Raw genomic sequence first — 72,089 nt, forward strand, 5'->3', positions numbered from 1 at the left:
GCCTAAGGGCTTTATTTTTGTCACAGTAGAATTGCCTCCTATTGTTTTCAGATCATCTCCATTTTGTTAAGATAATTAGTTCATTACTAAATTGGTCTGGAATATTCACCTATCTGCCAGTAGAGTTGTGAGGCCTGGGAGAGATTTTAGGTGTTTATTTTTGGGGTAAATGTAGGTGTCCACATGTGAGTTAGGTGTCTAAATGCTCTTTGTAATCAAACTACTCAATACAATCAATGGAGCTTAGAGACAATTAATCTCACTCTTATGTAGATATCTACATTTGGTCAACTGAACAGATCATTCATTGTACCCTTCATAATAAATTAATTAATGTTAATTGAGTGTAAACATATCAAAGGAGGTCTGTAGACCAACTCCAGCTTGGAAGACAATATGAAATAACATTATAAAGCTCTCTGAAAAAGACATTACAGCAATTTTATAGCTTGTGCAGTAGGAACTGGAAGTAGGAGCCCCAATTACGCCTTCCTTTCTCATCTCTTTGTTCACATGGAACAGCTCTGCCTCTCACCTGCCTACTCCTAGTTTTTAATTATGAAAATATTATGGAGGAATCTTGTTACAAAGCAATATAAAAAGCTTATTTTTCTCTGAGTGTGTTAAATCACAGAACATATACTTTCTCTGCACAGGACTCTGCCCAAAGGTGAAAAGCAGCCCCAAACTCTGCAAACCTCTGCCTTTTGTTTCCTTGGCAAAGAAGTAGATCAGCCCTACTGTTTGCTTGGATATATTGGTTAGGGATAGTTTGTTACTACTGTACTTCATAGTTGCTATATTTTTTGTTATGGTAGGTGTTTCTCTGTGTTTAATGGCAAATAAATAAAATAGTACTTAATATGTGTGCAATTTATTTTAATGGTCAGGTTTATGAAATTCCCAGGCTTTAAGCCATATGTGAACAAAGTATGACATGGCAGCCATAATCTGTGTTCTGTGCTTGAGAAACAGGCCACATTCCTTCCAAATGTGCAGTGTGTCATTTGTGGTGAATGCCCAGAGAAGACGTGGGTGTCAAAATTCTTAGTCTTCGTAATGTGGAAGACTGTGATGATAATATGATCTCCTAGGTGCATCTGTGCCATAAGGCACCAATGTTTTCCTCTTCTGAAGTGCAGATGTACAAGGTGGGATTCTTCTAATCTAAATGTAGATGTCTGCAAATGGATGTTTGTATCTAAGCATGTCACCTTAGGTAACATATATGGTTAACGGAGATGAGTAGGTTATTCTGTGAAATTACTCATCTGACCAGTTTTTGACATTTCCTTTATGATGAGAAGAACCACATGTTAGAAGTGTCTGTTTCTCTCCTCTAGTGTCCTGGTAATGAGGGGGCTGAGGCCACCCACTGTCATCAGCTGCACCCAAGACCAGTGTTTCCAGTGCTGTATCAGCAGTCAGCTGTCACTGAGGCCCACAGGGAAAGGGAGGACAGCTCTTTGCTAGCCTTTCAGTCACTCTTACTGATACCATATAATCATAGAATGGTTAGAGTTGGAAGGGACCTTAAAGTTCATCTAGGGTTTCATCCACTAGAGCAGGTTGCTCAAAGCCCCATCCAGCCTGGCCTTGAACACTTCCAGGGATGGGGCATCCAGAGCTTCTCTGGGCAACCCATTCCAGTGTCTCACCACCCTCACAGTAAAGAATCTCTTCTTAATATCTAATCTAAATCTCCCCTCTTCCAATTTAAAACCATTACCAAACAAGTAAGGGACACAAAACGCTGAGGCTGACTGAGCCAGCGCATTGCAGCTGGCACTGCAACAGGCAGTAGAGGTTCAACTCTCAGAAGCCAGAGCATAACTAATTTTAGTTTTTAGATCTTTAGTATCTTCCCAGTCACTGATAAAACTGCCATCGTGAAGGAACCTATTGTCCCAATATTTTTGCCTGATACTATAACTACATCCCCATCCTTCTGACCCTGATGGTTTTGATGTTCTCAGATGGTATCTATGGACTAGAATCACTCTAAAAGTGCAACCCCCCCCCCCATATTTCCAGGGAGAAAGCCCTCTCCTTTGCTTTCCATTTGGCAACAGGAAGTATCTTTCATCATAGATTGCAGTGAGGAGCTATAATCCAGCCAATCCTTCTGGTGTCTTTGTTGTCAGTAAAAAGTGATCTATCAAAGCCCATTTAGTGGGAACTTCAGCCAGACACTTACGAGTGCTGATTCTCTGTTATTCTCTCATTATGTGGTTCCTAGGTTTCTAAAGGTCTTGACATACATTCTCTACCAATAAGAAAAAAATCCCTCCTCGTGAGATTTAAGTGTGTTGCTTTTATCTTTAATGGAGCCATGTTTGAGCATCTGTCATCACGTTCACTAAATCATCTGTCAATGAAATCCACATTTTTAGTAGCCATTACCTCAGCTCAGGGATAAATAAAGTTCTAGCTTTTATGTCTAATCCTCCATATTATTTTCAGGTGGATAGGGTAACACTGAGGCCACATCTTAAATTTATTCTAAAGGTGGTTTCAGATTTCTTATTAATCAGTATGTCCACCTACCAATACTTTTTCCCATGACCTAGTTCACCGGTAGAGGATCAAAATGTTGATCCTTCCTGAACGCACTGCCTTAGTGAGACAAAGCTCTTCTGCAAATCTCTGATGCTGTTTGGTCTCAACCGGCCTTTGTTGTTCAGGATCAAATCTAAAGAGATGTAGCATCAACTTCAAACTCATTTGAAATGAGTTAGCAGACTGTATGAGAGCCACATTTGATGTTATCAAGTTAGATCCACCAACCCATCTCAAAGCATATACAACCAGAGCACAAGGTATTGCCACAGTGTGTGCTGGCAGAGTTCCAGTAGCTGAGGGCTGTCGAGACACCAAGAGATCACCGATACTCACATTTACTCATGCTGGTAGCACATAGGCTTGAAGGACGCCGGTTCTTCAGTCTTTGTTCCAATGAGTAGCTCACATTTAGGACTGCACTCCTGAAAGTGACTGCATACCCAGAAAGAGTTTCACAGGTGCCAGAACTTGAAGAAAGAAGAGTGGTTGCCTTCGTCACTTTGATTCTTTGATATGTTAATTGTATGCAGCTCCTACAACCGTCCCTTCTGTTCCCTGGGTGGAAGGCTTGTCATGAGGACTGAGGGCCGCTGAAGAACTGGGTGGTGATCTGTTTGCATGCTTGTGGGAAGAAAAGCAGAGGTGAGCAGGTTATGCACACAGCTTGTTGTGGACACATAGCAACATTAGAAACATTTGAATTCTTACGCAGAGGAGACCTATCCATTTAGAGCGGATTTTACCTGCATAGAGCATCTCGAGGTATCATAGCTATTACAAGGTTAGTAACCCTCTGTATTGTTCCTTGCAAAGCACTTGATGTTAAACACAGCGCTATATCTTTGCCGTGTATTCTCATTGTTATTCTTATTAGCAGCAAAGAACCTATGGTTGCTAACGCTATTACTAAGAGTCATGAGTTTTTTCATGGGAATTAGACCTCATTAGAAATCAAAAGCAGGATTTGTTTTGTGTGCTGCTAAATTTTCTTTATTAAACCCAGTCATATATAGCAAGATTACATGCCAACCCACAGAAGTCCTTCAGAGTTGTTATTTTAAACCTGTATCAATGAACAGTTTATTCTGAAGCCTTTCAAATGTGTATGCTTATGCATTATATACATATATGCTCTCTCTATATATGTAGTGACAAAGCAAGTAGTTTAATACATTTTATGGGTCCAGCCTGGAGTTCTGCATACATGAACTTGTGTGTGGTCAAGGAGGCTTGCATATTTTTGAACTCTAAGTTGGCCTAATAAAAGATATCAGACTACAGTGCTTGCTTTGTCAACCCTGTTTTGCTGGTTCAAAATGACTTGCAAGATTAATTTTCAATTTTTAACATAAAAACGGAGAAAAAGAAGTGTTTACTTACTGCAAGAAGTTGATTCCGTGTTAATGACCCTGAAGGAGGCTTGTACACAAGGTACAGATTGTTGCCAATTTGATGTCTATTCATGTTACAGAATATGAAAATGTGGAGTTATACCGTCTTGAGGATTTTGTTTTTATAAGTAGGATTGGTTAAAAAAACCTTTAAGTAATCATACTGTGTGTTTGATGGTGGAAATTAGTATGAATGTTTCTGGCAGTGGAATGATGTGATGTGGTTATGCGTTTCTGTTTTCACTGCCTGCTCAATATTGGCCTTTTACAAATACAGATTACCATGTCGATGGAAGGAATTTACAGCTTTGGCCCCCTTGTCTCACTCTGTGTTACAGCACCTTTTTGTACTTTATGTTACATATCCTCCCAACTGTATTTTCCTGACAGAAAAAGGAAATGTCTGTCGACTGAGATCCTGAAAACGTGTGAGATTTACTATTTAATTGGATGAAATGAGTATTATTTCCCACTTACCTTGATTTCCTGTGGGGTGAAAATCTTGCTCCCCTGAAATCAGTAGCAAACTTTCTGCTGAGTCCAACAGGATGGAGAGTTTGTCGGTGATCTCTTACCGGATAGCGATGTTGCGTACTGGAAGCTCAGAAAAAAAAGCAACCCCTTCATAATAACAAAGGTAGAGAGAATACTTTAAAAAGAATCAGGATCTAGAACTGTCAAATGAAGTCCACAAATAAAATCCAAGCTGAATACAGAAATCCATACGAATGATAGGCTTAATATTGTTAGTTTTGGGGCCTCACGGCCCAGATAGTCAGAGCTGCAAGATCTGTTGGTGTTATGTGGGCTGTTACACTACATCCCCTACTTACCTCATCTTGTGGGCAAGGAGCTGCTTGCTCTGACTTCATGGAATTGCAGCTGTATTTGTGGAGTGCTCTTGTCCTTTGGCACTCCCTCCCCTGTACATTAACAGGGTTCGAATGCACCAGCATTTTCTCTGGAAGCAAACTTCAAAATTTGCCTTTAATCCTGATGCAATGCATATTCAGAATTTTTTCTTTTCCTGGAGTTAAGTTCCAGAGGAAAACATACTTGACTGGTGCTCTCCCACCAGCCAGCTGCGGTTTATAACAATAATTAACAGTAAGATACTGCAGCAGAAATGGGGAGCAGAGAAATGCGGTCCAGCAGCTTCAGTTATGTGGTTCTGTTCACTTCTAAGGATTCCAAAGTGCTTAACAAACAATATTACAGGCAGGATGGGCAGCTCTGCCCATGATGAACGTTTCCTAACGCTTCCTGTTATAAGATTATGTTTTAGTTTTTTTTTCCTTTTTCAGAGCTTTGCCGAACTTAATGTATTTAGGCTAAATTAATTTTTATCCAATGTCAGTTTTTGTTTTGTTTTCTAAATTTTTAACTGAAAAATTATTGAACTATTTATAAGAGGAAGGCTGGTAAAACCCCACGTTTTTCTACTTATGTAAAAAAAAAAAAATCTGACCCCTGTATTTTAAAAGGTTTTGGAGCAAAGACAAACCTTTCTCTGCCTTTGCATCAGGTATGTGCCTTTTGCCATCCTCACAAAGCCTTTCCAATTTGGTTGACTGTTTCAAGACATGGAAAAATACACAGTTACCAAATATTCCATAGAGATTTACTAAAGCCTGACAGCAAATATTTCCAGAGATTTCATCTTCTCCGCCTCGCACAGCTCCTTCCCATGATCAGACTTTCCATACACCGTCCTCACAGGATGACTGAGCAGTCACTCGCTGGGTGCACCAGAGGCCAAACCAGAGGCAACCTCTGTAGTATTGTCCTTGGGCATTACTTTGAGCTGCAGCGACGTTATGCACTGGAACCGGGAGTAGGGAGCCTGTCCCTCCTGAGCTGGAATGCAACTCGGGGGGCCCAAATTTTACCATTTGTGTTCTGTTGGCAAGCCTCCAGCACAGTTTCTCTTTGCCACTAGCCTGAATGCACATAGGGAGTTGGTCAACCTCAACAAGGTCTCAAGGAACCATATCTAATGTTTAAATTAGTCCTGCTTTGAGCAGAGGATGGGACCACATGACCTTATAAGGTCCTTCCCAACCTAAGTTAGTCCATGGTTCTGTGATTCATTGCTGTCCGTTTCTCTATTAGTCTGTGTAGGCCTGAAGGCACCATCCTAGTAGACCGTAGTTGATAGGTCTCTGTGGGTATGGTGCATAGAGTGGAAATAGTCTCTATCAGTTTGTTTTAAAAAAGAAGTATATGCAAAACACCTCGTTAAGATAATATTCAAGCTACATAGACAAGTATCCTAAAATTAAGAGTAACAGAATGATCTCTGCAGCCTCAGTACGCTTGTTTGCATTGAAACACTCACCCTAGTTTTGTCATTGCACTGTGTTTTTTTTCCATATGGCTTCATCCCTTTATCTAGCACAGATCTGCTCTGGAGATGAAGCAGGAATGAGGAGAATTGGTAGATGGTGACTGCGGAACTCTAGCTCACTTGTTGAGAAGGTGCAAGGTATTTTCTGAATGAAGCAGAGCATGGTAGAAAAGAAAACAAGGTCTCCATGTTAAGGTAGTTGAATTCTGCGCTGGAGGGCTGGACAGTATCCTTGCCTCTACTACTGTGCTCTTGTGTGGTAATGGGCAAACACTTGCCAAGTGGTTATTAGTTGCCAAAAAAGCCTTTCTGCTTGTGCCAGTAGTATCTGGAACAAGATGATTGTGCAAATGTCATCCATCAATCACAACTCTTTTCTTCAGTAATGTCATGTATGACGTTCCATTTAATAAAGCCTTCATCTAGTCAGGTTAGGTAATTGCTAGTTCCTTATACCTGTTTATCGTCTAATGTTCACCTTCTATTTATATTTATACATTATACTTATAATTATTTATAAATTTTTTTTTTTGGCAATGAATTAGGCAAACTATCTCAAAAATCTCTGAAATTCATGGAAATGTTCAGGCAGCATATGAGATTGTTTTTCAAACCTCAGCAGGCTTAATTAGATCCTGCAGTTCATTCATTTGCACTGAAGTCAATTGGAGTTTTACATGTGGAAAGTCTGCGAGGTCAAAAATTATGCCCAATGGGCACATAGCTCTATAGAAGAAAACGTCAGCTCTGGACGGTAGTATTTCTGACTTCTCATCGGTTAGACTCTTTCTCCCCCCTCACTTTTTCTCTCTTTCTCAATTAGCTTTTCTTGCAGTTTTATGTGAGTGCTTTTGAAAGGGTTCCTGGAAAAAAAACTTGCTGCGTATACTGTACATGTTTTCATTTACAGATCACTGAAATGGATAGGCAGATAAATAAATAGGGTTTTCTCAGCTTGTGAAATATGTCGCATAATATAAACCCCTCTTCCAAGTCTGTTTTGTCAAATATGTCAAATGATATTTTTGGAATGATATATCCGGAATACATTTTCAGTATTTCTCATTGCTGCTCTTGATCTATGCACCCTTGTTTGACAGTCCCTTAATCTGTCTGATATAAACTGAATGAATAGCAGCATTTAAAAATATGGCTTCAGGGACTCCTTAGGAGGTTTCTTTGTAAGTGTACATTTACTGGTTCATCTGTAAATTTATTTTATGAGGTGTTTAAACCTCAAGAAAACTGAAAAGCATAATATTAATGCCTGGTTTACATCTACTGTAGTCAATGGGAACTTTGCAATTGACTTTAGTGGTAGCCTATGTCCTCTAATTATGAAAGTGGCAAGCATGATATACACAAAACCACAAGGAGAGTTTTCTGTTTCATCACATCCTATTCTGTTTGCAGATGCATCAACAAAGTACAATGTGGTTTGCTCTTGAATTAAACAATTCAGTGTTTGGACCTTATCCTGAACCACATCCCTACTTGAGGTGGTGTTTTGCGTCTCGAAAGATCACGGACTGCTCATTCTCTGTGTGGCTCACGAAGGTGACAAGGTAGGAAATCCAGACAAATTTTCAGAAGGCTTTTGAAAATTACAATTTTGGTATTGATCTTACATCTGACCTATGGTATCAGTAATGGAAGAAATTGATGAAGCAGTTTTCTTCCTAATTGTCTTGGTTTTTTTCACATTATCAATTTTGACAATGTTCGTTCCTGGAACTGCACATGATATCCATAACGTATATTTATGCGTTTTCCCTTAAGGTTCACTAAAGTGTAGGAAGTCTCCATCACGCTATTGTAATCCGAGGCATCATTTTCATATCATGTTAGTGAAAGTGAGTGAGAGTACACCTCAACAAAAAAAGACAAAAAGACTCCCAGAATTCAGCTTTTTTTTTTTCTGTCAGTGTAACAAGCGCAGCAGTCTGAACAGGCTAGATCTGGTAAGTAATTTGTAGTAGTAAATAATGCTAGGCAAAAATTCCCACAAGCTTCTTGTTGAGTCTGCTTCAGAAGTATTACTCATTTGGTGGCTGAAATGCTGGTCTTGCTTCACATTTTTAATGCTTGTGAAAGATTTAAATATTTTCTTGGTAACTGGAGCTCATAGCGTGCTGCAGACCGGAGCTCGTCAAAAGTTTTTGTATGGGGCCATGCTTAGTTGGAAAATGCCACTTGTGTGGGGTGAGAATGCTGCCCCTGGGATGCGTCAGCTCCACTGAAGCCCCAGAGGGAGCTGAGCTGGGGAGCTACAGCCCTGTCCCCACTGCCCTCACCAACCACCCCTCAGGTCACTGCTGGGCTGATCAGACCACTGGTGTGGTGGTAAATGATGGTCTACATCACCAAAATAAGAAGGGAGTAATTCTGGTGTGTGTCCCCCCCTGCTCAAGTCTTCCTCTGCCCTAGAATAGGCAGCCCCCACCTTGTCCATACGGTGGGCTAGGAGCTCTGTGGCTTTCTCCTGCCAGGCTGGTGGAGGATCAGACCTTTCTGGTCCTCCTCCCCAACCCTCCTCAGGTTGCTGTCCCTTCAGGCTACGCAGCCCCAGGGCTTCCTGATTCACAGGGAGTTGGTTTTTTGAGGTGTTAGGGCAGCCAGGAGTACAGCAGCCCTGGGGTTTGTGCTGTCCAGTGATGCAATTGCTTTGGGAGTGAGCTGGAAATATTGTGTGCTGGCTTTCTCAAAAAACCCAGTGTGTCATAAATTCTTCTTCAGAAAAAAAAGGTGATTATTAGTGTTTATTGCTGGCCCAATGCAAAATTTGTCTGTGTCGAAATTACTTTGGGAAAAGTTAGTTAAAAGTGAACCTGTAGAGATCGTTCCAGATGGCTGTTGTAGCCCTTAGTTCATCTTTATCGTCTAGACATGAACAGAGATTTCTGTAGTACAATTAGAGAAATAAGTAATGACTGGAAATTATGTCTTTTTGGGAGACTTAGACTTCTTAGATGTAGGTTGGAGGAAGGTGTGCAGAACTAGGGACCTGTTTCTCAAGGTACCTGTAATCATGGTAGATGAAATACTTATTCACCAAATGATTTCTCAACCAATCCTATTTTAGACTTCATTTTGATGAGAACCAGGGCTTCTGTGGAAGAATAAAAGGAAAAGAAACTTTAAAACAAGTTCTCACAGGACTTCTGTGTTTACACTAAATAGAAGAATAAATAGAAACAGGACTGTACCTAAGGTTCCTGATTTTGAAGAGGAAAATTTTGATAGACTATGTGAATTAATTACTGAAGTCATCTGGATTGAGGAGCCAAGGGGTTGAAATGTGGAGGAGGTGTAGAGTTCTTAAGTTTCAGATGTGGAAACCACCTAAAACTTATATCCCCCAAAAAAGAAAAAAAAAATAGTTGGGAAAGGCCCTGTATCTAATTTGATGGGTAATCATCACGGAAGAGATGTTGTTAGGTAATGCAAGGACAGAGGAAAAAGAGATATCAGCAAGGCAAGTTGTGTCTCAGAAGGCAGGATATGTAGGAATGAAGTAAAAACAAATGAAAGGAGCTTGAGAGAAGCACCAAAAAGTTCTTCATCTAGAAGAAGTGTGGGAAAGAGAAAGGTTCCTGTGCTGTGAAGATGAACTAAAATCTTGTTGAATAAACTGATGATGATCTAGCAACAGGGCAGAGTCTGGGGGCTTACTGAGGGCCTGGAGATGGCAGTTGACCAACCAACGGGGGAACAAAACTCAGGGCAATTAATGGGCTCTAGTCAGGGGAGTAGGATAACTGTTGTTCCAGAATTCAGACAGAACAGGTATATGAAACTGTATGTGGGAATTTCTCGTTAGGAGAAAAGGGACCATGTGAAAAGAATACAGTTTCTCTGGGTAAGAAGTGAGGAGACAGTCACATGGACAAGAGCAGGCCTATTGATCTGATCTCAGGGGTGCAAAGCTTTAAACCAGATCTTGAAGGAAAGACATTTCTTTATAGTACATAGAAATTTTTAAAAAATAATTAATTTTGAACACTTCCTTCTCCCCCCTTTATTGCGGTATGCAAATCTGGTACTTTGATTTGCTGGGAAAATAACATCTTGTACAAAATAACCTTTCTGGATCTCAGTGAAGAATTTGCTATGGTACAACAACGTGTTTGATATGTCCCTAAGAAATCTTTTACTCTGAGGAGACAAATAGGGAAGTAGTGGGGACATGAGGAAGAGAAGAGGAGTGAAGTAGCAGTTCCCTAATCAAGTTTGGGTCAGGTAGTTGTGCTCCCCCCTGCCCCCCATGAACTGACATTACAGTGGGTGCAGTCTGCAGTGCTTAGCAGTTCTGTGCAGATGCAGAAGGCACACACTGTGTGGATTCTCTCTTGTTTCGCTCTTGCCAAAGTTTAAAATATACAACATTTTGGCCAAAAGTATATGTTTTTAGATGGAAAACTCTAACTTGTTCTGGTGTTCAGGGTAGGATTGTAAAATGACAAACAGCTTGGAGAAAGGGAAACTGTAGAAAGGAAGAAAAGACAATGCAAAAAGTAAAAATAGAAAAATATACACCACTCAGGAACATCCTTACTTCCTCTGTGCAGGGGAACTGTTGTGGTTCTGGATCCATACTGCGTTTGGGGGTGAAACTGCTGTATACCACTAACCATTCCTGAAGGGAAGGAAGGAGTAATGTGCACCTCCTCTGCTGCCCCATGGTCCGGGCAGGAAGACTGCCCAGGAAAGAGCACAGTGAACTTTCCTCAAGTGCAGTGAAGGTAGAACGTACTCGTGGCTGCGCTCAGACCCTGTCCTGCAAGCAGAAGTGCAGATGGATGGGTTAGTTCAGGTTTCCGGGAGCCTTGGTTCCCTACATTGCATTTCACTTCCCAGTGTTGCCCCTGCATGTGCTCCCCTTGCACACCAAGGACTTCCAGCACTCACTGGCCTTTAGCTCTCTGAAGACATGAGCACACTTCCCCAGCTGCAAACCTGGACTTTTCACACCTCTTTGGGCCAATACAGGGTAAGTGACGTTCAAAAAACATAAGCTCCCTTGTATCCATCCTTGTGGGACAGGTGCTTGGTCATCAATGAGAAGTGGCTGCACAGTGTCTGTGCAGCTCAAAGAAGTTAGTGAGCCCTAGAGATAAGCAATTCCCTCTGACGTGGCTGCAAAAGACTGTGGTTGGAAGGAGAGGAATTTTTCTGAGAGGCAATAAAAAGGTACGTGCTGATAAAGTCCCTTACAAATACAGAAATTATGTGGGTAAGGCAAAGAAAGCTTGAAACAAAAGAGAGAAGGGTAAGGGCATATTTTCTGGGGGGAAGAAAGTACTCTTCGAAGTACAGAATCAACCAAAGCTGGAGGAAACTGGTTACAGGAGGAAGAAAAGCACATACATCAGGCAGAGGAAAAGCTACGCATGCAAAACTAGTGAGAAAATTAAACCACGGCATGATATATGGTTATTTCTTGTTCTGTGTAGATCAGTTTAAAGCAATGCTTGACTTTGATGTTAGAGATCACTTCTGCAGAGCCCGTGGCTGTCCCTGAGGAGGTGAGCTGAAGCCAGAATGCCTTTGAGAAGGAGCTTTTTTGGACATACAGTGGTTTAGCCACTAAGAGAGTTTGGATGAGCTGGACTCATCATAGGGCAGGTGCTGTTTGGTGGGGGAAGGGATGGGAGGAATTGTACGGGAAATGATGCTGGTAACACATTACCAGAAGTGATGAGAGCACTTAAAAACATTGTAACTGCAGTGCTGGGATCCAAACCAGCTTCCTAGTGAGAAGTGGGCCAGGCCTATGGCAATCATACATACCTCACAATTCAGTGAGTAAGGCTTGAAAGGTTGATGTTAAAAATGCCCTAGGTGAAACAAAAAGAATGGGAAAAAATGGGAAAAAAAAGAATGGTAAAAGTAATCCCAACGCCAAGGTTATTCCATGCCATGTAAGTTCAGTAAGTAGAGTTGAGAGAGCAGAAAAATTTGGCCAGATTCCGAGCTCTTATCCTTGTGCAGAGGCTTATCAGAATCCTTCTGTTTCTATCAGGCTGTTTCTATCCCATGCGTGCATTTCATTCATTGTGTGTTAAAAACTGGAAACTGGAAACACTGCATAAGGGTCAGCAGTAACCTGAGCTCAAAACTCAAAGCTCATCTCTAATCTGACAAGAAAAACAGTGCTATCGTTTTGGGATAAGTGTCTTTTTGCTGGATTCTAGCACAGAACTGAGATGGTCATGGTCAATTGTTGATAATGATGTGCTCAAGGAGACACTCCTTGAGCTAAGTGGAAGCAGCTAGAAAACCTGTTTCAGTAAAGCTCCTCTGGCTCCGTCAGTAAAAAGTAGGAACGTATTTGCACAAGCATATTTTCTGCAATTTCCTCTCTGCTTTTCAGCTAGCTCAAGCCTTGTGGGGTGGCCAGGCTGTCATGGGTTTGGGGATTATGTTGGTCTTTCTGCTTCCAGCCTCCTGCTGTTCTCAGCAAAGTGTTTACCCTGGGGTGAGGTCCCACTCTGAAGGCAGTGGGACGTAGCTGAGCTCTTTGTGAAGTCATTGCTTTTTTAAGGAGGGTAAAGCTAAGTCACGATAAGGTTCCAGCTTTTGATGTTCACAATTATATGTGTGACAAACAAGGACTCTGTAAACAGAAGTATGTACAACCATATGTGGACTGAAGCTTTGATCAACTTTGCAAGAAATATGCTTAAAGAAGCTCTCCAGATGTAAATTGTCCATTGAAACAGTTAGTTTAATGTGTCTTACATTTACCAGTGAGTTTACAGCAATGCGCCCCCTTTTCATGTGTTTGCATTTCCCAAAACAAAAGCAATCTTTGGAAATAAGTCATTTAACTATCATAATAAAGCAATGTTATCTTCTTTTCACAGATGGGAGAACTGAAGGAGCAGAGTTGTGAAGTTATCTGCTCAAAGGAGGCCAGTGACAAATCCAGGAATAGAAGCCAAGTCTCCTAAGTTGCAGCTTAATGCCATCTAATACTGTAATCAACAAGAAAGTTTGCCTTCTGATGTTACAATGAGGTATGCCATAGCAAAATCTATATATTAATAATTTAACCAAGGGAACACACTTGAATGTGTATGTTTGCCTATGCTCTTGTAAATAATTCAAAAGAATTCTTTGAATTCCAATTCTGAATTGAATTTCTAATACTGTTTTCTTTATAGCTGGGCATTTTTTTCACAAATATTTCTTTGCAAGTCATGTTTAAAACATACAGTTCTCAAAACCTGACTTATTAAAATTACCAATGTTAATGTCCAAAAATATCCCAGAGTAGCTTCAATAATTCATATTTCTAGATATTCTAGAGTCCAACTGTAGGGTTTTCTTCAGGATCCTGAGCACCTAAGCTTCAGCTTGCCCTTATAGAAGACAGTGGATAGTTGTCATCTCAGAAAAAATAAATAAAGTTGTGTATTCCCAATGAGGATGTTCTTAGCATTGAAAATCACTCTTGGAAATATTGCTATAAATGTGCTGGAAGCATCAAAAGCTCAAGTCTGGCTTCAGTTTAGCTGGAGGGGAGACTACTCCAATAGACCCAGGCAACAGAGGTACTATGAATATGGAAGCCCATTACAGAGCCTCACTGCCTGGCGTATTGAGGAGCATTTGTCACAGTTTTGGCAAAGGTACAGCTTGCTTTCTGTCTCTCCAAGCTATGTCCTCCTATATCGGTTCAGGGACTTGTGGACAATACTGCTCTTTGAGATGCTAATCTTTTGGGGTGTTAAACACAATAGCTGCATTAGTAGCTGTTTTTTCTTGCACTGGAGGGTTTGAAGCAGTGCAGCAGCTTTTTGTGTAGGATAGGGAGGTTTTCCTTCTGGCTTTCACCTCAATCTGATATAATAATGCTGTGGGCTTCCCAAAATAGTGCTAGTGTCCAACACTGAAACATCATTGAAGCATCGTCTTAGTAGTAGGTAGCTTGTTGATTTATTAAGAGCAAATATTAAATCAGATTGGAAAACTATATTACTTCTACAACATACTCCTTATAGCATCTTTACAGTTTCCAAATCTTTATTTTCAATAGTTTGCCTGGACACTGGTAGTGAGCATGCTCAGAGAATATGTCAGCTTAGCTGCAATCAAACCTATAAAGCATCTGCAGTTCATCCCTGTTTCTCCCACCAGCAGGTGTCATTCTGGAAAAAGGAAAATATTGTAAATTCCTGCACTGGAGAATTTGGCTGTGACAAAGAAAAAAATTGTGTTTGCTTGAAATATAGCTTTTGAAGGATACTTTACTCCAAATAAAAACCAAAAGAAAGTTGAATGGACTGCATTTTTAAATTATCTTTGTGCACCCTATAATCCTGACATACAACCAACAAAGGGCAGGCAATTGGTAAGGCAAACTGATGTCTAGATAAAGCTGTCTTCTGCTTTTTACTGTTCTCTGTGACATCTTCATCACTGCTCACTTACCCCCCATGACTAAAAAAATCAGTAGTGTTCATCCATCTTTAGGGTAGGCTTTTGTCTTTAGTTCCCCCAAAGGAAACACAGAATAAAGGTGTGGAATTCAAATCTCGTTTACTTCAAGGGAAGCTTGAAGCAATCTCATTGAAGCCACCAAAATCAGGAGAATTGCTTGGGATTTAGTGTGAAGTAGCCAAAAGTAGTATTTCACTTTCTACTCCATAAATAAGCCTCAAGCAGAAAATAATCACATCATAATTTTAATGTATATTTTAATATTTATATTTTCCTTTAAGTGTTCATCTGGGTATTAGCTGCGGCCTCCTTTAATATGAAGAGTTTCTTTTTGATTTCTCAGAATCACGGTGAGAAAGCTATAGCTGAATTATAAAGAACCAGAACCCTGCTGGTTCATTGCTGAGGGCTCCTGGTCTACCAAGTCCAGTCTTCGGGCTGTTAAAAACAAACTTACCATGAAATTCCATGCAGAAGGTGTCTTGCCCACCCTATGTTCTACTGGAAATTTCTTCCAACCCATCACAGCCTTGATGATTATAAGTCTTATTTCTGTATTTCAGCCTAAATTTATCCACTCATGTCAATTTTGTCCCTTTACATTCAATAGCTTCTCTAAAGTGCTACTAGGAAGGCCTGTTTGCTATATGATGCTCCACCAAAACTCCTCCTGGAATGAAAAGAGTGTTTGCTTGAGGAAAGACAGGAGAACAATTTTCAAGGCTTGGCTGTGAGGGAACACATTAAAGTGGGAATTAATTTTACATTTTTAGAATTTGTAAGGACAACAAAGTGATGTAAAATAAGTGTATCATAGACAGCCATGTCTTTTTCAAGAAGTTATTTAACTATGAATGTCATAGTGCCTTTCTGGTGATCAGTATCAGACACTCGGTTGCTGAATGAGAAAAATTGGCATATAAACTTAGAATTAAAAACTTCACTCTAAAATAGTTAAAAGCTGTAGTCTTGGATTTGCATGAATGCTGTGTTAGTGTTTTCTGACCTTTTGAGTATTTGACTTTGAAAATGCGGTAGTTTTCTAAAATTTGAAGTAAAAAATGTAAGATTATTGTGATTGGGACTAGTTCATTATGCACTTTATTTTTATGGGACCTAGATAACAAGCGGTGATGATCTCCAACAGGTTTTTGTACAATAAGGTATAAGATTTAACCAAAATTTTATATAACAAAGTAAGAGTTTTAGACAAAATTATTTCTTTGGAGTTTCTGACAATTTTTTTTCATCATGTTTTTAGTTAAATGAAATAATATAAAATATTGTTTTTAAAAATGTAATTTTAGTATTTTATTTTATTAATTTTAGAAGAAATGCATGTGGCTAAAGATAGACCTCCTGTGTCATTTTAGGGCCCCTGGGAGAACCCCTCTGGCCTCTCACTGCCAGTTCAGAAGTGGGGGTCTCCTGCAGGTCCCGCGTTGTATCTGCCAGCCCTGTGCAGATATCCCTGTACTGCTGTCTGGGACTTCTCGTCAGGAATGTAGCAGTCTGGTGTTCAAAAATGTTGGGAGTCTGGCAAAAGTGGGCTTAATTCATCAGTTTTGGGCATGATGCAGCAAACTAATTTCACTGAAGAAAGCAGTAATTTCAGGTTCCAGGGCACTCAGCTAGAGGGAAATAGAGAAATACTTGCATTATTTACATAGGCATTTAGAAACCTGTGTTAATCAGATCCATTTTTGATGATTTATTGAGTCAGGGGGAAGTTAAAAACCTTGAATATATTAGTCAGTGTAATTATATATGAATTGTAGAATGTGGGGTTGAGCGTTACTGAGTTTTTCTGTTATAACAAGAACAATTCATTGCATATAATGTATAAAAATTATATGTTATATATGTAAATATATATATAACCTGTTAAATTAAAATTAAAGCTATTGGAAGGTAGCAAATTCTTGATAAAATTCACCACAGGCATTAATTAGAATTGTGTAGACAGAGAACACTTTCTCATGAACTTTTTTTAATCAGTCACTAGCATTATGATTGATAGGAATTTGGACTACTTTTGCAGAAGTTTAAAAAATGAAATTGTTACAGAAAAAGGCATGATGTAGGGTGACTTACAATGCAATCATAAAATCTGATTTAGTAGTGTACAATATTAATTTTATAATTCGTGAATGACGCAGGAAAACTGTTTTCATAGTCTTTTTTTTTTATTTTGTAAAGTCTTTATCAATCTTTTTCAGGATGAACCCCCAAGGCACGGCTGCAATAGTTGTTTGAAACAAGAAACAGCCTCTTGGTGTCATTCATTTCACTGATCCCTGGGAATCTGAGCCTGAATGAAGGTGAAGGAAGACTCCTACAGAGAACTGGGAACGGTTTGTCCCATAAGAAGGGCATAATAGAATTTTAACATTTTTAGCAAATACCAGGGCAAGTGATAAAAGTTTATGGATTGGGAATTAATTAGATGATTGTTAAATGGTAAAGAATGTGCATTATGGGAAGCCTTGGAGAGCTACAGCCTAAGCGTCCTGAAATTTGTGACCAAGCCCACAAAGTACCTCTATTTGCTTTTTAATATTTGCAGTTGTGTTAAATTTTACTGAGGAACAGCTTAGTTTGGGGAAGCCATTGCACTATATCCTAACTGTGGTTCTTGTTGCTTAAACAAGAAGTTCCTGAGTATTTGTCCCAAATACCAGTATTTTTACTCCACTGGCAGCTAATTGTGATCACCCTATGGCAATGTATGCAAAGAATGTATACAGTGGCAGTGCCTCTTCCAGAGAGTACCAGTAGGAAAACTGTATGTGGTCAACCCACATGTAGTTCTTGTTGGTGGAGGCCTTACCTACACAGCACTTAAATGATGCTTTTTGTTTCTGGATAAGATGAAGTAAGAGACAGAAACCATTCAAAAGCCATTGCTTATGTTCCCTGAAACAGGCTAAAAAGAACAGCTCTTCTGAGACACAGCTTTACACTGAACATACGCAGAGCTCTGTGATTATTAATTCTGAAAATGTGTTTACAATGGTTAGGTAAAATATTTAGTTACTATTTAAATATTTTGATGTATTATAGCCCATAGATGGATTTTAGATGTCTACTGCACTTAACATTTCCAATTTAAATAACTGGTTTCATTAAGATTTTTAGTGATACAAATTAATAACAAAAGGCAGTTAATACAGAGTACAGTTATGAGACCAAAATACATGTGGTTTAAATTTAAAGAATTAAATGTTAGCATTTCCCTATAGAGAAAGGTTATTTGGGCAGTGGTGTACTGACATTATCACCACCCACGGAGAAGGGGACCTGTTGATCCTATTGGTTAAACAGAAATTCAAAAAAGGAAAATGAGGGTTTGCTTAGTGTAAGTGAATCACACAGGAAAAATGCTGATACCCAGAGTCGTCGTAGTGACCTTCTTTGATGGTTAGAAAGAGAAATAAGCACGCAATATTTTTGTCAAGTTAGAGGGTTTAGGTTGCTTGCTAGGTAAAATCAGTCTTGGTTATTAATATAGTGGAAAGTTAAGTGATGACCATGGAAATATGATAATAAGTGCTGTTGTAAATTAGGCAGAAATTACTTTCCGTGGCCAGTAAGAATGATAATCCAATGTGTTAACCACTGGGCTTGAAGGGCTGCTAAGAAAATAAATGTGGAAAGTGGATAAAATAAAGGACAAAAATATGTTTAGGTAGGTGTTTCTTCAAAGATTTCTTCAGGAAGGTGTTTCTGCTTCTACCTTACTGCTTCTGACAAGTCATGTCTGTTAAGATGAAGGTAAGCAAACAGCATTCATTTAGCAGTGAGTAGTGCTATCTGCATCTCCGGATTTCTCTTTAAGCAAACCCTTATAATAATGTCATTGGACCTAGCTAGAAACAAATCTATTAAAACCCACAATTACTAATTTGCCACTATTTAATGTTAGTTTAATCTGACAACTCGGGGTCGGCTTCACCTATTATTCCTGGAAGAAACTAGATAAAATTGGGTCGTTTTGCGAAATGTCATGCAGACACGGGACTGCAAAGAGAAGCCAGGTCTCAACATCACTGCAGGTAGGGAAAGCTCATCTCTGACTGACAGCTTGAAAATGGGCTGAGCTAAACCCCAGGCTACCAGTGCTCTGCACTTCGGCTCTTGAAACTTTCTGGCTGAGATACAGTTTCAACCTGAAAAGTCAAAATGCAGTGGTTTACAATCAGTTTTGCTTTGTTTGAAGCTAAAACTCAAAGCAAAACTCTCAGGGCATAGAACTGTACGAAGCAAAACATAAGAAAGTTAACACGAAAACTCTGCAAACTGAGCAAGCTAGTTTCACTCAGCTCTTGAATTAATTCCCTTTTTGCAAGTTCACTTTTCAGTCGCGCGTGTGAGCTGTCAGAAAGGCGGTGGTTTCACTACCCCGCGGCCCGGACGGACGCCGCGGCTCTGAAGCATCACCCTCCGGCAGAGCAAGGTCTGGCGCTCTCGCTCTCTGTCTGGGCTGATACTTTAGATACCTGCCAAGAGACGAAATTTCCTCAGTCCCAGGCTAGTTACGTTTAGCTTTGTTCATCTGTAAAACAAAGGATTTTGGGGTAAGACCCAAATCCCATTCTATATGTTTTTTTTTTTCTTTTATAGTTGTATCCAGCTCTGAACTTGTTTCCTAAATCTCTAATAATGCTCTAAATGGCACCCAGTCCCAAAATGGCAGGAGTCACTTACTTCACCTCTGAGGGGTCATCCAAGGATTTGTGTGTTTTAGAGTTCAAAGCCTGGTATTTCAGAGCACCTGCTGCTCTTCCTAGGTAGTGTGGGAGCTGCAGGAGCTCATGCCCTTGTGAAGATCAGACCCTTCCTCCTGAGATACTCTTCTTTGCAGTGAAGCGATGAACCATCCTTTGTGCTGCTTTCACTTTTTTTGGTTTTTTTTTGGTAAAATTTTAGTGCAACTGGCTTGAAACAAGCCTATGAACTGCATTGAGACAGAGACACTTCTAGCACAGTGTTCCTGAGAGTGTATATGTTCAGACTGGTCAGGACTCCTTTGTTTGCTGGGCAGCTCATCCATCTCCTTTACCAGAAAATATTGAGAGCCTGAACTCCTGAGCTTCCAGAATTGTCACTGATGAAGAAGCAAGGCTTCAGCAGCAGTCAGCTTCTCGATGTAGATCTCAGACTTTCTTCACTAAGAAGAAGTAGAGTGAAGTTCAGAAAATTAAAAAAAAAAAAAGAAATCAGATAATCAGTGATCTTGCATGCGTATATTCTGCTTATTCATATGTCAAATTTTCGTGGTGAACCAATACCCAGGAAAGGGCAGGGCGCAAGGGGAATGGCTGAGTTTGAAGGTTTAAGGGTATGTTGAAACGCAGCTCACAGACTGAGTTACACGAGGATTATTGAGTGGAATTTACAATAAAACGGCTCACCTCTGCACAAGAGTGGATTTTATATGGTGTGAGCGTAGGTTACAGAAGAAAAAACACATTGGGCTGTTGGTGGAAGGCAAATATTATGTGACTCTGAATCTCACTTGGTATTTTAAACCATGAGAGTTTCAGATTTGAGTCATAGTAATCCGTAACTAGGCTATATATGCACATGTATAGCACGCAAGCTGTAAGCAAGGCTTCTGCCTTGGGGTTATTTTCCCCTCAAATTGCAGATTTGGTTTTGTGTTATTGTAAATCATTATAGCCTCAATAGAAAGTCACAAGTCAGATTAGATGTTTCCAAAATTTGAAAAGAAACCTGAACTTGAAACCCTTGCAGTCTTCTGTTTTATTCTGTGTTTGGCCACGTTGATTTTCAGAACCTTTGTTCCATCAAACCGTGTTCCCCCTTTCTTACACCTCTGCTTCTCCATGGTGCTTCCTGCATGGAGCTGGCATCAGAATTTGTCCAGCCTCTAGTTTACCCCATCAGAGCACTTGGCAGTATCTCATCTTTCATTAGAAGCAGAAACTTTCTTAGCACTGCTCAAACAGCACCTTTAACCCATGATCTTTATTGGAAAACTCCTCTAGTCAGAGCAAGAGCTGGAGAAGATGGCACACGAGTGCCTGCTAGGAGCCCCAGAGGCACGTGTGGGAAGAAGTTTTTTTTCTTCTTTTGCCTTTTAATTCAGCACTTTGGCTTAAAAAAATGCATCTAGCCAAGCTGTGCAAAGAGTGACTTGCTGAACAGAAGACTGTAAGGTAGTATTAGAGGCTCTCCTTAAAAGAAAATGTGCTTCAGCCTAGAGAACAATCCCACCACAAAATAAAATTAACTTTAAAAGTAATGAGATTTTCCACTGTTAACTTAATAGCAGCAAACCACATGTTCTAAACAATGTTTTAATTTTTTTTTTTTTTTTGGTGTGTATAAGGACTCATTTCTAGTAACCAACCCCAGACTATTAGCCCTGCCATTTTTCCACTGCTGGAGGAAAACGTGGACTCTTGCTGAGTTGTACAGTGAATATCTCAGAGCTATTTGAATCTGCCACCAATAAAAAGGCCTCTCAAATGCTAGCATAGAGGAACCAGTTCAAGGTAGAGGAAATGGAAAAAAATGGCAAAAAGGAGAAACATCTCTTTGGATCTTTAGCTCTGTTATTTTTCAGATTATATTTCTTCTGGGCTCCCAAAATCTTCAGTAACAAACAAGTTTTCTTTTAAAAAGTATTAAGTTATCAAAACATTTGCCAGGTCCTAATATTAAATCCTAGCAGTCAGCAATGTTTAAGTTCAGCCATATCATTTTGCTGAGTAAGTAATGCTAAAACTTAAAGTTTTCCCCTCGAAATGATCTTTCCAAATGAGATTGATATTGTGAGAAGAAAAGAAAAAAGAGAAGGACGCCTTCATCCTTAGGAATTATGGAATTAATTTTCTTTATACACTCTGTTTGCACAAGACATTTTTGTTAACTCTTAATAAAAATACCATTCAGCTGCTACTTTCATTGTTTTTATCCTGGGACCAATACAACATTGTCATTATTGGATATAAAGTGCTGTAAAAACAAATCTAATTTGTTAAGTTTATTTTGATAAGAAATAAATATAAAGGTAGTGCATAGTTTGTACAGTGCTGCTATCATAGGACTCCTGGGTATAATTTATATAAAGAAAATAAAAAAGCATACATAACTTTCTAGTTGATTTCCTTTAACAGGGCTAATTGAAAACAGTTTCTGTTATTTAAAAGTAATTTATTTTAAATATACTTTTTAAAACAAAGTTCTTATTGATATCCATTTTAAGTATAATATTATCTCAGTGTGGGATACAAGTAAAAGGTCAAATCTTGTAGGAGTATTTTCTGTATGACTCAGTTCTGATCATAGATAAACTTATCAGGGAAACCAAATTAGTTAACCTTTTCAGTACCAAAAGCTTGTTTTAACAGGCCACGACGGTTTCTTTCACAAATGCTGAACTTCAAAGCTCATACTTTTGTTCTGAAACATGAAAAAGAGAGTGCTAATTTCCCTTTTCTCTATCTGATGAAAGGCAAAGGCTAGTGATTTTAACATGAGGTTAGACTTGTTGAGATTCAGTATATAGGTACAGAAAGCAATACATTATTAATTTTCAGCCCGGAGTTGTTGTGCACAGTGGTACAGCAACAAAAATACACATTTTTTTTCTCCACTTTGATTATGCCTTTAACTTATGGACATTGTTAAGGAACGTATTTTTTCTTGTCTGGTAGCACCATCCTTATGTATGGCCCTGATTACTGGAGCACTGAAAGAGGCTGTACGAACACAATGGCTGTATGTGGCATATCTCTAGGAACCAGCCTCTTTCCATGTTGCTTGATAGTTGGTTCAATTCCTGTCTGGTTAACTGGTGTGTGACATTTCTCAGAAGTCCCTTCAGCTCTGCTTCCTTTTTTGTTCCCATCACAGCAGCGCCAACGATTCAATGCCTTGGGTTGCTTCAGTACATGTAGTCGAGCTCGACACCAGAAACTGCCCTTCTGTCTTAAAGCCAAATCCAAAGTGACTGAAAGGCTTTAATGGACTTCAGATTTGGGACCACACTCATGCCTGAGAAAAACTCTCCCAGGCGTTCATGAGCTGAAGGCCTCTTCATGGCACTTGGGCAATCTTGCCTCTATTTAATGCACGATTTAATGTGGCAGCTGGGGAACGGGTTGACTCACGATGGGTTTTGCCTGCAAACTCACTCCTGACGCCTTTCCTCATTCTGCATAGTGTTCACTCCCACTGACTTGCGTGAAGAAGTTGAACTCCAAGGGATTAAAAGTGGTGAAGTCTTTCTCCAAACAGCTCCTGGAGAGCTACATTTCAAACATTATCAAGAACTCTTGAGACGCAAATATTAATGATATTTCTCATATTCAGTGAAGTAAAAATATCCAAGGGTGAGGATATCTAGAAATCTGGTTTTGAAGGTCAAAGCACAGACAGCAGTAGCTGAGCTGGAGGAGGAGACTGGTTCTGCACAGCAAAAACTAAAAGCAAAAGTCTGTAAGGCGTGTCCCAAGCTGAACTCGAATGGGCTTGGGGTGGAAATTTTGTCCAGCCCTGGTCATATGCAGAGAAACATTCGTCTCATGCTGGCAGTGGCAATGAACTTTTTTTTTTTCACCATAATTTACAAAATATGAGCAACTAGGTAGTTAAAGCATTTCAATTCTTCCATGAATGGAATAATTTTACATGGTATTTTCTAAGCAGAAAAATAACTGGCGCTTGGGGAATTACTTTGTCACTCTCACAGAATGTAATTTCATCCAAACGGGCAAACTAATGCAATCATCCAGGCAGATAATGCAGCACACTCTGCATACATGGGCAGTGAAGATAGCCTTTTATTCCATGAACAAGAGATGATTGCTCCGGAAAACTTGCTGGGTCACTTTTAATTATTAAGAGAGCAAATTCATGGTTTCTTTGTGGACTAGTCACACTGTATAGTAATTTCTTTTTTGTTCTGTTTAAATTTAGATTGGTTATTCATACTTCCTGGCAGTGGTTATAAGAGGAGGATGACTGAGAATTTGGTAGGTGAGTTAATCTCGTTTTTACTGTGTCTCTAGAGCCACCCACTTTCCCTTCATATGACTTGACACCAAGAAGTCTTGCAGAGCGAGACCCAAGTGCTGACCTCCTGCATCCCTCCATCTTCTCTTCTACCCTATTTTTGCTGCTTCCCCTTTTTCTTCTGTACATTTCTCATTTTTCAGCCCCTCTCACCAGCCCGACATTTGGGTCACCTCCACACATGCCTCCTGCCTGCAGACACCTGGTGGGATTGACGTCATTTGAGGCCGAGGAGAGTGGTTAGGTGGCTCTGCTGACTCAATGGGGTGAAGCCCTGAGGTCCCCAGCAAAACCCCATCTCCAGCCCCGTACCCTGAAAAGGAGCATGCTCTTAATATCTGTAAGGAGTTGCTCAAACATCAGAACTGCTGAAGCCCAGTGGATTTGTATAACGGGTGAGCAAAAACTAGTGTTGAAGCCACTCTCCATGTGGAAGTGTTAATCGCTCCTTCTCCCTGCAGTGGGTGTCAGGGGACTTAATAACACATAGGTTCATACCACAGCCCCACTTTCAGTCCAAGTGCTCGTAGAGGTTATGTATGGGTCCCCTCTCTTCTATTTGGCCCATTATTTTCATGCAGCTTTTAGAAACCCTGCTAACTTTGAGATTCTTGTCTCATTTGACTCCTCTGGCCAAGGAGTTCAGCCAGTTTTCAAAGGAGAGAGGCACAGACGTGCACACACAGACACTGAAACTGCTTTACAAAGCAGGGCTAAGTTACTGACAACAGAAATCTTTTGGTGTTGTTGGTTATTGGTTTCACTAGCCATTGGTGAAGATTTTCAGTGGAAGCTTTACCCCAGCTGTGCTGTCTCGAGATGTTTCTTTTTCTGACTTACACCAAAAGATGATCAAAACAGGCCTGGGGTGCATTACCAGTCTCATTATGTGAGATAATGAGAATAAGGGAGATTGCAGATGACTCAACGCATCTTTTAACAGTTGTATTAAGAAATTATCCTGATGTCAGAGAAGTACACAAACCCTCTGTGATAAATCTTCCTGGTGCACCTCACAGCTTCTGAGTTCTGCTGTACACTCTCCAATGCTTCTGCTCCTAAAAAAAATATAAAATCAGCTTTTAAATAAAGCACTGCTAAAACGTAGCGTCTCGAAAGTCACCATTTAGGGATTGGCTGGGGAGGCAGTACCTCTCCCCACTGCCACCCCACGTCATGGGTGTCCTGTGTGCCCAGGGCTCCCTCTGATCACGAAGTGACAGCCCGGCCCCAGGCTTTGCTCAGCAGCTGAGCACACGCTCCCTTTTCTGCTGCAGCCCTACGGTGAGCACCACTGCCATGCTGCCACGCTCTCATCCTGCTTGGGGAAACAGCTTCCAGGCTGTAGCAGTCAAAACTGGAGAACTTTAATGCCTAGCAGGGCTGTTAAATGCTAAAATGGTCAAATAACACTCAGGTTTGTAGGGAGAGGTGTTAGTTTTGAGCTGGAGGAAGGTTATTCTATTTCTCCCCCAAATACATCTGTTGGTCTCAGAAAGATATTATCTCTTTCCACAAACCTCACCACACTTACAGCACTAGACTATCCTGGCTGCAGCAACAGTAAAAGTACCTTCAGCTTTTTATTTTCTTTTCCATTTCAAGCCCTCTAAATTATACATTGACATTCTCACTGCTGGCAGAAGAGGAGTGTATCTCACGATGTTCCTGTCTCCGTGTGGGACACGTGGCGTGATGTTGAAGAATGTGCCCATAGCAGTGCAATGTGGATTTCACCTGCAGCCAGGTATGAGGAGTGAAAGTTGCAGCTGCTGCCAAAGGATGGGTTCATAAAGAAGTTGGATACTTGGCATCAAGAATGAGGAGCTGTGAGCGTTTTGAAGGATCAGGGCTTGGAGATTTCTTTTGGCTTCAGCTTCGTGCAAAGCTGGAGCATCTCCCACTGACAAAGAAATCAGCCTTTTTGTCTGAAGTGATAAACAATTGATTGAGGGTTTCTGCTTCCCAGTGCCTTTCCGTTCCTCAGCGCGGATGTCCATCATTAGTGATTATGGACTTTAAGCCTTTCCATAATTACTGTGGTTGCAGTTCTGCAAGTAGGAAACAATAGTGAGATACGATCACTGAGCGTGGTCCTCTCATGTTTGTGGGTTGTGCGGTCTTCTCTAAATGTTGACTAAACACAGTGTCCCACCACAGCTGATTTTTCCCTACAATATATTATCTCTAATAAAGCTGAAGCCATGCAATTCACCCATTGCCCTCCCACTGCATTTTTTTGTGTTCTGAGAACAAAAAAATCAACCTCTTTTTTTTTTTGTTCTTTTTTAGATGGGGGAGGCAATATATATATGCTTTTAATGTGCTCTTAGACTTATTACCCAGCTGCAGAAAGTGCTCTAGTACACAAGAGACGTGTTTATGTGTCTGGTCATCTCTGGAATGCGTAGCCACCGAGGGAAAGGCTGGGAAACTCTTGCAGGACGGCTGTGCTGATGGTGACCTGCCAGCACCGACAGCCTCATCTCTGATGGTGGAGAGGGAACACGGGTCCCTCTGCAGTGCTAAGGATCTCCAAGCCAGCTTGGAGCTCACAAGCTGGAAGGATGCTCTGTACATCTCCTGGAGTTCGCTTGAGCCCCTTAGCGCCTTACAGCCAGCACTCAGCAGTTTGTAGGACTGGGCTTCTGCCGGCTGAAGGGAAAAAAACCCCCTCATTTGCCCAGGATTTCTGTGTGTGCAAAGGGCCTACTAGAAAACTGTCGAAACTAAAGTGATCACACATGTCCTTCAGCTTAGGAGAAGAGAGCTCTAAGTGAGAGCATGTGTGTGCTGACTCTCGGGCTGAGAAAATGTCAGTCTGATGTGCTTGGGAAGTTCATATTGATACAAACAGGGAGGCTCCCTGCTGCCCACAGATTTCCCACATAAAAGTCCTACTGGTAGCCGTGGGAACTTAGCAGCAGCCACGCTGTGGCTAAAGTCACCACTCTAAAAATGTAGTGAAATTAGTGTTCATAAAAGTGAAAAACACGCCACAAGAATGAAGATGTTCTGATTCACAGCCATGAAAATTACATGAGTTCTGGCATAAAAAAAAAAAAAAAAAAGCTAAATTTTACAGTTATTCTGGCTTCTGAAAGGGATTGCTGGTGAATTTTTAAAAAGTTCCTGTGAGCAAAAATCTTTGGCTTTTTGCAAATCAATTTGTTGCACCAAAACATAAAAAAAACCCCAAGCCGTGCCCATGGTGTGACACTGGCCCTGCTCACCAGCCCCGTGGAAAGGGCCGATCCTGTGCTGCACAGTGGCCCCTAGTGAAACTGAGTAGTTTGTTCCAGAGTCTGCGAAATAATTTCCAGCAGCTGGGTTGTTACTAATTTCAGTTCTGCCTTCCGATCTGACTGTCACCTCACTCAAACTATGCCACTCGCTTCGTGTATTTTTAAGGCAAATAAAAAAAATCCCACGGGAGGATACTGATGGCCCAACAGACTTATCCTAATGTAAATTGCACATGACCCAGAGGCAAAGGTAATACTAGCAATAATGCAGTTGTTTTAACAGTATAATTTAGCACCATTTTCAGTTTGAAGTTCCCTTTTTTGACTTCTGCTATGCTTTTCATAAGGAGAGGGGATGGCTATGCTGACTGGGACTCTTGCTGCTAGAATTTGGACTTGTATGTTGTATTTCTGTTCCAATTAGAGGGACTCATCCTCAAACAGGTACCCTTTTCCCTGACAGCTTTTTTTTTTCCTGCACCACAAGCATTTGAAACATCAGCTCCGTAGTCAAAGCATTGGTAGAGGCTCTCTCCCTGTGTTCTATCAAGCCTGTTTTCCTTGTTTTTCCAGGAGAGGTGCCATGAAATGATCATGGAGTCATAGAATCATAGAAAGCTTTGGGTTAGAAGGAAAGAAGGAACCTTAAAGGTCATCGAGTTCCAATGCCCCTGCCATGGGCAGGGACACCTCCCACTAGAGCAGGTTGCTCAAAGCCCCATCCAGCCTGGTCTTGAACACCTCCAGGGAAAGGGCATCCACAACTTCTCTGGGATGACAAAACTTCTCTGGGCAACCTGTTCCAGTGCCTCGCCACCCTCACAGTAAAGAATTTCTTCCTAATATCTATTCTAAATCTCCCCTCTTTCAGTTTAAAACCATTATCCCTCGTCCTGTCATGAGCATCCTCCTCTCCTTGGTCCCCACGGTGTTCCCTCTGCCGCTGTGCCGTCTTGCCGAGCAGCCCCTGAGCTGACCCCTTGTCCAGCTGGCTATTGTGCTGGCTGGACAGACACCACCTTCCCATCCCCACCCCCACGTCGGCAACAGCTTATGACAGCAGCAATCTTAAAAATAAAACAGGAAATGATTTCAATAGGGGATGTGGTGGCTGAGAGAGAAAAGTGGAGTAGGTCTGAAGCGCAGTTGTTCTTTCATGTGAGCACCGGGGCCCTGCAGAAACGTTCCAGGGGAATGTGTGTTTGTGCAGCCTTTCATGTGGCAGAGGGACCTGTGCTTGTTTTTGTTGTTGCTGCTACCAAGGCCTATTGTGGTGGCTGTCCTTGTGACCTGGGTCCGAATGCTGCCGGTCGCCATGCAGCAGCATTTTGCTGGGGCTGCCTGGCCCGGGGGCACTGTTGGCTCATCCTTCTTAGTCCATGGGCATTGCCCGATGTTCTGGCCTGCTTTAGGGCCACCCTGATAACCCCTTGACTTCAACATCGCAACTACTTCCTTGCATTGCCTGCAGCTGGGATAGCTGAGGTCTGGCCGGTAAATAATTCACTTGTCCTCCACATTCCAGTACGAGATACCATTTGGTCTGGTGCTTGAAGGAAACACCTATCCAATCTGCTGTTTTTTTATGAAAAGAACCTTTAGCGCCTGATTGAATTATTGAATAGGAAGGCTTCAGATGCCCTAGTCCTACATGTTGCTGTGGGCTCTTCATCCTCCCTGTTTTCTCCCTGGAGATAATCTGGAAGGCAGTGGTCTGGGTGAGCGCTGCCCCGGGAACACCGAGCAGCCGGAGCTTCTCAGGCTAAAAGATGCTTCTTGGCCTCAGAAAGCTGTTTTCTTGGAGGTAATGTCTTGGGCTTGGAAATGCACTTTTGGTCTGCTTCCACCAGCTTTGTATTTATAGTGAACATTTATTTCTCTCACCAGCTGAGTTAAGTGTTTTTTCCTGTACCATTCAAATGCTTGGAAGAGAGGTTCAAATCCTTCTCTGCCTTCAAACACAAACATACCATATCTGGGTCAGGAAGTCCCTGACCTCCAAATCACTGGAGGTTGACAGAGTATATCATGGTAGTTTTATTATAGGCTTGCCCTGCTCTTGTACTCTTCCCTAGTCATCTGCTATTGCCAGCATTAGAGACGGGATATTGGGCTAGAGGGACCTTTGGTCTGACCTCCTATGGACATTTTTATGGTCTTTTGTCTTTATCTGGGGCCTCTAGAGGCTAATAAAGATTTTGTAAATATAAGGAATTCATTGTGATCCAAGAAGATGTCGTGAGCATAGGAGGGCTCTCCCAGCCCCGCGCTCCCTGGGAGCAAAGGTCTGATAAGAGAAGTGGGTGTCTGGCAAGTGCTGATGAAACAACTTCCAAAGTCTATCAGTTATTAGATAGATGGTCCTCAGTGGGTAATGAAAATAACTGTTGCTGGACACTTCTTAGCATACACTTCTTCACAGAGTGTAGGATTTAACAATTTTATACAGTATGAAATCTATCATTTAGGTTTGCTTCTAGCATTGGCCCACAGCCTCATTGGAAACAGCAGATCTACCTATCTCCTTTGGCTTCTTAGTTGGTTTCTTCAAAGGTTAAAGAGATCTCCAAAGAGGTCCCATGGACCCCTTGCCCAGCCCTGAAGGCCTGCTAAGAAGCATGGGTACCAGTGCTGCTTGTTCACTGTTATCTAAGTGGAGCAACACCAATATCATGAAGCTGTGCACGGGTGTCGGGCTCGCTGAGACACATAGTGTTTGTGCTGCTGCTGGAGATGAGCTCTGAGATATCTTCAGTGCACCAGGAAATGCCAAGGGGGGTTTGAGACAGCAGAAAAGCATCTACCGAGACTCCTCTGTGACTTGTTTTCTCTTCTGCCCCACTCTCCTCTATGCTTGGTCAGAGGGAGCAAGAGGGACAGAAATCCCCCATGTAATTCAGTTTCCCTCTCCCCGTTTCAGTTTGCTTTTAAAAGGCATTTTTGCATAAGGTAGAGCATCCTCACAACTGAGAAGGGATCTCAGCCAGGTGATGAGGAAGGCTTGACCAACTGGCCCTGATACCTAACCCATGCCTGCCCCTCTTTGGAGTTTCTGAGCCAAAGCTGCTGAGCCAGATGGGAGGAGGAGAGGAAAGATTTGTTCCCACAGGTGATGTGAAAAAACCCCAAAAACATCAGAGAAGGATTTGCAAAAATCCTCTTCATTTTTCCATCTTCCCTTGCTCTTCCAAGCCTAGAAAAATCCCATTCAGTATGACATTAAACCTGTAAGAAGCCCTGTTCTCTTTTTAGTCAGATGTTGCTGAATAGTTTAGAGCTCTGGTTTCCAAGTCCTGCCCGAAGCTGCTTAACCTTCACTTGCTTCGTTGCAATCCCCGTGTCTTGAGCTGGAGTTTCAGCATTGACAGTTGAAAAGAAGATACTATTTTTAAAATCAGGCTCTCCGTTCGTGTTTTGCGTACTTCCTAAATAATCCCAAAGATTCAGATCTCTGCGTGCCCAACCCTGCCACCCTCTGTGCCCAAAAGAGTCACAGCCCTGCCTCTGCAGCCAGAGAACATCACCAGCATGGAAAATTCAGCAGAGCTCATGCAGTTACAGGATGAAAGGAAAATGAAGGTTTCATGTGTGCAGTTGGTGCTCTCCTGCACATTGTGCAGCTTTAAAAAATCCAGTATTTTAATCAGAATGAGCAAAGTGTATGGTCCTGTTTAAAAGCTTTCTAAGTGACAGGTTACAGCTGAAGAAGAGTCAACACTTTGTGTGATGTTATTCAAGTGTCAGTGCAATGTACAGCCTGAAAAAAATCCACATCATTGAAAAATACTCCCTTCTCACAGGAGCGATTGAGATGGCCAGTGGAGATTCTGCTAGGACACTGGAAGACGCCCCACCAGCAAAGCCATGACGGCTCGCGGGGAGCGTCAGCCTCTTCTAGAAAGTTAAAAGTATCTAAACATAAGTAAGCGCTTTTAAAACCGTTATGACTGTCTGTGCACACATCTGGCTTGCCAAATCTGTGGGAGACCCTTGTTACTCATTCGGGGAGGGAGGCAAAGGTGACTGAAGTCAATAGAAAGACGCAGAGTGATTTCGGGCGGTTTTAGGTGAGGTCACACACTTCGCTCCCTCCGACAGCCGGTGTTCGCCGCCATCCAGGCCTCCGGTGGCCTCTACAGCTGCTACAGCAATTTCTGAATTGCAGTGAGAAGATGTAGATCTGAAGGTTTGTGTCCTGAGATGACCAGCCCCCTCACACCGTGCGCCAGGTGCTTCTACAAACATGGCCAAGAGCATCCCTCCACCGATGGTGGTAGACCAGGTAGACCTGGGAATGAAAGCTTTTGAACTTCTTTTTTTGTAACAAAAACTAAAGACTGTTTTTCTTACCCAAATGGCATAAGGGAAGGAGGTTTATGGAGGGATTAATAATGTTTTTTTAGAAATGCCGAAGTCACAAACGTGCTCGTGACTAGCACGACTAGGGTCAATACACAGGGTTTGCTGAAAGGCAGCGAACGTGCGGGCACACCAGGATGCGACTAAACTTCAAGGGCTGGGGAATAAAAAGGGCAAAACTCCAAAGCTTCAGCTTGCTGCCTGGCATTTTTTTCACACAATTACGTCCACAAAACAGTTGGTGGCTGCAGTCTTTTTTTTTTTTTTTTTTTTTTGGTGGGGAGACCATTAATTGTGGTGTTCACATTGGATGCGTTTGTAACATCGTTTTCGTGGCTGCCCATAACCTTCACAGCTTTTTTTTTTTTTTTTTTTTTTTTGGGTGGTAGCCCACCGAGTGACCCAGAGGCGAAGGCTGCACCCGGGCTCTCCCGGTGGGGGATGCTGGCGGGGATGTCCCGCGTCCCACAAAACCCCAACCGAGGAGGCAAACCGCTTCCACGGGGCGGCTCCGGGTGAGTGAAACAGGGTGCTGGCTTTGGCACGGCGGCGGGGGACAGCTGTTGAGCCCGCAGACGGCCCCCCCTCCAACCCACCCACCCACCCACAATGTCTGCAATGCACACAGCTGCTGCCCGGCTGCCTTACAGAGGTGCCGCCGCCACCGCCGTGGGGGGCTGCGAGCCCCCAGCCCCCCGGCCACCTCCTACAAGTTGGGTTTTTCTCCCCGCGCTTGCAAGCGCAGGCACGCTCTGATGGCATCTCCAGCATTTCACCCAACGATTGGGTGAGTGCGCCGCTGACCAGACAGCGCATTTCCAGATTTAGATTATAAGAGGAAAACAGCAAGTGGTAGGTTCAAGTGCGGGTCAGTGGATATGTTATACCAGAGCTCCTCCGCCGAGCACCGGAGTGCTCCCGATCCCCTGGGACCCGTTCTGTAAGCTGTGCGCCATAGAGATGGCCTAAGGTGTTTGCTTTTATGATTACCAAGTACCCTTCACACTGGGAAAATGCTGTTATCACGTTGTAAACGTAATTTTTAATATCGCAGAATCTTTTCGCTTGGTGTTTGGGCTTCAGACGCGAATGAACGATGTTCATTTTCTCCTGTTCTCTAGATGCGTTAAGCGGCATTTTCGCAGGAGGTCTCAGAAAGGAAAAGAAGGGTACAGAGGTGAGACAATACTCTGAATCTGCTGATGGGCTTGTTGATAAATAGCCACTGGTACCAGTAAGTGCAGTTTGGAGGAGAAAAGCAAAGGAAAGCTGTAACCCAGACCATGAAAACCAAAATGGGTGCTGATGGCCACACATGGAAAAGCAAATACTGCAATGCAATGTCATAGAATCATAGAATGGTTAGGTATGGAAGGTACCTCAAAGATCATCGAGTTCCAACCCCCCTGCCATGGGCAGGGACACCTCCCACTAGAGCAGCTTGCTCAAGGCCACATCCAGCCTGGCCTTGAACACCTCCAGGGATGGGGCATCCACAACTTCCCTGGGCAACCTGTTCCAGTGTCTCACCACCCTCATAGTAAAAAATTTCTTCCTGAGTTCTAATCTGAATCTTTTTTCTTCCAATTTAAAACCGTTTCCCCTTGTCCTATCATTGCACCTCCTGGCAAAGAGTCCCTCCCCCAATGTCAGTGGCATTCAGCATGAACAAGCATCATCTAAATATCTCACCTGTAACAAAACCCCAGTTTACAGACAGAGTGAACCAACTTACCGACCTGGCTTATATTCACTGCATGAAAGTCAGTGGGAGAGTATCTCCTGATGGTCTGAACAGCAAAGCGGATCCCAATAACGATAGTTAGCAATTGCAAACTGGCTTTGAGCACTTCAAGGGTTATTTTAGATTAAATTATATTCAGTTAAATTTTAGATGACCTTTTTCAGGGTGATATTCCCTTTAAAGACAGAGCAGGGGCTGCACAAGCCTGGTGTAAATGCTCTCCTGGTGTAAATGGCAACTGGTGGGTGCAATATCACCAGAGAAAGCTGCTTACCATTTCATTGCCACAAGGAATAAAGCACCCTTTCTCGCTCTTGCTGGGCTGAAATGCCTGTGAAAGTGCAGCCCAGGCCCCAGCCCCGGGTTTGCTGAGTAAGATCTGGCCCGTGTAGGCGTTAGTCATGAATAAACTGCCCAGAGTCACGGTTCAGGTTGCTCACAGCTCTCCCACATCTTTTTACGCAATGGTATGTTTAATGTCGGGGCACGTCGCGTCCCTGCAGGTCACAGATTGTGGCTTTGGGGAAGGTGGTCCCTGTTTCTGAGCAGAAAGGGGATATGAGAGCTGCCCCAAGGATGTGGAGGGCGAGGGAGAGGGACTGCACCCACGCTGGCGGGGGAGATCACCTGCCCCCAGCACAATGTGATAAATGGGCTTTATTCAAAATGTTTATTTTTGTGACTGACAGACTCGGAGTGGTTGGAAAGGTGGGGTATCAGCAACTTTATAGACTGAGGCTCTGATGCATCCTTTGGGAAGGGTGGCTTCTGAAAACACAATGAAATAAACACACACAGAGTCACTTTTAGGCTGATAAGGCGTATTTTCCAGGATGGTGTCTTCTTCCCTCACAGCAGCCCAAACCCCACATTCCTGCCTTAGAACTCACTCAGAGAAACCTCCTATGTACTGACTCATATCTGGACACGAACTGACCAAAACCTTCAGGTCTTGACCCAGAAGGCACAAAACAATGCTGAAATAAAGGTTCACAGGGCTACACCCCTTTCATTTAACCTAGTTTCTGTATGACACAGACACATCTGTCTGCGCGATGGCACGGTGCACGTAGTGCAGATGCTGTTCATTGAGAAGACATTTGTAGGGTGCCCATGCTTCTTGCAGCACATCCCACTGCAGCGAAACCCTCCTCTCACCCTTACTCCCAGGATGGGGCAGTGCCCATGTAGGGGAGAAGGGGAAAAGGAAATGTTCCGATCTGCCTTTCTGAAATAAATGGCCTTTTATTTTTCTCCTTTTGCCTCCAGATTGGACCATTTTGCACAGACAAAATGTGCTAGATGATGCAACAGGCTTGGGGACCTCCACGTTCCTGCCTGCTCCCTGGCCAGCCCCAGCCCGTTGCCCTGCTTGGGGTGTCCTGCACTTTTGCCCAGCCCTGGGGCAAGGCCTGGCCTTACGGAGGGGCCACAGCCCCACGCTGCTTGTGGGAGAGCTGTGTGCTGCCTTGGGATCTTGGATGCTGGAGTAGGTGTGGAGGAAAACCTCAGGGTGCCTAACCAGACAGCTCCCTACGGACAGCACAGCTTGTATTCCCGAGCAGTGCTAATTATCCAAGGCAAAGCTGGCAAAAAGTCAAAATGTTCCCAGAAGATGCCCTTTCCCCTTCCCCTTGTCACACCGTGCTCCTCCAGCAGATCCAGCCGACCTCCATGCCCAAACCTGCCCTTGGTGGGGTGACCTGAGCTGGGACAGGGTGGCCTGCTGGGCACACGTGGGCTGCAGCCATCGGGCAGGCAGGCGGTTCCGTGTCTGTTAACGAAGAATTAAATGAATCCTAAAAAGGCGAGAAACAGAGGGTGAGAACCACAGCGATGGGGCGCTACCCAACTGTTTTGCTTGCTGTAATTGCTCGGGTTTCAGAGCAAAACGGAAAGCTGTGCTTAATGAGTTGCGCTACCTTAATGTGCCCTGCAGCTCGCAAAGGGTGACAATAGGAGCCGGGGTTGCATAAATGGGCTGCAGGGCTTCGCGGAAGGCCACCCAAAGGACAGAAAGCAAAGGGCTGGCCCTACTGGGAGCAGGTGTCCTGGTGACTGCAGATGCAGCTGCAGTTGGCGGTAGCCTTATTTTGAATATGAAAACTTTGAGCTGGGAGGCACAAGGGCCGGCGAGAAGGGGGAAGGAAGAGGAGGAAGGCCCGTCCGTGCCGAGGTGGGCTCAAAGCCGTGGGGCTGAGTTAGCCTCTCGCGACGCCGAGCAGCCAAACGGCCTCCCCGCCACCTCCCCTCCTGCAGCCCTTCAGATGTTGCTTTGAAAAACTGCTATCGCTGCAAGAGATTAGAAGTGACATGCTTCCAGGAAAGCCCGAGGAAAAGTAAGGCGAAGAAGCCTCCCACTATAAATGAATGCATTTGAACAAATGCCTCCTGTCCAAAGTCAGCAGGCACAAATAGAGCTGGTTGTCCATATTGCTGCATATTCTGGTCTCTCTATGCCCCCTATTTGCTGCTCGTGATTCAGTGACAATATTATCCTGCTGTTCGTCAAGACCATGCTATTCCACAAGGTCCCATATCTCAGCTTACAATGAGGCAACTCTTATTCTATAAAACCGCTTGATAAATTGAATATTTTGGTCTGCTTGATTGTTTTAAGTTAAGTGTTGGGTCATTAAATAAGGATTGAATCCAAGACTGACAAAATTCCCAGTTCTTTGCAGAACTCAGCAATAATGGGCTTGCGGACAATAGAAAATTGGCTCTAAACAGCTAGGGACATAAACTTCTTTCAATCAGGACTTTGTCTTCTTGTGTCTTTGTAAATTATTCTTCATCTCTGTGTTATTACTGAGTTTGCAGCCTTCCTCACAATATGCAGGGCTTATTCATAGAAGCAGATCTATGGTCTTTAAGAGGGTCTGAAAGTGGGAAAATTTGTCCCAAAATACTTATCAATGATAATTACAATTACTGTTAAATATGTGCAAGTAAATTTATGTATTTTAGCCTTGTTAAATAAATACTAGAATTATTTCCATTTTACTTAAATACTCTATTACATTAATATATAATAAAAGTACACAATAAATAGTAAATCTGTTGTTTACTGCTCTTCCTTATTACTATGAGTTTTATGTCTGGTTCTGTTATTAGTATCACGTCTATTTTCGGTGAAAATTCTTCAAATGTCAAAACATGACTAAAACGCAGTAAACTGCAAGTAAAACAACCACATTTGAAAGAATGCAAAAAACGCTTTGGCACATTGTTATCTTTACAGTGGTATCTTTGCTCTATATATTTACACAAATACACAGAAAGATATTATATATTAGTTGCACAGGAAAATCTTACTCATCTCTGTAGAAAAACAGGATAGAGATTTCACATGTGGCTCAGCTCTAGGACGACGTGATATTGGTGTCTGTGCTGTTTTCGAGATGCAATTTATCTAACGCTGGAAAAGGGTATGGTTTGGCTGACTAAACTCTGGAGCGATGCTGAATGATAAAAGTGCTCAGGGGAATTTTCGGGGCGTCTAAAAGACAACGTATAAGACTCTGTAGGTGTAAAACCAAAAAGACTTTTTCTGGTGGCTTTATAAAAAACTTACTGACATTTTATGACACAGACTAACCTCCCCCCATACCTTTAACCTCCCCTTGCAGAAAGCAACTGCCTTCAAACTGAGTGCAGGCTCGCTCACGTACAAGTGTTGTTTTGGCATTTTCACTTGGCTCACCCCTCTTTAAGAGTTTTGTTGTACCTTTGCTGCTCCCAAAATGGAGCAGGCTGTAGGGCACATGGGCACAACCAGTGAGAAGAGCAAGTAGATAAACCCGGCAGCTCATCTGGGATATGCACCACTAGTTATCTGCAAAACACTCATTATCGCAGATGTCTGAGAGCTGAGGAGAAACCTGCACTTCTTCCAAATGCTGAGGAGGGAGACCTCTGCCCATCGCACCCTGCCGTGGGCTCTGCCCCGGGTGAGGGACGACCCCTTGGCTGCAGGAACCCACTGAGCCAGGCGGCTTTTGGGGAAAGACCTGCCAAAGAAGGTCTGCTCGTAGGCAAGGTGCGGAAATAAAGGTCAGTGGGCTGGTGGAGACGCTTGTGAGAGCAGCGTGCTGCGGGGCAGATTTTCAACAGGAGAAGCACGTTTTGCTTAATGGTGATGGATGAGTCTAGGTGGCGATGGGCGGTCTTCTCCAGCATTTGATCCTCCACATGGGCTGGCTCCTCTCTGCAGTGAAGCCGGGGTATGGGGATACATCTGTTGTTAATGCAGAGGTCTGAGCTAACTCTTAGACCTGGGATTCCCAGAAGCCCCCCACCCTGTCTCATCTGTGTGCTGGAGGTTTCCATGAAGGCCAGGGGAGCCCTGGACTTCCTCTTGGGCTGCCCAGGCACAGCCATGGTGGCAGCCTGGCCCTTGTAGGGTCCTGCACTGTGAGAAGGCTCTGGGCAAGAGTCATCCCAGACAACTCATGGGCCAGTTGGTGCAGAGAAGGATGTGTACATGGAGGTAGAATTGGATCTTCAAGGAGCTATTAAAGTTATTCTTCCCAAGGACCTTTTAATTTGGGCTGGAGAGGGAGCCTGACATGAGCAGGGCTTGCTGTTCTTACCTCCCCAAAGTCACCCTGGTGGAAAAGCCCACTTTCACCTAAGCTACTACTCACATTGGGTGTGCAGACAGATGGTGGCCACAGGTGTTGGTGGAGGTAACCCCTAGATTTGCTGTTTCTCTTGTAACATAGTCCCAGATCTTTGGACATCAACTGTTTCCCATGTCTACCTACCATTGTTTCAGGGCCTTGCTTCATGGGGAATGGGGAAATCCAGGGCCCCATTGGGTTAAGGAACACAAAGGAGTCTTGTTTTCTGTGGTGCAAGGTCTGGGCTTCCTGCCCTCTGATGCTAGACCTTCATTTCAGGCCACCAGAGCAAAGATGTGATTGCTGCTGATCTTCATGGAGTCTGAGGTGTGTGCTGACAACTTTCCCCAAAAAGCTTTGCTGCTTTCTCTGGTAGTCCTAGCCCCTGTCTATGCAGCAATCCCAGCTGTGAATATTTTTTGGAAAATAGCTTGGCTCTAGCAGAGTAAATAAAAGCTTGAAAGGTCAGTGGTCCTCTTTCCATACCCCAGGTTTGTAGTTGCACCTCAGGAACCAAAAAAGAGCACAATTGTAGTTGAATATTGGGATTTCTTTAGCCAGTGGACTTCAGGAGTCTAACAAACACCAATCTGGATGCAGTGGGCTTAGTGGGTTTTCTCCTTTAATTAAAATCTTATTGAACTGGGAAGGTTGCCTGCCAAGTATGGGTGGCAAAGCTCTCAGATATTGGTTTTTAGTCTTGAAAGCAAAAACGCATCTCTCATGTCACCAAGCACTGTATCAGAGCCCACAGTGTCTCACAGGGCATTTCTGCACACCGTGGCAGTGAAGACAATAGAACATCCTGTGAAGTAACAGCCTTAGCAAAACACCACCAGAGAAAATTGTGAAAAACACTCTTCTCTGTTCTTTTCTTTTTTTCACACAGACTTTTGGTTAGAAACACAGACATACTGGATCTGAAATCGCTTTCTCTTGTGATTTGGCTTCTCTTTAAGCCTCAAACCATTTAAAGCTCCACTCCCCTCCCTCAAACCCTGTTGAAGCTTGATGTGGGAGAACGTAGGCTTTTTTCCTACTGCTTTCAGTCACTGTCTGACATATTCTGAATGCGCCTTGATGTGTCCGCTGCTTTTAATATTGCTGGCTAACACAAAGCACTCGATTCGTTCCCTCCTACTGACACACATAATTTGTATTTTGCAGGGAGATTACATGGGAGAGCAACGTAACAACCTCCATAAAGTCACTGCTTGGTGCTGACTTAGTCAATCAGTTTTCCTGCAGCATTAAATACTTGTAGACTGGGGCATCTTGCATGAGAACCGTTACATTAGTAGCAAGCAGAAGGCTTGTTCTTGCAACTGCTGCTTTGAAGTTGATGGAAACTTTATTTATTCTCTGAAATTTATTAGTGCCTGCCGTCAGTGCTCTTTGGGACACTGCACTGTTGGAAATGTAACCTCAGGAATGGGACTTGGTATTGAGGTGCCGCAGCCTGCAGGAATGAAATGGCATTTTTGGCCTTTTTTTTTTGTGTGTGTGAGAGGCATCGTGCCTACACCAGCCTGGGAAAAGACTTTCTACCAATATACATTTTCCCTATGTTTTCAGGCAAATGCAACGGCCTTTGCTTCTCCCTGGCCTAGGTCCATGCCCAGCCTTCCTATATTTGAAGTTTATTGCATCTCCCTCAAAGCTGGCTGAACTCTGTTGATGGGTGAAGTGATTTCTTTAATGTCTACTAAGTTTATGGCTGCAGCAACATCATTTAAATACCTTTTGGGATGGACGATGCTCTGTGAAGAGCATGATCTGCCAGAAGTTCAGGGTAGGTATTGGCCAGCTACACTGCTCTCTCATGCAGAGCTTTGCTGGGGTATCAGTATGAAAACAGGAAACGATGTGGGAAATGTTAATAAAACTTGACAACAACAGCTCGAAAGGTATTTGATCCACCGTTTAAGTGTACATAACTATTACAGGATGAGGAAACAGGAAATACGCTGAGGGGGAGGAGATGAGAACAGAGAACTGTAAAAAGAATAAAAAGACTGGTCTTGAAAAATTCCAAGTCACCCTTTCTAAGTCAGCTGGCGTGCATGAGGCGTTCATCACAGTACTCAGTTCCTCACTTAGGTGCTTCCTCACTTAGCATGTTAAACTCAAGGAGCCAGAATTGAGATCCTTCAGCAATAAATTCCATCATGTCATGGAATATGAGACCAAGTTAATGTCAAAAAAATAAACTCCAAATAAAAAGAAAAAAATAAGAAGTTATTTCCAAGCAAGGGTTTTAAAATTTTCAGTAACAAATTATGTCTCTGAGGTTCCTGTTTCTTCAGGATCGGCGTTTGCCCACAGCCTCGAATAAATTAAATGCCATAGTGCTACTTCTATTCAGAAGATTTTATGATCACTTTCTTACTCTCCTCAGATCCCCCGCACACCACCACATGTTCTTCCATAAGTAACTGAGTCAGATAAATAAAGCACAACCTCTTTTTCCTTCTGTGTTTTATTGCAGTGGGTTCTCTGCCTTCTTCTCATTGAGGTTTCATGATGAGCTCCCTAGTAACCCACTCTGAAGTGTTACTGAAGGAAGTCTAGCGAATGTGTTAATTTGAAAGAACTGTTCAGGGAGAAAAAACCCTTTTTGATTTGGGTGTATGAACAGCAAATGTTTCCTTTATGTCACCTTTCACTAGCAGCATTCGGTGCATTTTAAACACTTGAAGTCATGATTCACAGTTTATAGACAAAGAAACTAGGCTTCAGCATTGAAGACATTTGATAATTAGTAGACTAATTGTGGAGTTCAGGTCTGCTGATTTTTAGCCTCTGGCCCATCTGCATTGGATGATACCATTTCCTGTGACAAATACACTGACAGGAACCATTTTCTGATGTGCAGGACACCCGTTATCTTCCTTAAAATGTCCTTTGGACCTCTGAAAACAGGGAGCAGTAGTTACAGGTTGCACAACTGCCTTCTAGCCATCGGCCTGCACAAACCTATGGGGCTTCATGTCTTCAAGAGAGGGGGCAGAAAGGAGATGCCCCTGTGTAGGGAAGACAAGGAAAGAAGGACTGTCCTGGGGACCAAGAACAAGAGTTTCCAACATCTGGAAGTAAAGGAGATTGCTAGGTGTCTTCTGGTACTTGGGGTCTTGTGTAGGATTCATCTGCCCAAGATTTATGTCCATCTCACTGCCAAAGTCGCATCTAAGACAAGTCAGATACATCACCCTGTAGGGATATATTAGTTTCTGGGCACCCACTGCAAAGGGTAGCAACCTTGTATTTCAGTGTTTAGCTTCTGAATTTCGAAGGGCAAACTATTTCTATCTCCCCTTGAGGAGAAGCTTCCTCACAGAGGTAGAAGATGGATGTGCGAGGGGGCTTCACTGCTGGCAGAGCTGCTCTGTGACTCAACAGTCCATTCCTCATTGTTATTGGTTTAAAATAATGATTTGCCGCCTTCTAATTTGGCAGACACAGAGGGGCACTGTCAGGAGCTGGTTGCCTTTGAGCTCTAGCATGGGCTGAACTTTCTTCAGGAAGGTGAGGAGATGCATGTGGTGTTACTACTTGGAAATGCAGACAAGACATGCAACCACCGCAGCTTGGACACATCTACATACTTGTTTCCTTCCTTGTGATTTTCATCTTCTGGCTTTATGGACAGTGGGTCTCTTGATTCAGAGAGAACCCCTTTTTGGTGGCACCATGCTGCTTGCTGATACAGCTATGACCACCTGACATGTAAAGATTTAATGAAACCACATATTAGACTGCTCCTGCAAAACTTGCTAAGTATCATAATGTGCTGCTTTGTTGTTTTTTGAAACTATTTTAGTGGCAGTTGGGAGAAATGCTGTGCTACAACTCTTGGTAGCACATTCTTGTTCCATTCAGTCTGTGTGTGTATGTGTGTACACACGTATGCATGCACGCACGTGACTGTACCTGTCCTTCACCCCATGTTGAAGGTTTGCCCTGTCTAAAATACAGCAGTCTATTGTTTTTGATCTTTAAAATGCCCCTCCCCTGGGGCCATGATATCATTGCCTGGCATCCCATGAACTTCCTCCAAAGTGCTTTCATGTCCTCCTATGTCAGACAGAATTATGAATTGCCAAGTTTACTCATAAGTGGAGTGAAATATCACCTGCACGTTGGCCTGTCGTGCTAGAGACAGCGTGGCTGGTGATGAGTCCCCTTTTCATCATCTCCCAAAGGCAGGAAAGATAACACACAGTCACCTATTATGAAACAGGCTTTTTATAGAGGATGATTTCTCTGTGACGCAGTCTTATTGCATGTGTTTAACTCTTCTTTGGGTAGTGATATTGAAAGCAAAGTAATCTTGTGGCTGGTGTAGTGGCCATGGTGCCCTTCTTTAAGATTGGCTGTAAGTGTGAGAGCACTTCCACTAGCCCTTTTTTTTTTTGAAAGGCAAAGAATAGAATATCCAATTTGACCAGTGAGTCATCTTTTACCTTCCTGGTCCTATTCATTGGTTTCCAACTTGCTCCATCATTTTTAGGCTCTTCTGACCATTTTACTCACTGTCAACCAGGGCAGTGTGCTGCTGGTGGTTTTGGTTGCTTTGGGAAGGCTCTGGGAGCTGAGAAATGTGCCTAACACTCATGGGCTCTTAGGGGGAAGCCTTGCTTGTTGATGTAGGTTAAAAAAAAAAAGGGAAAGTCAAGTGCAGGTGGGTTTCATGCCCATAGTACGGTTGAGACAGTCACTGATGCCGGCGGCAAGAGGGAAAGGTTGGTGTGGAGACCGTAACAAGGAGTGAGGGGTGGAGAGGGATGACATATACAGGATGCAGGGTGAGGTAATTCTTTCCAGTTCTCCTTGGTCTTCCTCTTTTTTCTTGGTGCTTTCCCAGCACCAGTCATTTCTTTGAAACTCTTTGCCTCCCGTTTTCAGATAGAAAACCACGGTGGAGGGTGGTAGTTTCAGGTGCTGCTTTACTTGGGGACAGAGGGACTGACTACCTTAGATTAATGATTTAAAAAACAGATCCAAACTCTACCAAAGCAAGATGTGAAAATCTCCTAATGTAAATTGGATTTTTCTGAATGGGAGCCATAATGGATGTTTAGCTAGAGGGGCCTTGCTTAGCTTAGATGGAGACAGACCTGGTTTGTGAGGGTGCAGAGGATGTGCACAGCCTATTGCCAGGGTCAGCTCAAGAGGTGGCAGTGGAATATAATTTTCAACAGTGTGCAAGGCCTTACAGTCAGAAAAAGCCAACCACACAAAGCACAAACAGCCGACTGATGGAGAGCTTGACCTTAACAGTCCCCTTTCATGTCATAAACCTCATGGCAATGAACCCTTGGCTGTGCTGGCCTGGTGCAAACCAGCAGAGATAATGCATGGCTCTTGTGGAGTGACACAGGCAGCAGAGACCCCAGTATTTGGGCAATCCTTCCCGGCACTTCTTGCTGCTGTTCAAACACAGAATGCAAAAAAGGGACAAAGTGCAGGTTAAGCCCTAAGAAAAATAAAATTTAAGCATGGCATTCCTCACATCAGAGAATGGCAACTGATGGCAACGGGGACAAACTGGAACACAGGAAATTCTGTCTGAACATAAGGAAAAAAATTGTTACTTTGAGGGTGACAGAGCACTAGAACAGTGAGGTGAGCCCAGAGAGGTTAAGAAATCTCCTCTGGAGATATACTCAAAACCCTCCTGAACACGTTCCTGTCCAGCCTGCTCTGGGTGAAAATTGTTACTTTGAGGGTGACAGAGCACTAGAACAGTGAGGTGAGCCCAGAGAGGTTAAGAAATCTCCTCTGGAGATATACTCAAAACCCTCCTGAACACGTTCCTGTCCAGCCTGCTCTGGGTGAACCTGCTTTGGCAGGGAGGTTGGACAGATGATCCCTGAAGGTCCCTTCTAACCCTTACCATTCTGGGATTTTGTGATGCAGTCTTCTCAGAGACTTTACTCTTGCAGTTATGCAGGAGCAAGCTGGTGGCACCTGGCAGTGTCTCCTCAGGTCTCCATGCCCTCCCTATACAGCAAGGGTAATATTTCTCCCTTTCAGAGCTGCCACTGCTTGGGCTGCAGTGTCTGGGACACCAGTGTGTCACCTTGCCATGGTGGCTGGTGGCCTGGTGTGAGACAGCGACTCTTTATTCCTGTGCAGAAACAGGTCACCGTGGTTAACCACACCGACTCCTTTAGGTGCAAACAGTTCTTCCTGAGCTTGTATTTATTGATCTTCTCTGTGACATCAACAGGACGATACGTAGGAGGCAAGACATGCTGACTTCAGTCATTTGAACTTCTGACAAAATCCTGCGTGAGGAAGTTCTGTGGGTGTATGGGTGAGAAGTTGCTAGAAGCAGGAGTCAACCTATTAAAATAAATGGCCACCTTACAGCCCTGCAAACCATGGGGCTCAAGAAGCACCCCATTCTGTGTAGGGCATGGCTTGCAGTTAGGGTAAAACAACTCTGGAAAGAATAAGGAGACATTTTTGAGATGGTATTTCATTACCAAACTTTTTCAGGAGCCCCAGGAGATTCCTGTGCTGCCCCATGTCATGCCAAAGCCTATGTTTTAACCAGAAGAGCCACAAGTGAACCACACAGTGGCCCTAGGTTCTGTAGGCAAACTCAAGCAGTGCAAGGTATTTCTGGTAACCGAGATCCAGCAACCCTTGTGCCCCATGGCCACAGAAAATGCCTTGGAATCAGAAAGAGAAGAGGAGGCCCTGGGAGGTGGAACTGTCTGATGAAGCTCCGGGCAGCCAGGGGACAAGAGGAGAGGTGGCAATGAGGCAGGGTATGGTTATTTTGGTCAAGGCCCTCCAAGAGGCTTGTAGTTAATGATGCCAGTGGCCATGTGGGGACAGGCAAAAAAAAGCTTGGTGTCATCGCTCTGAAGGTTTTATGTTACAGATCACGGCAGAAATGCCACCGAGGTGAGTATTAGACCTCGTTGTACTGAGCAAAAAATGTAAAAACTGATGAAGTAGAATTGTTTTATGTAGATCTTCCTCAGCAGTTGTATTAATCATGCAAAAAACCCACAGAGTACTGCAGTTAGTACTACCACTAGCTGCTAGTAGAATAAAGGCACTTAAAATTTTTGTTTTCATACTTATGAACTGCAAGTTTTATGCCAGTAATTAAATTGTGAAATACTCTAAAGATTTAGGAAATTCTAACAGGAACAAGCACTGTACATTTTGTCCATTTTAAAAACAAAGTATTTTTTCCTGTTTTTCCTGGAATAAAGCACTATTTTAGACTGTTACAACCATTTCATTGTTTCTGTATGATGAGTAACTTGCATCTCTGAACCAGGAGTGCGGGTCTCTGAGTCAAGTCGCTGAAATGTCATCAGTATCTGTGCAAAACCCCATGGACTGGAAAAGCTGGCAACTGATTGATAAAATTTGTTGAATTAGCACTGTGCCTGAGGATTCTGCCAATCTGTGGCATATATTATGCTGAAGACCAAGGTTTCCTACAAGATAGATGCATTTTTTAATGCTTTCTGTTCAGCTTGCCTGGTCATGCCCTTCCCAGAAGTTGAATCTCTCCCAGACTAGGGACAAGACCTGGTCACCAATGGCTCAGTGACACATGTAAGAGGTAGCCAACTCACCTCTTCAGTGTTTCACTCGTTCAACTCTACAGAGAAGCTCTAGGGAGATTAGCCCTCTCATTCTTGTATGCAAGTTAGGTTTATAAGGTGGGAACAAGCCCTCTGCTTCGTTGTGATGGAGTGAGGACAGGGGAGCTTGGTGCATCCGGACCCACCACAGCCAGCCCAGCAGTCAGCTCTAGGCCTTGCAGGTGTCTGCTGCAGGATATCTGTACAATGTTAGCTCCGCCGATTATTAGCTTGGGAATACGCAGTTCATCGTGGTGTATTCTGTATTATCTGTAGTTTTATTGTTTAGGTTCCCGTGTAACACCTTCCATAGCGATTCTGGAAGAAATGGGGTGGTGAAATAGTAAACGAAAACGTGGGAAACTCACCTTTTTTGGATGTGCGAGGGAAATGGGTGAAGTCAGCACTGCACAAATGATGAGTGGATGAAACTATGCTTACCTCCATCTATGCTGTGCCACTGTGTCACTGTGTGAGGGGAAGCGGTGAAGGGACTGGATCTCTGGAGGGAATGAAGAAAAGGCAGCAAAAAACTGGGGGGCCAGACCCCTGCCTTCCTGTGCTCTTGCGCCGGAGCATCTTTCTGCAGCATGAATAACATCTGCCACAGAGTTCAATCTCACGCCCTCTCCCCAGGGGGAGAAGTGTGTGCACTGGAGTGTGCTGTTTTGCTGGGGAGGAGGTGATGGTAGATGTGGTAAGCCTGTTCATCTTAGAAAGGGAAAGAGCCAAGACATGGGCCTTGCCGGTGCAGATGGAGGTGATGTGAGCAGTGACAGTGCCCAGACCCTGGGAAGGCCCTGCCACAGCTGCAGGGAAGTTCAGGATCTGTCACAGAGAAATTTAATCCTCCCCCCACAACCACTGTGCCCTCTGAAGATGCTGAGACCACTCCCTGCCTGCGAGGCAGTTTTCCTGGCCACAGTTTGATGCTGTTCCCACCACCAAATGGTCCTTGTGGAGAAGCACAATTCTGTTAGGCCAAGGCAAGTCTGCATGGTGTCCTTAAGTGGTCCAAGTTGCAGGCTGTAGACATCCCAGATCTGTATGAAAAGTGGAAAATCCCACCAGAGCCTCCCTGCCTTATCTGTGTGCAACCTCCCTCCTCCCAAGCCCTCAATTGCTTACCTTTTCTCCTCGAGAAAGGGTAAAATAAAGTCATTTGGGGGGGCTCATACAACTTAAAATGCAGTTATTTTTCAAGTTTTCTGCTTGTAATCAACAGAGAATTTTGCTGTGTAACCATCTCCTATGAAATAGCGGCTGGGCATTTGGTTGTCATATGGCTGTGCTGTATAATTATAGAACATGTTATGGTTTGATGGATGAAGTCATTAAGAGCATAGTAATTAGTACCAGCCTGCTACTTTGAACTGCTGTGTGGTGTCACATATTCCTTGCAGTGAGTTACATCTGTGCACACACTGAATACAGCTTTCTAACCATCTGATGCCTCAGGCTTACATATTGTTACGCCGTATCCATCCAGAACATTTTTCATTCATTTTTAAAAATACACACACATCAAACCAGACAGCAGCAGTCTGTAGCTGCAGCTTCCTACCTCCTAGAAACTGCACTTTTTTTTTTCTTTATTATTTTTTGAAAGGAAAACTCCAAGAGGGGAGTTTAGGGGCTTGACGTGACGTCTGACATGGGCTTGGCAAAGGAAATGAAATCTTGCAGCGGAAAGGTGAAACTCGCTGCTGCCATGTGTAGGACCTCGAGCCAGAAGTAATCCTGGTTTTCTGCCTTTCGACTTGGCAGGGTCTGCTCTGAAGAGCAGTGAGCGGTGTGGAGCCTCATATCCTCGAGCCAAGTGAGCTGCACCTTGGGATTTGGGTGATGGTCTATATGGAAATCCCAACTGGGTGACAGAGGCTTTCACTGGGAGAGCTGGATGCATGCAGGAGTACAGAGAGGATGGGAAAAGCAGCTTGGAGAAGGGAGAAGGCTCATAGCTCATCCTAGGGGTTGCTCACCCATGACCACATCTTCACTGTGTGAGGCATCCCATTGTGGCCTCCCCCAGACAAGCACCCACTTCCTTCCTGTCTCCCACTCCGAGCCCCTGGAAGCGATCTGGGATGATGTCCCCTGATGTGTGGGGTGCTCTGGTGGGACCAACTCAGCTCTTGCACTGCACCACACAGGGCAGATGTGTCCTTGTTCTGCGGCTGGTAGAGGGTTGGTTATTTTTCCCTCCTCCACCTGCATCGTATTCCCCTCTGGAGGAGACCTCATCAGGTGTGAAAAATCAAAATGTGACTATCATCTTCAGCTGCAAATGACAGCTCTGGTTCGCAGCATAGCATGTTGGTGCCTCCTGGGAATTACAGTGCAGCTAAAGATACACTGCTGAAGCTATGATGTCTCACTTTTCCATTAGTGGTTGGACATCCCTGCTAAGCCACAGCTCCCAGGGTGCCTTGGCATCTCCTACACAGTCACCTTACATTGGGGAAGAGGCAGCTTGAAATAGGGTAGTCCAGCTCAGAGAGGATAATATTCAAACTGCACTGAGTTTGAGCTGGATTTAGACCAAAAACACTAAAATGCTTTGGGTTTGAGGATTTTTTTTTTTTTTTTAATGAAAAGTTGAAATTTAGTCTGGGAAACAATCGCTTTTAGAGGAAAAATAGAACTGAGCAACCACAACTAAAAATTCCATTTCCTGCTGAAAAAGTATCCGGCAAGAATTGCACTTAATCCTGCAAATAAGAAGTCTTTTCTGCTGGCAAAAAAGAGGACATATGAAAGAAAAAAAAATGGTTTGCACAAAATACACTGGGGAGCATTGGTTTGACGATCATATATAATGGGAAGTCTCAGACTTCCCCGATCCATCCTCGCAAAGGGCAGAGCTGCCTGCTTTAGAAATCGCTGGTATTTCTTGCATCAGTTTTAGAGCTCGTTTGTGGGGGTGGCAGGAGAAGAGATGGCCTTTGTAAAGTGGCAGTCATTTTGTCTGTCACCCCTTTTCTCAGTTCGATGAGCTATTCCTTCAGCTTTTTCATTCCTTCCGCGTGTGGTATCGCTCCACAGACGGCGCTGAACTGTGCTGTGCATATAACAGTGCCCTTGAGCCCAATCTGCCCCATGCTCATTTCGTTGTCATCTGCCAAACTATCTGGTTGTTAGTTGCCACGGGAAGCTTGAGGAGGATAAATGGCTTGCTTAGAGACACTGTTCCCACAGGCACCAACAGGCACAAACAAAATATTTCCCATTTCATACTTTTCACACTTTCTTGCCAAATGTGCTGGGATATAGGATGAAATCTGCCCACCTTGTTCCCACCTCTGGCAATGCTGCTGAGTTGGAGTAGACCCTCTGCAGAGATGCCTGTCTAAGCTGAGTGGTAGGTTGAGGTGGATTTTTGGAGCAACCTGTTCAATTCTGATTCAGTTCTGGGGGCTGAGGGATAAGGCAATGCTAGGGGTCTATTTTGTAACATGTGAGATGATAAAAAGATGTCTTACGTGAAGGACAGGCCTGTGCCACTGGAACTTCACGCCACAGTATGAGCACTTTGGGGCAGTGCTCTGCTGTGAAGATGTGGGGTTCACCTTGATCAGATGTAATGTCCAAATTTGAGGTCCCTTTGCAGTCAGCAGAGGGACACTGGCACTTCTGGGTCAGCGCCTCTTGTCCTGCAGGTGGGATTTTAATAGTATCTCAGCTCCCTGTCTTGAGCAATAAAAGTGCTTTCTCGTTTGATGCAGCTCACCCCCTGGCTAGTGAGTGACTGCTGTCATCCCTGGAGTCCCTCTCACCACCAGGCTGGAGGACTGGCTTGTTGGAACTAATTAATCAAAGAGTCTAATTTAAAACTGAGCCTAATCCACATGGTTTCATCTGGGTGCAGGTTAAGAAGTGACAACCGACTCTCATTTTCCAAGGTGACTGACTACACCACCCTTTTCAGACGTTCCTGCTATGGTGCCTGCCTTAATTCCTGCTTTGGTGTCTGTGAGCATTTCCCACCCACTGAAACACACTGGGTGCTGAACACCAGGTATCCAGAGGGACGGTGTGAGCAGCAAGCTGGAGCACTTCCCGCACCCATCTCCCAGTGGTGTGCGTCAGGACAGCAGGCTGCTTTGAAGCCCTTGCACTAAAGATTAATTGGAAGAGCAAAGATCTTAAATTCTGCCCCAGCCTGTGCATTATGTGATACGGAACGAGAGAGGAGTTATACACTAGGTTTTCTCTTTATCTGCTTGGATGGTCACTTTGGAGATCACTAGGACGGCCCTAAGAAGACCATGAACAAGGCAGGAGAGTGTGTGTGGCTTTCCTGGTCCAGAATTGACACCTCAGTCTACTCAATATCAGCCCTCACAGAGGAGCAGTGTGTAGGTTTGAGTGGTGTTTGTTTTCTTTTTCCATCCTGTGGCCAGTGAACGGATGCCATGGCCGGTGTTGGCTGCAGGATGTTGCCCATGGATGAGCAAAGCAGGTCTGTGGCTGGCTGGGGAGAGGCAGAGCCACCTCCGGGCTCGCTCTGGCTTGTTTTGTGTTTGGCGGAGGTCTCCAAGCCCGCATCCATTCTCCACACCTGACCCCCCACCGGGACCCTCTCCGCAGAGCTTCTGGCCCTACGCACCTACTCTGCTGGATCTGTTATCAGACACAACTTTATAGCTGTGACTTATATAGCTTGTGGCTTAAACCATATGGTCATTCTTTTATGTAGTATTTCTGCTTGCTTATTTTTCATTTTCCCACACCCACTCCATTTATTGTTGGCTGCTTTCCCAGCACCTTTCCTCCAGAGAGGGAGTTACATAAATAGATCTCTGTAGGCTTTAGAAGGCAGATGTTGATGGATAGATCTTCCCAGATAGATAGGCCTCAGAGCAGTGTGAAACGCCCATCACCTATGTACCTGCAGACACGTGAGTCGCAAACCACAGCTCCCTGCAGCTGAGGAGCTTGATTGAGACGACAGTGCCACCATGTTGACAGTGCCAACGCGGGGCCAGTGACAAACTCTGTGTTTCAGCTGCTGCATCTTATTAAATGGTGTCCTGCTTTGAGTGATTAGTCTGTCTGCAATCACTGGGAATGAATGTTGGGCTCAGGGGGAATTAGGAATAATTGAGGAAATTAAAATCTGCATAATGTTTGCATTTTCCTCTTCATATGCCTTTTATAATGATTTAATATTTATGTACCCAGTATCTGAAAACATGTGGTTGATTTGTTTTCTTCACTTAATTTGCTACTGAAACATTTAATTACATTTAAGACTAAACACACTGATATATTTGCTTTGTATGGTTCAGTAAAACTTAGTAGTGGCACTGCAGCATCCCTGCCTTGATTCTTCCCACACCCAGGACTCCCCTTGGTTTTAAGACAGCCTGTGGTAGCAGCAGTTACTATGCCGCTGTCTCTGCAGGGTGAGCAGCTTGGTTTTAGAGAGGCTTCTTCATGCTTAAATGTGTTTTAATCAGAGCTAATAAAGCTAAAATCAAGGTAAGGGTCCCTCTAGAGGAAAACTGGGAAAAGATTATCTCTGCAGCTGAACTCTGGGGGAAACAGGCACATTATCTGGAAAGGGGGGTGTGTGTGCTGGTAATTTGAGGTTTGGGGGGTCATTTATGGGGCTTGTTGGGGCAGGTAGCAGGAGGAAGAACCCCAAAATTAGGTTGCCGCTCAAGCAGTTGGAGGGTTGAGCCATGGGTGCCATGTCTCTGCCCAGGGAGGGCCAGCTGACCCAGGGAGCAGCGTGGGAGGACTCGCTGCCACCGTGTAGCTCTGCTTCAAGAAGTGAGGATGGCTGATCTTGTGCTGGGTGGAGTGAAAGGAGGGTGCAGCAGGAAAAGCAGTTATTTGGCTTGGGGTGTGTGTAGATAGGCAGGATAAACTAATACAGCTGGCAGCTGATGGCTTTGGATCCCATGTCATGAAGGTCCTTGATGGGGCAGCTGATGGCTTCAGCTACTCCATCCAGTTCTTGGTGGAACAACACCATGCCAGCAGCCCCTGGGTCCACACAGAAACCAGCGCTGAGCTGCTCTTCTGCTCTGTGAACTGTGCCCACAACCCTGGGGCCTAACAGGGCAGCCAGCTCGTCTCCAAACTCATATGAGTACAGCCGTGGGCAGCAAACAGCAAGAAATGACCCATAATCAAATCTCAGATGTGGATATCTTCAAATCGGAAGAAGTCCATGTCTGGCCTGAACTTTCCAGCTCATGCTGTTTCCTACAAAACAGGGCACTGGTCTCTCCAATGCTATTGCAAAGACGGTCCTTCCACAGCATGGGGGAGAGCCATGAGCAAGTGGAGTCCAAGCTACACCCCAAATCCCCCAAAAGGCATGGGGAGGTTGCGCAAAAGGACCAATGTCTTTGAAGAATGCAGCAAGCCACCTTGAAGTGCTGTACCTCCTCCCTGCTTCCCCTCCCTGGGGACTGGGGAACTCATCATTGATGTTTTTGGTACTGTAGTTAATGGGTCATTAACACTGCCCACAACAGGAACAGCGCTGAGGGTCTGGTGGTAGCGAGAGGATACTGGTGGGGGAGAAAGACAGAGCCTTGGACTTCAGCTATGAATGCTCCAGTCCACCTTGAAGACATTGAATATTGGCGGGGAGGAAAAATCCAAACTGTCCGAGTAAGGTCCTCGCTGAGAGATATTTGACCCATTTGGTAGAGGAGCTGCACCAGCAGTAAAGCTTCTCTCCATGCTTCAGAGCTGATGCCTGTGTGCGTGAGAAGCCCGCCCGGGTGTGCATCCTTCCTGCCTGTCTTCATGGCGCAGTCTGGAGACGTGCCACATTCATTAGCTTTTGGCCAAGGGAACGGCTCCGTGTGCGAAGAGAAAAACTCCCCAGGGAATCCACTGCATAAACCACTGTCTGGGAGATAAGACTGGACCTCAAAGAAGAAATTGATCTTCTCAGACCATATTATGTCTACATGTCTGAGAGCAGACAAGTGCTGAGACCAGGAAAAGCCGTGTGCAGGAGGTTTTCATCAGGCGGAGAATTCCGTGGGCAGATAGAGCAAGTTGGCTAACAAGATAAAGGCTCAAGAGCATGAGGAGCTGGAGAAACACAGTGAGGGAGGATGGGAGGCATGAAGCTGGATCTGGGTGCTGAGACAGAGGGGATTTCTGGTACAGGCTGCCTCTGCGGTGCTAGACATCCTGAGAGAATACTCCCAGACAACACCCACTTCGTGGAAAAAAATGTGGGTTGGGTGCTGGCATGCCACACACAAAAATGTATTAAACTCCACAAAAATGTGCTCTCCAAGGGTCTGATTAGAGCTTTTATGGGACCTCTGCCATGCACAGATTTTTTTCAAAAAATGGTAAAATTACTCTGACCGGTTGTGGACATCTCCTACTTTGAATTCTGCTCTTCTTGGGTGTGGAAGCGGTACACATTTGATGTAGCAAAGGGAGAGCTTGTGTGTTACTGGCCTTTAAGTAGTTAATGTTGGAGAGAATTTTATTGTAACTTACCAAATTCTCTCTCTTTAGGGTTCATCCTTCCAACACTTTCTGTGTGTAAAAATTGTTCTGCTTAATCCACTGTGGGATCACATCTTCTGTTTCTCAAGACCCCTCTCTGTTGCGTTTGGCTATAAAAACACTCATCCCTCTCCACACCTCACTTCCCACAAACTCAAACGCTTTTCAAAACCAGTGGTCCATGAAACTCATCCTGAAATTGTAAAATAATACTGCAAAGCTTTTTCTATTTATTTTTTTTTTCTTTACCTTCTTTTATGCCAACTGCTATATCATGATGAATTGGTTTTGTACTGGCAGAACTGTGCTACTTCCAGGCTGTGACCTCAGTGACACTCCTATAAGGCATGATTCTGCATATGCTAATGTGATGTTTCATCAACATGTTTGAATCTGCTTCGGCCTCTTATTTTCTTTGGCTGTATAGAGCTAGGGTTTCAAAAATCAAGTCACCTTCCAGTAGTAACATGAAGAGGCTCCAAGGACAGTCATGGAGAATGTCTGCTAGCTGAGAAGGTGCTGTGGTGCTGAGAATAATCTCACTTTAGTCTATTACTTCTTGACCTGCTCTGTTTTCTAACTAGAGGAAAAGGTTGTTTCATACCCCATTAAGTAGCACACCCTTTGTAGTTAAGTACAAAACCTAGGTTAGAGAAAGGGAAAAGTGTAGGCGGAAAGAAAAATCTTTGGATCATACTCAGATGGATATTCTGCTTTCTACTGTTTGTCTTTTTGTTTTGAGGTCTTGTCACCGTAAGTCATCCAGAAGCTGCTTTCAGGGTTTGAATTTTGCCACTGGCTTTTGGGCAGTGAGATGAGGGGAAAAGGAAATGCCTTTTTTTCCCCTGCCATAACTCACCTGATGTTCAGAGAGGAGCAAATCAAGCAACAAGCTCAGTTTTCACAGAGCGGGACATAACTCCACGTCAGTGGAAAGAACTGCGCTATCTTATAGCAGGAGAAGAGCCCCTGGGAGCCCTCACGGTAACGGGGGCCTGGAAGGAAAGCTTGAGTCACTCAGTCCCGTCTCCTTCTGCTGTCGTCACCACATCATACGGACCTTTCACACACCGATCACGTTCCATCGTAAAAGTAGATAGTGGTTTTGCCCCTGTTACTTGTATTAAGTGGCTTTTTGAAAGCCTTGGTTCTGGCGGTGGGGAGAAGACGAGTTCCACTGTGCTAACACTGGAGAGGGTTTTCAGAAGGAAAATTCCCACATACCATAACTGGATGGCAGCAGCCGTAGGATTTATGACCTATTGGACAGCAGTGGGCACGTAAACAGGGTAGGTGATGTGTGCACACCACAACATCCGAGGTGATCAGGAAAATAGGGTTAAATTACATTTTATGGGTGGCACGGATAAAATTGTGTCCCTCAAACTACTTTCAGGCTTGGAGATGTGGAATCTGAGTTAAATGACTGAGGCATGACTAAGTTTTGGTCACGCTAGAAATGTTCCAATGTTTGGTAACCACATCAGAGAAAAATGGAGCTCTGAAGGCCCTGGCGAGTTGGATCCCAAATGTGAATGCAACCACCTAAGAGACCTTAAATGCAGTCAGCTAGAGTGTTTTTCAAAGCTATCCTAAGCATTAGTGTGAATGAGACCCTAATTGCAACACTCCTATTCCAGACATATTTTGGTGTTTCTGAAGGCTCTATTTTTATACAAATACGTAAGTGAAGATTTGAAAGCAAACTGCTCTGCTTTGCTCTACTGGTGTGTTTGCTGGTGTGTTTGGCGCGTACGACCTATGTGATGTGTATGTTGTTTCTGTCTCTGTTTTGGGGCTAAAAAGTGCAATTAAATCCATTTAAATGATCACATTTAAGGCAGGTTCATTTGATGAGAATTGCTGCAGGAAATTTTGCAAAGCAGAGAAGAGCATGGAGCTGAACATAAGAAATATGATGGTGCTCCAAAAAACCCTGGGAAGATGAGGTATCAAGGTCGTTCCCCCAGTACAAATGCCACATGGACACTATTAAAGGGAGCTGGTGCACTATATTGCACACCAAATAGGCACCACCGCTTACTTAGTTATAGATTGATTTGGAATTAATATTAAAACTTTGTGCTTGAGAGGGAGGAGATAGATTGAGATAACGGTCATAATACGATTTCCTACATTGGCAGCAAGTCAACCACAAACTTAAGATTTGTTCTGAGTAACATTCATTATTAGCTTACCCCAGAAATAATGTGAGAATTCCTCCATAACCAGAGAATAGGCACAGTGCATCATTAACCGTGATGTCAGCCAAAAACTCAAGCACAGTTTTACGGCCTGATATTTAAAGCAAATGGGTAACAGACTGAAACTCCCAGTATGCCTGTCAAAAAGAGCGAATTATTTATTCCTTCGGTAGTTTTAAAATGTAAGCAGATATGCCATAATGCAAGATGAATTTACAAAGAAAATAGAGTGCACTGTATTTAGATCAGAGGCCAAGCTAACCGCTGGCATAAACCTTGGTGCTGCACCCACTTACCAGCGAGTACGCCTCGGAAATGAAACTTGGACACAAATAATCTCTTTAAAGCTCGTGGTACGCTCACTCTTTCCCAGCTTCTCCTTGCTCATTTAGGTTTTGTCACACTTCTTGCTGTGGCTGCTCCCTCAGAGATGGCAAAGAGGCAAAGTGGATGCCATGCTTCTCCCCGGAGCAGGTACCCTGTGCATAAACTGAGCTAACTTGTGAGTTTATTTTCCACTGTGTGGTGGTATTTGGACAGTCAGTGCTCTGGAGAAGGGCTGCCAGTGCCCTGAGTCCTTTGGGAGAGAAAGGCTGTTCATCTCCTTGGTGATGGAGTAATGCTTTAGGATAAGGAGGAGACCCTTATACTCATTGCCCTTGCAACTATAATGCTTGGTTGAACTCCTCATGGTCTCTTTTACTTTTCCACAGCTTTACAAGCCCAGAGACACATGAGTGCAACCTGTTGTAAGCAGCATCTTTTTCAGACCCCTCAAATTCCTCCTTTTTCACCTGTGGGAGATGGTGCTGTTAGTGTTATGTGCCTGCCTGGTGCATTGGCAGGTGGCACCAGCAGCACCCTTACCTCTCTGTAGGACTACGGTGTCCACACACATCTGCTGTGGCTCTGAGGGCTCCCAGGACCACTGAGCACCAGTGCCTGTGGAGGAGGCCAGTCCTCCCAACAGGGACTGGAGGGACCTTGGGAAAGAAGGGACTGAAAAAGTGGGAAACGGAACTCCCCGCATCAAAACTGGTACCAGAGTGCAGGGAAACAGGCATTCCAGCTTCCACACTGGCAGCCGAGCAGCCTCTCTGGAAGTTTTATGTTTGCCCAATGCAATGCCTTACTTACAAGGAGTTATTCTTTTGCTCTTGTTGTAACAGGGCAACAGTTCCTCCTCTTTGCAGGAGAGGGTAGAGACAAGTGCACACACACACATCCTCCCACCCTCAAACAGTAAAATATGCATTTTTACATTATTCTTTCTTTTTTTCCAAACAATTATCCCGTCTCTCACTCGTCCCTGTATCTTCTCTGCTTTGCTCTGCACTTCTTTTCCAAGCCACCCTCACCTTTCATCGTCTCTAACTGTTGGAAAAGGCCAACGTGATTCATGGGCTTACCACCTCCCCATGGCTTCAGCGGGTCCTCACCAGTGGATGGGGTGGCTGTGGCGTCTGTCACCCATGGCTGAAGATATGTGACAGTCAGATTTTTTTTTTTCTTTTGCCTGGAAAGGCAGGATATGGTGTAGATACAGGATGACAGATTTTATTTTCCCAATGCATGAACACTGATATACATGGCAGAGAGCAGGCTATTTAACAGGAGACTACTTCATGTCTATCTTCAAACTCCATAACATTAAGAAAAAAATGATCTTAAAAAAGGAATAAGGAATGATTTACTGTGGGGAGATAGCAGGAGTAGCAGGAGTGGGTGACCTCTTTTTGGTGTTGAAAAATATATAAAGAAAAGATTTTCAAATGGGATGGGTTGGTGATTTAAGATCTTACCCACACCCAAGATCCCATCATGTTACACTTTTTGAATAAAAGGAAATTTTCAGCCCTTCTGAAAGCTAGGCCTTTTAAGAGGCGTCACATTTGGGCATGCAAAATGAGTAATTCAGAAACAGTAGTTGCAACAGACTGTGTTGGTTAACCTCCTTTTGCCTTCCAGTTCTGCAGGATTTCTATTCTGGAAAATTGTTGCTATACATATATGTCTATATTTGCTATTTACTAATTGGCAAGCAATTGCCACAATTGTCGCCTTAGCAAATTTATTGGTAAATTTTCTGGAGAAGAACTGACACCCCCTTTTGTTCCTGAACTGATCTTAGAATCATAAAGTGGTTTGGATTGGAAGGGACCTTAAAGACTGTCTAGTTTCAACCCCCTGTCACGGCCAGGGGCACCTCCCATTTAAGCAGGTTGGTCAAAGACCCTTCCAGCCTTGCCTGATCCCTGGTCTTAGGTACGGACCCTCTGTGAATCCTCTGTTTCTGTAAATTAATGAAAGAAGAATATGACAGAGCAGTGTCTTTGCTTTCCCTAAAGCTTTGGTGTGGTTATGGAATTGACCCCTGCAGCTTCTTCCCATAAACTTTGCCATTGTACCTATTAGTTTTTGTAGGATCACCCAAAATTAATCCATTGATACCATCACATCAGCTTGCTTCAGAATCTCTTCTTCACTGCCCTTACTTTCCAGTGTATCTCATTCATCCCTCTCATCCATGCTTTGAAAATGACATAACTCCCACCTTCACTGCGTAGGCACCAAGTTAATGTTATTTTACCTTCTCTGCATGCAAATGTACTGGAGGCCAGTTTCAGAGCCACACTGACACATTTCTGCGAGGAGGTTTGTTCTGCTTCCCTACCTTACAAGGCTTCTTGTAGTGTCTCGTGCAGCACCCATCCTGTGCTGTAGTGCCCTGGGCACTACAACTCCTATAATGTTGTCTCCTTCCATTTGTCTTTCTTTCTTGTACATTTCCCTCTCTTCTTTTATTTGATTTTGTTAATAAAAACAGAATGAAGCAGAGGGAGAGAAATCACCCAGGAAAAAAATATGCATGAGCTGAGTGCCCACCTGGTAATGTTGATCTCTTGTGCTGGCACTGGATGTGTGACTTGTCACCTGGTATCAACAGTTGGCATCATGTCACCAGTGAGTTAATCAACTTGAATCAATTGGTGTTCTTGCTTGTAATTCTGAAAATGGCTATTAAGGTGAATTCATTGTGAGAGTGTACATTTCTTGGCTCTGTTTGTCCAGGTCAAATATCTTCTTGTTGACAGTGTTTGACCTGCAATATCTCTGCATTTGAAAATGATATTTTATTTTACTCTCAAATGTTTAATTATTTGAAGTCTTCAATCTCCTCCAAGAGTTCAGATTATTTTTTTTTTAGTTGTTAATCTGCTATAACTGTTGCTATAAGTCATATGTTAGCATTCTTCATGTACCTAAGTGCTCTTGGCTATCTGTGAAGAGCCCACTCACTTTGAAGTGGGTTTAGTGGGAGAAGATTATCCCTTTTATTGTGGTTTCCTTTAATGTAGTCCCATTGTGCATTATAGTGGTGTGGAACAATAAGCATGACCTTTCCAAGCAGTGATTGCAGAGCAGAGCATCGGGGAGACATTGTGGCCAGATGTCCACTGCACAGACGGCAATGAATGATGTACATTTTTTTTTTTTTTTTTTTTGTAATGACCTGTTGATCACATGTAACAAAGATACAGAGTGACAAGAGATAAAATAAGAACCTTGTACCGCTTTCTTTGAAATAGCTTGATGTCTCCAGGTGCTGGGCTGGAAGCTGTGCTGAGTCCAGGGCATTGAGCCAGTGTGGGAGGGAGTGCTGACTCTGCTTTCAAAAGGTGGAGGAGTTGCTGTTTTTAGCAAGCATGGAATCCTCGGTCCTTTTTATTTTTTTGCCTTAGCCAAAATTGCTCCATGCTCACTCCCCTTGCCTCAGTGAGCACAGATGCTTCTGCAGAGGGCCAGTTGAGGGGACATGCTTCCAAGCCTAGGTCAGGCTTCTTGCCTGTTTCTCCTCCTATGGTCGTGCATTTTTGGAGGGAGAAGGGGTTTGCTGACGGAAGCGATCTAATGTTAGGGTGACTTTTGCTGCCAACATTTTAGCATCCTCAGAAGCAGGGTCCCCTGCTGAGGAGCCAGTGCAGGAATCCCTGCACCTCCTGCAGAACATCATGTAACCATGCTCTGAGACATGTTTCAGTCAAACACCCCAGTCACAAACCTCGGAAAATCAAGGGGAAAGATAGGGACAGGAAAGTGGTGTGTGAGGTCACCAGCAAAATGAATTTGGTGATTTTCTGATACTCCTTAACTCATCTGTGTCCACCAAAGAGATCCACACCATTTGTCACAACTGTCAATAGCAGCTCAGCAGAGGTCCCAGAGTTAACTGGCAAGGGTATCACACGTCAGGTCTGAGACGTACTGGCTGAAGTGTAAAAGCTTGCAAAACGATTACCTGAAATTTGACTGGCTTTGTCCCATGCTCAAAAGTCTCTAAGTTTCAGGAGTAGTAAAACTGATCAAATTAAAAAACAAAATGAAAAAAGTTAAGAGAGTTTTTAATGGAAAGACTGGCAGAGCCAGGGCTAAACTATTTTCACCAGGAGACCATTTGAGCTTTTCAATCTCCTCTGCCAAAGTTTGTTAAACTATTATGCTTATTAACTCTTTTGCAATCCCTTCCTTAACTGCGCCTGAAATTTTAATGTTAAACCACTAAATCCATTTTACAACCAGAGATTATAATGTCAAAGAGGACGGATTTGTAAGTATAAGCACTGACCCTTGAAAGATGAGACATGAAACATACTCACTTCCTTTGAGACTGTACCCTCGTCCTATGAGAATTGGTGGAGGCAGGACTGAGCCTATGTTGGGGAGTGCAAAGGCCAGCAGAGCAGAGGTACCACAGACCTGCTGACTGTAGCCATTTGCCTTGCTTGGTCTGAAAGACCCAGCTCTGCTGGTGACTCTGCAGCAGCGGCTGTGAATATTGCACCACCATGTTCCCAGCCTCTGGTGATGAAAAGGCCTGTAGCTGTAGCTGTAGAGGTAGGATGAGGGGTAATGGTTTTAAACTGAATCAGGGGAGATTTAGGTTAGATACTAGAAAGAAATTCGTTACTGTGAGGGTGGTCAGACACTGGAACAGGTTGCCCAGAGAAGCTGTGGATGCCCCATCCCTGGAAGTGTTCAAGGCCAGGCTGGATGGGGCTTTGAGCAACCTGCTCTAGTGGGAGGTGTCCCTGCCCATGGCAGGGGGGTTGGAACTCAATCTTTAAGGTCCTTTCCAACTCTAACCATTCTATGATTCTATGAAAAAGGGTTTTTGATGAAGAAGTAAAAGGAGGTGAAACGTTAAGGCATTGCATATGATTTTTGTGTATTTAAGGTGTTCATCTAAAGGTCTACAGCAAGACTGAGAGCATGGTCTGAAAGAAATCTAGCCCATTTGCACGCATGATTTCAAGTCAAAAGAGGGTATTACTAAATTGTATTTAGAAAGGACAGCTTCAGATAGAAAGTTATCAAGCAGTGGCTGCAGATGGAGAATGAACAAGTCAGAGCAAGCATGGGATACAGAGAAAATGTAACCAGCCACCATTAGGTTTTCTTTGGTACAGGAGAGGCTTGGAGGCATCTTGTGGGAATCAGGCTACAGCTGCTGCATAGGCTAGGTGGTTTGATTCACTTAAAATCTACTAAAAATGAGTAATTCCAGCAATTGGCAAGAATTACGCCACAGTACTTGCCTGGCTTTTGAATAGCAGTCAAGTTAATTTTGATCTTGACTGTTTACTTTTACTTCATGTGTTACTAAATGCAGCAGGCACTGGCACCACCTCTTCCTCGCTCCCTAGAAGAGAGTGAGAAACGGAGGAAGATTTAGGCATTGCAAGCACTGATTCATTCTCAGGCTGCACAACCTGCCAAATGATCTCCAGAGTGGCACTGCTGCTTGGCCTGGAAACAGTTTTCCTCCCTCCCTGCCCCCAAAACTAGAAGGAAAGAAACCGATACTCATGGCAGGCAACCAGGATGGCTAGAACGAATATTGGAGAAGTTCAGGAAACTAAATATGGGATCCAGGGTCTGGAAAACACGCCAGGACAAAAAAAAAAAAAAAAAGGATAAAAATACAGAAATAACAAAGGGAAGGAAATAAAAAATAACCAAAAGAGATTCCATTACCAAAAATCAATCCCTGGGATGAAGTACTCATTAAAGGCCTAATCTTACCTTCCCTATGCAGGGACTGGTTTTGTAAGGCACTCTAGAGGCCGAACAGCCTTTCTTCTGAGGGAAAGCAAAAGAAGGAGTTTGGAGTATTTTTCTGCATAAAGGTTTCCAAATCTGAGGGAACTGCAGGAAAAGGATTAAATCCTGGATTAGGACAACCTGGCCATGGAAATTAATGGTTAAAATTCCCCCTTGTTTCCAGGAGTCAGGGAAACATGTCATCCTAACCCCACTTCAGACTCAGCAAGAATCATTTTCAGACTGTCCTCGGATCATATTTGCAATTACACCCTGCTAATTTATGCAGTTCATTAAAGTCCTAGAGCCAAATGGTGCAGCTGACAGTTCTCAGTGGGCTGTCAAGTACTGGCTGCTTCACCAAGGTGCTGCTGAGGAGCTACGTCCTTTGGATGTTCTCCTGGAAACATGAGAGGATACCAGGGCTTTCATTTTTAGTATCTTCCTAAACGCCACGACAAATTCTGCTTTGACTCTAATGTGGAAATTGTGCTGGGGAAGCCCAATTGTACTTTTGCTGTACTTTGATTTTATTGCGCATTTGACTCCCTAGGAAAATGTAAGCTTTGCATCTTTTTCTTCTGCTTTGACTGTCATGGTAGTATTTCAATGGTAGTAAAGTAGCACTGCTTTGAAGGACACAGCCCCCACAGACTAGGAAGTTCCCGCCTTCAGTGATGCGAGACTTCAAAGAGCTGCTCTTTCTGGGTGTCCAAAATTGTATTTTTTATATATGTGTTAATATTCTTTTTACATCTGAGCTTTTATGTAGTGCTTCCTGCTTCTGGTTATGGCAGAAAAGTTCTGGCATTGTCGTTGCATGCCCAAGTAAATCGGACTTGCCTCAGCGTGTCATGGAGATGTTGTTTGGTTTTAATCCATCAGTGGCTTTGTTGATTAAGATAAAGGCCTTGATTAGGCACTGGCAAAGATCTGAGAGCTGTGGAGGCCCTGGAGTTTGAGTGTAAACCACTCTCAAAGCCTGAATCACTTGGGAATCTGACTACTTTTTTCCATGCTAGCATAAGCTATTGCAGCTGTTGCCATATTGATTAAAAGCTGGGCCTTTATGAATAATAGTCCCTCCTACATGAATAGGATGTGAATGTCCCTTCTCACAGCTTGGATATGATTCTCCTATGGGTGGGTAAATCAGGGGAAGAACGGAGGTAAGGCAATAAAAGGAACTAAATTTTGACCTCTGCTAAGAGGATTTTCAGTTTCACAGAGCTGATATTTGATACAAATGCAAGGGTCATATAGGAAACTGAATTTTCTTTACAAAGCAAGGTACAACTTCTACATCTGTCAACTTCTACAGTCTCTGCAGCAGTCTTCTGGCTGGAGACGGAGAAACATTCAGCTGGTGGACTCAAATGCACAGAGGTCACTGTATATTAAAAGCAGATTAAAAGGTCTTTGCAGCTCTTGCAAAATCCATCAGTCCCATTAGGAAATGCTAGTCACTGTGTGTGCTGACCCTCCTCAGTTTAGATGATGTACCCTTGCTGTCATAGAATCACAGAATTGTCTAGGTTGGAAGGGACCTTTAAGATCATCTAGTCCAACCATCAACCTAACTCTGACAAAAACAGTCACTAAACCATGTCACTAAGCACTATGTCATCCTGTCTTTTGAATACCTCCAGGGATGGTGCCTCCACCACTTCCCTGGGCAGCCCATTCCAATGCTTAATAACCCTTTCAGTGTAATAATTTTTCCTAATATCCAATCTGAACCTCCCCTGGTGCAACCTGAGGCCATTTCCTCTTCCTTGAGGACTTTGAGGACTTGTTTCGTCCTCTCTAGTCAAGGTGTAACCTCACGTCTTCTGCAATGTATGCTCTGGTTTAATGACAGTCTTTTTCCTGTGCTTTGCTTATTAATCTTCACAAGGCAGAAACCAACCCCTCTATTCTACACACAGGGAACATTCACATGAAAAATTTAAGATCAGGATCCACCACCACCACCATGCCACCTTTGAACCTTCTAGGGAAGGACTCAACTCACCAGCAGGGACATCTCCACTGGTGGGTCTATCTCCACCTGAGACAGACACAAACCTGTCCTTTTTCCTCCACTGATTATAGGTAGAGTGTCAATAAAGGTTTTGGGTGAGATGGAGCCTACCCTTGCTCTGCCCTGCATTATGTAGCACAGATATATTCAGGCCTGTTTCCACTGGCTTAATTTGCATTTGTGAGTGCTCAACGTTTCAGACCTTTGATTACCAAGCTGAGCATGCAGGAAAAAAAGGCGCAAGTGATTAGTGAACTCGAGTGACAAGTTTGGTTTCCTTAATTTGACATCGCACAGAAAACCTGCCACAGCAGCAGGGGTAGATCCAGTTCTTTAAAGCAGCATTCAACAGCCTGAGCTGTGAGACCATCTTTTTTCTCCCTGCCAGCAGAAGTTGCAAAGGGTTTAACCCAAATTTCATAGAAAGACTGGGCTAGCCATCAAAGCTGTACTCCAGACTGTTTCTGATTTCGCTGGCCACAGCACAACATTATTAATAAAATATGGAAATAAATGTACAAAGACAGGGCTGCATCTTCAGGGGCTAACTGAGAGCCTGTCCCTGCAGAGGTGGGGTATGCAGCTCTCTGTGTAATGGACACGACTCACAGCATGAACTTTGTTTTAGTGCAACCAGAATGTGCCCCAGTAAAAATTAAGCAAGGACTGAGAGGTTCAGTCAGAGCTCTGGAAGTACTCCATGCCTTTCTTTAGCAGTCTAAATGTAAGAGATTGGCTGATGTGATTCTTGTATTTTCCTTTGATCGTTGGGTGCTTTCAGACAGCTCCTAATGCAGAAAGGGTCCGGGGAGCTCCAGGTGAACTGCTGCTCACGCTGAGCAGACTTATTCGGGTTAACTCCTGCCTTGCAAGCTCATTCTGGTATTGCACAGGCAAACTAAATAAATTCCTTCTTGCCCATCAAAACAAGTAGTTCTCAGTCAAAAGCTTCACACCATAATTAAAGTCCACATTGATTTTTTTTGTATTTCACTTTACTACATTACAATATATAAACCCCAACTTTTACTTCCCAACTAAGCAGTTTGGCTCCAGCATTCAGTGTAACAGCAAAGGTGGAATGCTGTAAGATTTTTTTACATAGTTGCATTTCACAGTGGTACTCCATTTTAACAATTGCATTTGAATACAACAAGCAGGACACGTACCAATGTGAATATGTGCTCTCCACTGCATACATCTTTTATGTACGAAAGGTCTATACTAGGTACCAAGAAAACACATAGTCAAATGTGAATTTAATTATTACCAATGAGAATCAAAGTGTGTCAATGAGCAGACATGAGAACTAAGATAAGAAAAGACAGGATCCAATACAACATAAGTTCTTAGGGAAAATATCTTACTGTACAAAGAAGAAGCTGAAATGAGGGAAACAGCATTATTACCTATGTGACTTCAGGAGATATATCATCAGCAAATATTATTTTAAGCAACACCACAGTTAACGCAGAACAATTTCACATTTGTAGATAATTTACAACTCAGCAACATTCTGTCAACATTTCCTCATATGCATGGTTTGATTCAACTTAGTGAAAGACACCTCCCATCAGAGCTGAAATGTCTCTGAGGTTTTAATGATTTTCCACGTGGAAAGGGCACACTTGGTAGCAAATGTGTTCTGTTTTTTCCAGTATACCCAAATTAAGTAACTCATTAATATAGTGTCAACGAATACAATTGCTTTAAGGCAAGAATGCAGATCTGGAAAGAAAACAAAGTCCAGTGGTGTTTTGCTTCTTCAACAGACAGATTTTTAGACACCCTTAGAGCAGACAGCATATACGAGAACAAAATGTTAGACTCTTGTTTTTGTTGGCTGTGAATAAATTCATCATGGGATACATGGTTTAAATATGACCTGATGTAATTCCCATTCTCCTACTACTAGCTGCTATCTGCTGAGCCAATTTCAACTTCAGCTCAGTTTCTTTTGAGTAAAGATTGCAGACTCTCGTCTTCATTTGTTCTGTCCAATTCAGGATGCAAAGCACTTCTGGACACAGAATATAGGCTGTTCTTCGTTTTCACAGTGTGTGCCTCAGTTTCAGTATGTGTAACTACTCTTTGCTAATGCAGTATGTTAGAATTGACTCATCCATATCAAAGGTGCAAAGTCCTTGAGTGCTTTACAAATGGCTTTAAATTTTAGAAAATGTATATTATCCCTTCTTGTTTTTTGCTTAAATTCATACTTGAGATTTTTGCTCCTATTAATAAATCATATAAATAGACAACTGAACCTTGCAGTTTAGACATAAATAAGTCATTGGAAAAAAAATATAGCAGCTTTCAAAGTTCAGCAGCCAAGGAAATCCTTAGTCTTTGTCTGTTTGTAACTCAAAATTTAAATCTGTGAGTAATTATAAACTGTTCAACAATTACACAGTTTTAAGGGCCAGATTTTTCTGAAGGACTCAGAGCCCACAATCAGTTGCAGGTTTTCAGAATTGTCCAGCTCCTGCCAAAGCACCAAAGTGAGTAGGCGCATCCGCATGCCGATTTCTGAGTTGTTCTTAGCACTTGGATATCCCTTTTCTTTACCTCCACCTGGGAAGTGAGCCCTTGAAAAACTGCCTGTCCTCTAGTTGGGAGAAGACAAAATGAAGACAAAATCCAGGATAAGCTTCATATTAGTGACTTGTCTATTCATGATCCCACAAAGGAGCTCCCATTTCCAAATCTGAGAGATATCCAAGCGGAGATACAAATCCCTGGGATTTCCAAAAGGCTTTCTCCTTTTAACACGATAACCTATGTGAAGTGGCATAGATAAATCAACATTTTTCCCTTTGGAGGGAATGTGAGGTTGGACTTCGGCCCCCTCACTAGCTGCTTGGCATTCTGGAGACTAGCCCTCTCCCCTTGTCACCTGCGAAGGGGCCACCTCAGTCATCCCAGCTCTCTTGGAGGTTTATAGTGAATTCGTGTTTCAGAAACAAGTTGATAACCTTTGCACTGGCATGGAAGGCTGAACTTTTATTACAGGATTGTTAAGATAACAGCAGCTTTGAACGTGTACTGCTGCTGTCTTAGGAACCAAATAGAAACAAAGCTCTGCCTGTCTGCTCAGTTACCTGGATCTCAGTGGTGGCCAAGAGTTTGAAGCTCTTACACAGCCAGTTGGTTGTTTCCTGCCACTCTTGTTTTGAGGCAGTAGAAGCGCACTCGGCTTTGCTGCTGCTTTGTTATCTAAGGAATCCATACACTACTTAACCTCAATAAAAAACTCAAACCATGACTGTACCCTGTGAGCTCTGCAGGCAGCATCAGCATTCCAGATCTGGGGCCGTAAGGCCTGTGAGCAGATTGTGGGGCGCACAGAAAACTGTTTTTATGGCAAGCTGTAGCATAAATGGAGGGGAAGGCTGTCTGAAACCATTGGAAATTTCTCATGGATGGTTTGGAATTTTTGGACTTACGATATTAGGTGAGAGACCTTTAACTCGTGTAATGACAGCCCCAGAAAAGAATAATCCTAGAAGCAGCTTCCATCTGCCTTGCTGTGTATTCCTAATAATCACCCTGTTTCATCAGTCTCAAGGAGTCATTGCCTTCTTGGGAAATGAAGTCTTCTTAAGATAAAAACCTGAACAGAAGAGTGGACAGACAATATATATGTATTTTCTTTTTTTGTATGTGAGCCAGATGACATACAAATACCCCCCTGAAAGTGACATTCAGAAGCCTTTAGTTTTTTTTTTTTTTTTTCTAAATGACTAGTGCAGGACGAAATATGATAACAATACACACCGGAATGTTTATTTTAAAATAGATAACAGCTCTGAAAACCCCTTGCCTAGTTGAGTACTCTGGAACATCCCTGCGGCTTAACCTCCTGTCAGTGTGAGCCAGAGCAGGGTGAGGAATGCTTCTTGCCTTTCCCAGGCGAACTCCTCTGAGGAAATTCAGAGCACACCGTTTGTTCAAACTCCTTTTTTCCTCTTCAGCTTATTAATTATTTCAGGTTGATGCACGAGCTCAGAGCTGGGCTGGATTCTTTCCTGGACATCTGCCTTAAATGAGTGCTGTGCATCTTGTAGATCCCAACAGATCGTTGGGTCACAGGATGTTCCCCTCGTGTCCCACAGACCCCCAAATCACTTCCAACAACTGGTATTTCCACCCTGTGGAAAATAAAGAGCGGGGCTGAAAGTGGGACTGAACAGGGAAAGGCTGAAGCACAAACGCCAGGCTTTGCCCTGCCTCCCATAGTTTTTAATCAGCCAAAACCCCTACCGAGTCAGCAAGATTTTTCACTTCCAAAAGAGCTGTGTGAAAACAGAGGGAGGGCTTCAGGCAGATCCAGTACAATAGCTGAAAAACAGTGCAACAAAGTAAAAAGAAGGAAGATAAGCAGAACACATGGCTTAAGAAAAGCATTATCACTAGACAGAGCATCCAATATCCAGCTAATCCTCTGAAACAGGCGGTAACGGCTAATGTTATTAATGTGATGGGACGGGAGGCATCTAACAAAAATATCCTAGAGTTCCCTTTTTATGTTTTGGGGGTGAGAGGAGAGTTTGAATTGCAAGTAAGGCATGGCAAGTGTTAATGCCAGTCTTCCACTTCTTACATCTGGATTTAAAGTCCAGGCTATCTGCTTTCTTTTTCTCTCCAGGACAGTAGTCACCTTTTTTTTAACAAAGCCTTTTTGTTAATATCCATGTTTTGTTTGTGCACAATACTGTTAGCAATATCAGGATATGTTTAGATAAAAGATCTACTAAATAGACTGGTTTGGGGGTTTTGGGAGTTTATCTCAGCAGATAATACTCCAGTAGATTTTTCTAGTGGCTCTCATTAGTTGGCTCTGTCTTATCTAATCAGACTCTGAAGCCAATCAATACAGAAACTTGCCAATCAGTGCTGAAGCATTTCATGTGGTTATATTCCTGAGGCACACAGGAAAAAAAAAGGGAAAGGAGCTTAAAAGTACTTTTTGTTTTGTTCTGGCTAAAAGACATTCTGAACAAATGGTTACTGGATCAGCTGCTAGGAGCTGATCCCTGCTAGTTTTTCTGGCACCGCTTGATGCATTATGCTGTAAATGTCTTTATTTCTCCCTAGGTAAGATTTTTTTTTCCCCACTTTTCAGATGAGCCTTCAGTACTTTGTGGCAATGTGATTGCCTAGCCTACCTAACTGGACTTGCTGCCCATGGTTCTTCTCGCTAAGGGTGATGTTTATAGACCCACGGTTCTTCTCCCTGGTGATGTCTGTAGACAGTCAAACACCAAGTCTTTGCTTTTTCAACAGTGTAGTTTGCAACTGTTGAAATGAAAGTTTTTAAACTTCAGACTATCAACATATCCATCAGAAGACTGAAAGAAGCTTCTTTCCCTGGTGTTGGGGAAGCAGGCACAAACTCTTTGCATACGTTTGTGTGTGCCTGTTTCATTTGGCTTTACCTGTACTATCACCTGAAAGTTCTCCATTGCTGGTCTTTGGCCCTGGTTCTCAGCATTGCTTCTAGGAGCTTCTCAGAGGTAATATAAAGAATATTCAGAGCAAAATATGTGACCATTACCTCTTAACTTATCCAAAATGGGTAGCTGATCCTGAGCAATTCTTCTTGCTTTTCCTCACAGCCCCCATAACATATAACTGCAGTATATGCATATAGAAAACATAGCTCATCAGACTGTTCTTATACAGTGCTATAGGGGCTGCTGTTCTGTCACAGGTGCTTATTTGTCATTATTTCATTTCCATAAGAATATCAGGCATGGAGACTAACATCATCTATGAATAGTAACTTTAAGAGAGTTAGGCTGCTATGGGCTCTGGTGAATCATCTGGAGCGTGTTTAACCATGGAAGAAGTGTCCAGGATATGATATTTTTCTTATATTTTTCCAGTCCATTGCAAATGAGGTTGGCTCTTCCAAGGACGCTGACTCACATCTGATCCTGCAAGGTGCTGAATTTGGTCATCCTACCAAAGCAGCCCTCACGCATACCCTTGATGGGAGGTGAGTCCGTGAAGACACTGGTATGAAGTGCTGAGATTGGCCCTGGACCCCCTTGTTATTGTTGAATGTTGTGCATTTATCTTCTCTGTTTGCTTGGCATGCTTTTAGACTTTGGAATTCTGGCATCCTGAAATGAGAAAATGAGATGGAACCCATTGATCTCACTTCTTGGAGCACACCTGTCTTTTTATAAGTGCAGGCAAAGGCCATCTGTGTCTTTTGATGCTGCAGGTGTCCACAGCTATGTTACAGTTGCAATCTGACTTCTTTTTTTGGGTGTGAAAGCTAAATGAGGGGTGTAAAATTTTCCTGATTTAGTTTCTGTGATCAAAACCAAAAGATATTTCAAGTATTTTCAAGCACGGTGAAAATGGAACAAAGCAAAACGTGGGGCATGTGAGATTGCTCAACTGTTTCAGCCCCTAAATCCGTTGAGTGGGACAGTGGCAGCAGACTCTGAAGGGAAGGTGCAAATTGACATGAACATGATGTGCATCTGGTCCTAGTTGAGGAGCATGACTGAGGCATATAACAAACCCCACATTGCTCCTAGAAGAGTAGGAAGTGTGGTAGATATGACTCTGATTATGCTGCTGAATTGATGTATGTATTGTCCTGCCTATGGTAGGCAGGTTGGAACTCGATGATCTTTAAGGTCCCTTCCAACCCAAACTGTTCTGTGATTCTATCTACAGGGAAAAAGTGCAAGCAATGGATATCTCTAAGGCTGTTTTGGTTTCCCTTGGCAGCAGTGTCTGACTGGACCCTGGCATCCTGGTAAGGGAGCAATTTGGTGCGTGCCAGAGCATAACTCAGAGATGTACATCACCGTTAGGTTGTTGGGACAACTGAGGGAATAGGGTTTGAGCCCAAAACTGAGCTGTGGCAGCAGTCCTCATACACCCATGGGGCAGAAGGCCCTGTAGAACTCTTCCGTGGAAACAGTAACTGCAAAATGTGCTATGGAAAGAAAATTCAGATAGGAGGTGCAGCCAGGGAACACTTTCAGACCTTTGGAGGCTCACTCCAAAAGAAAGAAGCAGATAAGTTAAAAAATAGAGTCGTCCTTGGCAAACAGGTGAGATCAACAGCAGATGGTGTTCATATATTGCCTCTGATTCTGTTTTTTTTTTCTTGCACAAATGACAATGATTGCTATTGAGATCAATTCTGGAATAAAACCTGTGCAACAAAGTTGAGAATCTGGCTTGTTTTCTGTCTAAACTTTAAAACCACTGTCTTACTGGATGTGTGCTAGGACTAAAGTCTTAAATATAAATGGTTACTGTATTTACTTTCCTGTTTTATTACAGCTGCGAAAGTGAGCCATAATGATTTTTATAGTACATGATAGTATTTGTCAACTACAGGACAGAATGAACTCACACGATAACGACTGGCTCAGCCTCAAAGTGATAAACATGTCAAGATAATGGCAATCATTTTTTTCCCCCTAAACATGAGAATACGATGCAATTTAAACCAGCTTTTTTTTCTCTTTCTGCATTTTAATATTCCTACAATCAATCACCGACCATAACTGTTTTATTATGACTATGGACATAAAGGATCAAATTTTTATGGCCTGGTCTTAGTTTTCCATCTATAATCTGCCAGCACCAGTAATTGCTCAGTTTAGGTCATTTGAGTACCTGATTACCCCCACAAATCAGGTAACTAGACAGCTACACAGCACGCTGACATAACTGGGAGAATAAACTAATTCACAAAACTTGGCACATTTAAAGTAGAAAGTCGTACTTCAGGCCAGAGTGAAAAGTTTGTTTTGCTTGTTTATTGTTATGATATCCTCAGGGACTATATGAAGACAGAAAAATTAAAAACATTTGCTTTAAATGTGCAGTTTATTTCAAGAATCTGGCTAGAGCCTAACTTAAAAGTTAGGGATTCTTGTCCACAAGCAGGCAGCAGGTAAAGGTCATCTGGTTAAAACAATGGATTGGATTTTTCAAAAACTTCAATTTAAAACTCTCAAAGAAAATTAGTTGGTTTGGAACCAGAGTGGAAATCCAGATTAAAGTTTGATTAAAAGATGGGAAATGAGGACAAGGAAGAAGTTATTAATTTACACAATGGAGAAAGGCTACCTGAAGGTACCCATAGACACCTGTATAGGTCAGTATCTTCATAAATGACCTAGTAAAAGAGATGGTACCAAGGTAGCAATGTCTAGGGGTAATTAAAAATTATTTAGGATAGTAAACCTAAGGCAACTGAAACAAGTTGCATGAAGATCTTACAAGATCGAGTGACAGGGTCATGAAAAGAGGCAACTCTTGCAGATGAACAAAAAAACACACAGGGACCAGGAATTCACTATCAAAATACGCAAAATGAGGCACAAGAAAAAAAATAAGACCAGCCGCATACATACGTACTTCATAATGTCTCTATCTAACTTCTGTCTCAGGAAAGTGTTCACATTTGCTCCTGCTTACTGGTGGTCAAAAAGACAAAGCGAGCGTTAGGTGTTATTACAAAGAGGGTACAGAATAAAAGAGAAATTGTATCATCCACCTGTATAAATCCTCAGTGCTCCCACATCTTGAGTTGTGGATGCAGACCTAGTCCATCCAGAGTGAAAGAGATGAGACTTTCAGACTCAGATGTCCCCAACTCATGGCATGCAGAAGTTAGGAGCGTGGCAAGAGACATCTCACTCTGTCCCTGCTGGGGTCACTGTGGGGTTCCCCTTTCTGTACGGCCTGAGCTCTTCAAGCTCTTTGTTTGCTACTGCAGTAAGCAGGATTCATTACAAATGCAGTGCTATTTTTATGTCATGCAGTGTCCCTCACAGTGTAGTCAGGGGCCTTTTTGGATGGGACCTGTCACGGGGAGAGTCATCAAGAGTGGTTGAGCATCCTG

At 43.3% G+C, this 72,089-nt stretch overlaps 1 long non-coding RNA gene across 2 annotated transcripts; it reads left to right on the forward strand.

Moving 5' to 3' along the window:
- The first annotated feature begins 13,178 nt into the window (after nucleotides 1–13,178).
- Nucleotides 13,179–25,956, forward strand: LOC106902494. 2 transcript variants are annotated; one of them, XR_001414535.1, is made up of 5 exons: nucleotides 13,179–13,319; nucleotides 16,965–17,066; nucleotides 23,695–23,754; nucleotides 23,934–24,185; nucleotides 25,396–25,956. It is a non-coding gene; the product is annotated as an uncharacterized LOC106902494 (long non-coding RNA). The 2 variants fall into 2 exon arrangements; XR_001414536.1 differs by lacking the exon at nucleotides 23,934–24,185.
- Nucleotides 25,957–72,089: the final 46,133 nt, after the last annotated feature.

Source organism: Calidris pugnax, unplaced genomic scaffold (genome assembly GCF_001431845.1).
Source record: "Calidris pugnax isolate Ruff unplaced genomic scaffold, ASM143184v1 scaffold20, whole genome shotgun sequence".
NCBI classification, from domain to species: Eukaryota; Metazoa; Chordata; class Aves; order Charadriiformes; family Scolopacidae; genus Calidris; species Calidris pugnax.